The 57,077-nt window shown below is 41.2% G+C and overlaps 1 protein-coding gene across 1 annotated transcript; it reads left to right on the top strand.

Moving 5' to 3' along the window:
• The first annotated feature begins 43,732 nt into the window (after positions 1-43,732).
• ESX1 (ESX homeobox 1) lies at positions 43,733-51,326 on the top strand. The gene is made up of 5 exons (XM_066182525.1): positions 43,733-43,832; positions 43,939-44,152; positions 44,231-44,276; positions 48,825-49,111; positions 50,027-51,326. Exons 1-5 carry the CDS (start codon positions 43,733-43,735, stop codon positions 50,250-50,252), a joined length of 873 nt encoding a protein of 290 aa, XP_066038622.1. The 3' UTR covers positions 50,253-51,326.
• The last annotated feature ends 5,751 nt before the right edge of the window (positions 51,327-57,077 follow it).

The raw sequence follows: 57,077 nt of genomic DNA, 5'->3' as shown, positions 1-57,077 counted from the left end.
GACTCATCCCCAAATCAAAGTGACTCAAGGGTGGCATTTCAACATCAGATGTCGTTACTGAACTTCAGGAATCTTTTATTAGGAAGCAAAGCCCCACTGTGTCAGGTGCAGGGAGCAGCATCTGCAGGGGGGAGTCAGCAGCCTCAGCAGATGAAGCAGCCAAGACTCTGAGGAGAAATAACAGCACAAGGGTGAGTAATGTCCCTAGGGTTGCAGTAGAGAAGCTGGGTACAGAACCAGGTGTCCTGGCTTCCAGCCCCATGCTTACAGCACCACATCACTGTGCCAGACACACAGATGCTGCAGTTTGAAGCCTATCAGTCTTCATGTCAGGTGTTATCTCAACTTATATGAAGTAAGAGGGTCATTCTAATTCCTCCTGGATTTCTGTGCTTTTTTTGGCCTTTCCAGTTGTGTTAGAAAGCAGTCCACAAACACTAATGCATCAGAATCTTTCTATTTGTGCCTTTTCTCAGAGCTTTTTGCATCATTTTGTTTATATAAATAAACACCAACCATTTACAGGTGAATATAAAACCAGAGACACATAACAGTTTTGGGTAGGGTTACATCTATCACTCACAGCACTGGGCTATCAATCAGTAATCATGATAGTTTGTTTCACACTCAGATAATCTAATTTAGTTCAATAGAGTCCTCACTCTTGGAGGACTTTGAAAAATCAGTCAGCACACTGTTGTCAGGCAGCTTATCCTAACTAACTTCTACTTCCAAGCTGATTCCCAAGTGTCTCTTGCCTCTGACAGCTGGCTGTGCATAAGAGGATGCCAGCATGCAGAGAACATGGCTAAAATCAGAGATGAAGGTTAAGAGGAAAAACAGCAGGGAAAAAAAATCACAGCTTAACATCCTAGTCTTCAAAGGCTCTGCTGAGTTACAGGAGGTCTATAAAGGTTCTTAGATGCTCTCTGAGAGAATAGGTCACTGAGAGGTTAGGGAGAGGAAGAAAACCTGATGAAAGATCAGCAAAGTGAAGGAGGGCTGTAATTTCATCTAAAAGGAGAACTCTGAATTGGATGGAGCTGCCGGAGCAGACACTACCACCCATCAGGACTCCTCTCCTTCTCTGTGGAGAATGAGCAGATTTGTAAAAGCTCCACAATCTTCAAAGATTGACTCATAATAAAGCACAATGATATATGCAGCACAGCAAGAAAGCAAGAGGTCAGGTTGTCACAGTATCCTCCTTCTGAAATATTATGGCAGGGATTTTTCACAGGAGCTTGAAACAGGAAGAGGACCGAATCACAGAGATAAAAAGCAACAGGAACTGAATGTCTCTCAGTTTTCTTGTAGGGAGGAATCCAATTAGCCATCCCTAATATGTTCATCTGGTCTTAGTCTAAGAAGAGCCCCAACAAACTATGTCTTGCATAAATCCTAAATCCTTCAAGGACTCTGCTGGTGCTGGGTGCTCTGAAAAGCCACAGGCATTTTTCTTCTGCTCCAGAGTTTACAAGTCATAGTCAAAAGCAAAATCATAGTGCTTAAAAAATGGACTCAGCCCAAACTTTCAGGTGAGGTATGCCACAGGGCCACAATTGAAGAAGTCCTCTATTCTTTAATACTTTAGGGTTTCTAGAAAGACCATGATTATATTATGACCAGACATACGACTTTCACCAAATGTTCAGTTTATTCCCCTCTTTGCTAACTACAATATGGTTGACCCTTTAGGCAGGATCTTAATGAACTACAGAAACTCATTCCATCCCTCTTTCTCTAGAAATTCACTGTACAATAAAACAAGTAGAAATTGATTTTAATTAACTCTTCTTCCCTCACCACTATTTTGTCTTTCTCGCTCTTCTCTCTCACTTTTTTAGAAGGCAAAAATGCAATGCAGGCACCTACATGCTCCACATATTCCCAGATGGAGACCTCCAGAGCTCAAACTCTGTAGATGAACTTCTGTAGATGATGTGCCACACACGAGTTCTCCTTACCAGAGGAGATTTCTGACTGGCCAAGTTAAGCCTAATGCCTGAGTCTTACAGGAGTGCAAACAGCTGAAGACTTAAACTAGTACGTAATTTTTTCATATTTACCACTTTCTCTGGGAATCAATCTGCATGCAGCAACTCAGACAAGAAGAAAAAGATTTATTTCAGGTGGTCTCTAAAAACCTTGTTCCTTACTGTCCCATGGGCCCCCAGGAGCTCTCATCATCACACAACACTTAATAATAGGCAAGAGCAAGGTAAAACTCCAGAAAGTATGGAAACAACATGCAAGATCAAGACTGAAACACTGACAATAGAAGCAAAATGAGATGAGCATGCCAATGCAGAGTGTTTGCTTTGCTTTAGGGCCACAGTTCAGAACCGTCGCAACAGCATGGCTTTAAGTTATTGTAGCCAAAATTAAAGAGAATCCAAATTCAACTTTTTCCTAATGAAATATTATTACTACACTACTAAAGACCCCGACCTCTCTGTGACTCAAGGGGTCACGATACAAATGAGTGTTTATGATGAAGTCCCACACATCTACATAGGCACCATAGTTTGAAGAGGCAACTGTCTGTTTTAATAGTCCAACAAATGTTCTTCCTCTAACATGCAGGGAAGACACATGGTGAGAAACTTGTGCAGAACATATGGTGCTGAAATAGCAAGCTGATAATTCTTTAACAGCTTCTGACAGTGGTAAAAGAACAATTATTGCACCATAAATATTAAAAAGTCTCTCCAGTCTTTTGCTAGAATGAATGTATATCTAAAAATCAGTGCTTCCCTTTAATGGCAGCCAAGTTGTCTCTGAATCACAGTTATCCACAAAGTTAAATCAAATGATCTATTGCTGCATGTTTACATCTCCAGCTGCTGAAGAACAAGTCCAGTGACTGAAGCACAAACTCCTGAATGCACTGACGGTGCAGGCACTCTGAAAATGACCCTTGACCTTTTATTGAAACTGAAGTGTAAAATGGAATTGCCATTTCTTTCCCGTCCCTGCAATTGCAAGAGTTTGCAACAGAAATAACCAAACATGGCTCTGAAAAGTATTAGGGAAGACAGGCTGATTTTCCAGCTTGACTGCTGAGCCAGCTGACATGAGTACGGTTTTGTTCTCTGAATTTCTTGACCCATGAGATTTCTGCCTTGGACTAATATACGTGTGTATATAAATACATGTGTGTGCATACACAGACTCACACTCCTACAAGCATTAGTTTTAATCATGGAGAAACGGACAGCTCTGTTCTCTGTACAAAGTCACCAACATAAAACAATGATAATATAGGTTTGCTACTCTAATTGGTTCTATATGTGGTGTTCTCTGTGGAGATTTTATGACAGAACCACATATAATGACCCTGGGCTTAAGTTCAAAGCAGCAGATACAGAGCTAAAATGCCCCATTATGGTTCTGAAATAATTCATATGGATCCACTTTTATTCCTTAAGGGCAGCCTACTCCAGAAGCACATCAACTTTTTGCTCTGAAAAGCTTCCTATCCAAGGGCAGGTATCTTAGCATGCTTTGGGTTTTAAAAAGAGCCTGTCTTTGCTGACTGCTGTAGGTAGGGCTGTTATAAACTGCATACATTATTTATACCAGTGCGATCACACGATGATAGCAGTGAAGGTCATGGCTTTGTTGTGCATCAATGGACACTCCCTTGCCATGTGAACAGACAAAACAAGGAGAGAGAGAGAATAATACAAAGGGTAATGAACTCCTGAGTGCCACCACGACACTGATGAAAAGCAGAGAGGAGTTTCCTTGCTCCCAGTCCACTGCATCACCTGCCAGGCCAAATCACTGTCCTTCTTCTCACTCATTTCAACACTGCCCATATTTGACCCTCTGCAATCTAGATTCCCAAAATGCCCTGAGGGCATGGCTAACCTTGCACACAGCAAACTATCCCATGAACAGATATTGTTTTAGTGGAACTTTTCTGTCCACACCAGTGTTCTATACCTGGCAATAAAAGTGCTACAGTTGGATTAAAGCCTAGCAGGCAAATTAAATTACCTTACCAATAATAAAGGAAAAAAAGCTTAGGTCAAATCTAGCATGAAATGGTGTGAAATGGCACTTCCATATATAAAATGCCAAGTGTGTCATGGACCCACACTTCTCCCACATTGGAATCACTTATTTTTTTGTCTTGTGGAAAGACACACTCTAGCTGGAAAGGCACACCTTGTCTTCAGGTCTTGCCCCATCTCTCTTTTCCACTTATACCTTCCCACTTCCCACTAATTGAAATTCTTCAGCCTACTCCATTTTCCGCCACATCAAAGATTCAGTGCACAATCAGCTGCATTGTCTTGGTTGAATACATTTAATTTCCCCTTTTCTCTGTGCCATTTTGAGTACAGCTCATTAGATAGCACAAGCAAAATAGCTACTGTTGGCCTTTGTATCTTATCACCTAATGGCAGCTTTGTCCAGCAGTCTTAAGTGCTCTCCTTTCTTAGCAGTTGTACGCATCTTTGTTGGAAATGACAAGTTAGATCCATCTGCTCTGAAGCATCGTTAGCTCTGCAGTCTCCTGCTCTTACCTTCAGCCAGACCTGAGCCAAAATTTAGCTATGTCATAGCAGACTGTGATTATAGCAATTTGTACTATTTTTAATATTTTCAGCCAAACCTGCTGGGGAAATGAGATCTCAGGGCAAAGTCAGAGAGCACAGCAACCACAGCAGGTGGAGCAAGCTAAACAAAAATGGAAAAAATCTCCCTTTTTATCTGGAAATATTTATTCCTTGTTTAATATAATTTACAGTGTTCACAAAGCCATCATTTTCAAAATATGAGGTGTCATACTATAGTAAATGAATATTTTGATTTCAAATCTAAAATTACCAACAGCAATTTTAAGTGACCTTATCAAGATTAAAGTGTCTCCTCCTGGGAGGAGGAGGACTGCCACAATTAGTGAAACATTAGCAGTTACTATAAGTAATGTCTCAAGCAACATGATCTAACATAAAACAAAATGAAAAAGGAAAACAGAATAAAAAAAATACCTTACAAATCCCTTTCAGGTTTTTTTTTTGTGCCTCTGGTATGCACTGCAAGTCAGGCAGCTGACGGTGGGTGGTGACACTTAGGGATTGGTAGGACAGCTTTAAGTAGGCACAGGAATCCTTCAGTAACTTATGAGAATTTAAGGGAACCTGCCATTATCTGCCAACCTGTGAACAGTTTCTCTGCTTTTTATGATTGACAAGATGTTTGTCATCAAAGATTGAAGATAATAAAAATTTCTGGATCTTTCTATTAGCTTGGTGTTTGATTTTGGTTTGGATTTTTTTTTTTTTTTCTTTTTTAAGTTAGCTGGCAAGCACGTTCAGGGAAGTAAGGAAGTAATCTCTCTGCCTTGAACCAGTCGAAGTGAAGTGCAGCACCTGCCTGTCAGATATTTTAGTGTCAGTTGCAGGGCTACAGTTCCCGACCTCCTTCCCTTGAGCTCTAGACTGCATAATACATATGGGCATAAATGGAGTTTATAATACCATGGAAATCAGACTCTGCAGGTCACCAGCATGGTCAAGGCAATAATATACATACATTAATGAAAACAACTAAGTGTTCCACAACCCTTCACTCTTGACAGAGCCTAAAACGTCAGTGGAAATGTGCGAATGAACAATATAAAACACAGAAAATGAACCTGAGGCTGAGATGAGATGGAATTTCAAGGAACAAGGTCCACGGGAAAGAAAGTTTTCCAAAGGTAGGGTAGGTTTGAAAGCAATACTAATCTAACAACTCCTAGAAAGGGCAGACAATGCAGACAGAGACATTCCGTAGAAAAAAAAATTCACATAAAATACTCTCCATCAATGAAAAATACCTTTTTCAAATCATGTTTGATTGACTTTAAACAACCCCAAGAAAAGGTCTAGGGGTGAAACTTAGGCTGCAATGAAGTGCAAGGGTACTTGCTCTGTGTGGACCAGAAGTCACAGAAGGCAAGGACCATTCCAAGTCAAGGTGACACCAATTGTGCATTCAGAGGACAAGCTTACAATCAGCAACCCAGGATTCCTTATCCCAAAAAAAGGGCCCTGAATGACAAACTGGCAAAGACCAGAGCCAGCAAATGCAGCAAAGTGAGTAAATGTGGGAAGAAGGGAGGCACAGGAGGAGATGGAGCAGGCTCAGCCAGCAGTGGCACTGCCTTGACACCTGCCTGGATGGTACTCAGGAGCCTGCCATGGCTCACAGCACATTCCATGGAACAAGCACTGGATCATCAGCCCCCCAGCTACTCCTGCCTGTTTCATAGCTTGTGTCAGCAGTGCTGATGCTGAGAAAGAAAAGCATGTTTTGCCCAAAAGCAGTGTGGGCCAAGGGGAGTAAATTTACAATGACACATTTCAGCATTTACAGAATGATATTTTGCCAGGATATCCAGTTCATAGGAATTGTCAAAATATTTAGTAGCAGTCTAATTCAAACTGAAACAAAATACAATTTAAAAAAAATTGTTTTACAATACGGGAAATCTCCCTTTTGGCCAGCTCCAACTGATAGCCCAGTGTCAACACAAAAAACTAGGCACATGTTTCTTCCTTCTATATTTCCCTTGTTGCATTGTACAGTTCTAAGAACAAGGAGGTAACTTGCCTGTTTGATTTCATCTGGCTAATAGGGATCTGATCCCATTTTCAATCTGCAGAATTAGCAGTCAATTAGTCAAGTTATTTTCTAACATCATTGCAGGACATTCAAATGGTTGGCTTTTTTTTTTTTTTTTTTTTACAGCAGCTAGGCTACTTTTAGAGATTTATGTCTTACTTTCATGCCTTACAGCACTCCTTGAAACATTAGTAGTATCATCTAGGCAGGAGCAATAAAATGCCAGAACCCCTAACCACATGCAACACTGCCTGACACCAAATCAAGTTTCTCAAGTGAAATATAGATTGAAGAAAGGAGTGGTGTTAGAAGCAGAATTAAATTCATCTCAGTTATGCTCATGCCACTGATGTCAATATATTACATCCCTACCATGTTAAACCAAGGGTTTCTTCTGAATGATGCAGGAGCAGAAGCACAGCTTTGAACCAGAAGCAAGACTGACACAGGGGTCCGCATCTATTTTTAACATTACATAGTGTTATACTTTCTAACTCTGAATCACTTTTTTTATTTAAAAAAATATTCTATTCTTTCTGCTCAAAGCCATCTAAAAGATTTAATAAGCCTGTAGGAAATAGAGAGGAGTAACAGACTGATTTTAATCCTGCTATTAGTCAATGAAAAGATTGTAGATGAAAGACTGCAGATTAGTCTTTTCGGCCTCTGTCTCCGATTCCCCGGATCTGGTGGGAGAATTAAATGTGAATTACAGCCACAGTCAAATGATCACACTAGATATTTATTTTCTAGACACTGTTGAAAAGAAACATTTATTTCAGCAGACTTTATTTCTTTGGAATCCTGAGCACCAAATTGCCCCCAAGAAAAGACCTTCTCCTCACTCAACCTAAGACATTGCATGTCATTCTGACAGTACTAAGAGCACTTAATACGATCATGCTTTGTAGCCTCTGACATGCTGTCAAAGAAGGGGAAAATACTTTAGTGCAATTGAGAATTGAATTCAGAGTGTATTAAAACAAACAAGAATGAAATCAAAATGCCATCAGAAGAATGACTTATGTGGAATCCAACCATGGGTACTGAGGGAGCTGGCAGCTAAGCTGTCCTAGCCACTTTCCTTCAAATACCAGCAATCCTGCCTAACCAAGGATGTCCCTGCTGAATAGAGGTTGGCAAATGTTATGCCCATCTCCAAGATGGGCTGGAAAGAGGATCTGGTGAACTAAAGGACCAGGGTAGTGACCATTCCAAGTGCTGGGTACCACTGGGGAGGCCACACCTCAGATCCTGTGGTCAGCACTGGTCCCTTCACTACAAGCAAGACATTGAGGGGCTGGGGTGGGTCCAGAGAAGGACAACAGAGCTGGGGAGGGGATGGGAGCACATGTTTTATGAGGAGTGACTGAAAGAACTGGAGGGTGTTCTGCCTGGCAAAGAGGAGACTCAGAGGGACTTTATTGCTCTCTGAAACTCCCTGACAAAGGGGTGCAGCCAAGCGGGGATTGGTCTCTCTTCCCAGGTAACAAGAAACAAGACAAGAGGAAATGGCCTCAAGTTGCAAAAAGAGGAGGTTTAGATTGGATATTAGGAAAAAATCCATCACTGGAAGGTTGGTCAAGCACTGAAACAGGCTGCCCAAAGCAGTGATTGAGTCACCATCCCTGGAAGTGTTGAAGAGACTTGTAGATGTGGCACCTGCAGACAGGGTTTAGTGGTAGGCTTGGAAATGCAGCAGTAATGGCTGGAATTTATCATCTTAGAGATCTTTTCCTACTTAAAAAATTCTATGGTCCTCTGATTTTCTAAAATATCTGAGGGACAGAACTCAAACATAACTCAGGGTGTTGTTTGAATGCTATTACATAAATGACAATTTCCATCCTTCAGGACAGGCCCACAGTAAGATATTCATATATTGTTCCTCTTGAAGATTTCTGCTTGTTCCCAAGCAGAATTTTAAGGCTTTTTCCACTTATGCTGCCCTTGACAGCTGTCAAATAGGATCCAACTCATGCCAATAAGGCTGTCAAAAAAGACACACTGGTCAAAGCATTTTGTCCTTAGCTCACACTGCCACTTACTGCTTGGTGCTGCCCAGTTACTTGCTCTTGTAAACAGTTCATACTCAAATTTAAATTGCTTCCTCCTTATAACATGCAGAAGTCCAGAGAGACCAGAGCTCAGTATGCCTCCTAAGAAAAAACATTATTAAGACATATATTACTTCATTAACACATGGATTGAAAATTACTGGCTATAGATAGCCAAAAATCTCATGGAAATGAGGCCCTAGCCTTCCAGGAGCAGTGCCTCCCAATAATGAAATAATGACTTTATAATGCAGAATGAGGTGTGAAGCACAAAAACTCCTGCCTGTGAGGGGCTCTGCTATAGGGCAGATGAACAGATACAGCATGTTGCCCATGAGGCCAGCCCTGAGTCCCTGGCGCTGGAAGTTGTATGCCAGTATTTAGCAGGGTTCACAACTGCACCTTCTCCCCCAGCCCATAACACACAACCAAAATCTCGCCTTTCAGACACCCACGGTCACACTGATCAAATGACGATTACCAACAGTGCTTGGTTGCTGCTGGGGCATATTCCAGGTGGGCCATGGTGTGCCCACCCCCTGCATGGACAGGCACCACACCACTGCAGCATCCACAAAGAGCTGTGTTGGCCTCAGAGTAGGAACATCCCTCTGTGTGATTCACTGCAGCCACAGCTGCCACCACAGCACAGCTCCCCCCTGACCCCACCTGCTGCCTTAGGGCCCAGCCTTTCTGCAGCCTGAGAAACTCCCCCAAAAGTCAGCGGACTGGTGCCTGGGTCATGGACTGACTATGCAGACTGCTCCCAAGCAGCTTCACTTTGAACCCACACATACCTAGAGCTTATGTTTCGCCTGCTTTCTCAGCAGTGAGTATTGAAAGAGCACAGTGAGCATGCATTGCTTTTTAGAGATCATGATTGACAATGATTTATGCTCAATTAGAAAATTCCCTATGATTACTAGTACAGATTAAACCCTAATAAATATGTTTCCTGCAAGTTTGAGTGACTAACTCTGTGATCTACTAGACTTCTCTCATAATGTATACAATTTTTCTTGGTAACCGTGGAAATTTCAAAAGAACTGGCAGCATCAGTGCATGGAGTATAAAACAAATCTATTTTTATTTGAAGAATTTTGTACTAATTAATTCCAGGCTTGTATATAAAATGTTCAACTTTGTATTATCTCTGCATATTAGAAAAATTCAGAACAAACCCTCTAAAATAATTTTTAAAAATTTAATTGTTAGATATTCCTCAAACATTATAACAAATCTTCTCAAGCTGCAGTTTCATATTTTATTTCCTAGTTGTTTTATCTGTTTCAGCTACACATCCACAGCACATAATATATTCTGTCTTATTCCTCCCCATTCCTAGTACTTTTATGGGTTGATCACTACAGGGAAGTTTTAACATGCAGCTTCTTTTGGTTAACATCTGTCAGAAACCCAAAATATTAATGAATCTGGTGCTGAGCAGAAGGTCCAAGCTTCATAAACCTCCACTAATATTTTGATCACTCTGGAGGAAAAGGGTATTTAAGAATCTCTCTGAATGCTAGAGGGAGGAATATAATCACTTTGAATGAAAAATCCAAATTCATTCAACTGGTAATGAAATTGCACTGCATATTGATTCAGGGTTCTAATAAGCTCAGAATTTCAAAGTGAGCACTGGAAGGCAAACATTCCTTCCTCTTCCTTTAGAGAAATTTTCGGTAGTACCACAAAGTAAGATTTCACTTTGTTCTAAATATACAAGATTATAAGAGTTCTGAAAGCAGTCCTGCAATAACACTCTCTGCTTTCTCCTTTCTCTCTCTCCCTCATTTGTATGCCAATAAATTTAACATCAACTAAATTCCAAACCAGAGTAAGCACTTTAAAGTGATTTACAGCTAAATGAATAGTTTTCTGTCTCCGTTTGGTTTTCAGAAATTATACAATTACCTTTTTTTTTCTACTAAACCAGACTACTCTGAGATTAATGTTCAGCTAAAGCTCATCCTTCATTCCTCCCAGCTATGCCAGCGACACTAATGACAACGTTAGGAGTTAGTTTTGCAGAAGATTCCAGTCACCACAGCACAGGAGAGTTACAAACAGTAGAAAGAGATCTCTTCAATTTTTTTCAAAAAACAGTTACCAACTTCTCTTTCCCAGCAGATGGTGGGACAGGCTGCACAAAGAAAGGGAAGGAAGAAAGCCTTTTTGTGAGAGTTTTGTCTGATTAAGGATTTGCATGTGTGACACTGATCAGAGGAGGGTTTCCAGTGGCAGGCCTTCCAGGCTGTAACTCACAAAAGATGAGAGGCCAAGGACTCTCTGTGTTTACGCTGGAGAATTGCTGGCAGCAGCCAGGAGCCTGCCCTCATCTGCTCAGAAAACTGAGGATTGTTGTAGGCAGCCTCACATTCCAGCATTGGAGGATCCCCGAGAGGATTGCCTGCACTCAGACCTGATCTGGCCACTGCTTAGCAGTGCTCCAGTGGGGTAGGGCAAAGCACCTTGCTGTTCAGTACTTTCGTTCTCGACCTGTAAAGCAGGAATGAAGTCCCCTACAAAGCATTATGGAAACACTGGGCACACTGTCCTTGAGGCTTTGTATCAATCATCCATTCCCAGAAAGGAGCAGCTATTGATGGGAGTGAGTGAGACCTTCCCTGATCACACACTCTGGTTGTCTCAGAATGAAACCACAGAAATGCCTTCTCAAAATATGCTAGGTCATTTAGAGCAAAGTTTAAACTTTTTCCCCCGTACTCTCCTTACTCTGATGTAACAGTTCTATGTGCTACATCTTTCTCATTATTCTCTGGATAAAAAGGGCTGTCTCTTCCTTTCCACCAACTTCTTCTATAAGAACTTACCAGATTCCAGCATTCAAAACTCCATCACTAGCAAAGTCTCTCCTATTTGCCTCTAAGAGCTGGCATTTTTGAAAAACATCTGTTTACACTCTGCCTAGCTGTAGCAGGACTATGAGGTTTCATGGTCACTAAGCACCGTGTTGTGTGTGTGGTAGGCCCTTTGGCTAACATTCTGTGTGCTTTAACAAAGTATTGAACTTTGAATAAAATCCAGCTATTTCTTACTAGACCACAATCAGCACAAACATCATCAACATATTGGTAAGTCCTCTGTCCCGAACAGAATTGGGAATTTAGTTTGGCCAACATTTGTGACTCTGGGCTGGAGAGAGGAAAACACTTTCTCTCCATGGCATCCTTACTGTCTGAGAAGCCTTTAGAGCTGACATGCACTCCCACTCCTGCTACCTTCTGTCCCCTCCTGGTAAGTCACCATGTTTCACACTGCAGGCTTCGAAGAGACTCTGGTGATGCAATGCAGTCACACCTTTACATTCAGGAAGTGTCAGGCTTGACTCTAGCTGCCAGCATCTCCCTCTCTGCACAGCATGACATAGCTTGCACACCAGCACATGGTTCCCAATATGTCTATTGTTATAAATCACAGCCCTTTGTGCATCAAGGATGTCATGGAGTAGGGCAGGCAAGGAGAATAGGCTGTTTAATTATTATTTACGTCATGCACTGAAAGAGGATATCAATTATAGTGGAAGACAAACACAGATTGGGATACAGTATTAAAAGGGACAGTTGGGTTATGGTGACCCATTCCCTGCTGTTAGAAGTACCTTGTCAGATCCCTTTTTGTCTGAACAAGCTCTATCTCAAGATTAAAAGACCCTAGGAGGGTTGAGATATTTTGGGGGTTCATTGGACCAAATACACCAATACTGCACAGCACTGCACAGCAAATTGACAACTATGGATGAGCCTTGTGCCTGGTAAACAGCAAGGCACACAGCATGCTGCCAACTGCATATGCTTTCTACATACAGATCAATATAGTCATTGGGGGAAAAATACCAGCCAGATCCCTGCATACAACGTGAATGTCAGGATGAAAATGAAAGGGAAGCAATACCCACACAAACTAGGCCAAAAACATCCCCCAACATTTCTGATAACAGAGGAAAAAAGATATCTTACTGCAAGGCCTAGCTTAAGTTAAACCTCAGACAATGACTGCATTTTCAAGAGTTAGATGTTACATGGAAAAACACAGACCTGGTTTTGTAATGTCTGCTTCACTCTTTCTTGCAGTCTAGTTAGCTTCAGGATGAAGCCCTAGGCTTCAACTTCACAATCAGCAACTTCCAGTCTAAGTATTCTAGTAAACATTATGGTACATGGAGCTGAGAGGAGAAAAAGGCATATGTGAGCAGAACACAGAAACCAAACAATCCTGAAAAAGCCTCAGCTTGTACTACTTTTCAGATTTTATTTTACAATGTTTATCTGTTATATAGAATGAGGGGTGGAGGAATAAATTCATACAAAGCTCAAGGTATGAACTAACTGCTATTCATGACCAGCAACATCTGACTTTTGAAGCACAGTAGCTCTACCTATCAGTTTGTAAACGCCTGATGGAAAGAACACTACGTGAAACAAAAAACTAAGGCATGGTGTAACAGTTGGGCACAGGAGGCAGAGTTGTATATCTTTGCCATAGCAGGGGTTTAATTTTAACTTCTTGAACATTTCATTCTTTGTTACAGCCTTGCTTGAGAAAACCACTTTCCTCTCTGTTTGTCCATCTGCAATTCTGCAGAGAAAGAAAAGCTATCGGCAGCTTTTCTTTCATCACTTACTTCCTTGAAAGTTACTTCTCTGAATTCTCATAGCACATAAAATGTCCCTGCTGCTGCAAGATAAAATGTGTCACTGCTCCATCTGCTACTCATTTGCTGATGATTCTGTGTGGCAACATGCTGCCAAACAGAATATTCCAAAAAAGAAGAAATTGTGCAGCCCAACGGATCTGGTTTTGACAGAGGTAAGGCTAGGTCTCATTAATCATTTTGCTGTGCTCCTTACAGCACCTGGTGGAGTATTAGGATTGCCTCCCTGATTCAATATTCCACGGTACTCTTCTTTTGGAACAGGAATGTTGAAACAGAGGCAGCAGGAGATTCTCACTGCTAAATGATTTCTTACTTCAGAATTGCTCTGAAACTCACAGGCACAAGTCCTTCGTTTGAGGGCAAGAAGTGATGACAATCTAGGTACAAAATGTGCTCGCTTGTCATCTTCCTCTGTAATGTGCTAAAGCTGTACCGGAAGACACCCAAATTTAAGACACACAGCAGCAAGGCATTGCCAGGTACTATGGATCCCTGCCCAGTGCCTGCCTGCTAAGTGGAAATTTTACCTCTGTTTTGGACAAACAAATTGCCCCTCAGCATCAGCCAATGGGCAAAATTCAGAGGAACATGGCAAGAGATGTGCAGCTTCTGGCCACTCCCAGGGGAGGCTTCTCACCACAAGCACAGATTGTACAGCAGACCAGACAGACCCAAGCAGTGGAGGAAAACCTTTTCAGAGGGCAGGTTGGAGAGGAAATATAAATACTGCGTCCATTCAAGTCACTCAAGTCTGACTAAATCTCCAGTGAGCTGCATCCAAGTAAAGACTGTTCCATTACTTAGGGCCTGAACAGGTCTCTGGTAGTGCAAGTGCTCTTAACCTGTATTTTGCCCACTGAGGCCCCAATACCCAAATCTGTATCCTCTTAATAGAAAACTAAGTGGAAGCCACACATTTAAAAAATGCTTCCTAATAGCCAAGTCTGTTGAAGTGTATTTTAAGGTTTAAAAACAAAGCAAAGTCAATCTAAAATATAAATATGATTCTGTTTTTCAAAATTATTGTGGGGAGGAAACAATGATTAGTTGTATTTCTTTTTCATGTGTTTTAGACCCACTGCAAATAAATGCCTGATTTATCTTGAATTGCTATCTACCTTTGAACTCTTACTCTACAGCTCTTTCCTCTACTTTGCATAAATAATGTTGTTACACTACATGTCCAGTCACAAAGGATTCACAGACAGGCAGATACAAAAAAGTGAAGAATCTGAAAGCAAAGTGGTAAGATTTTCAAGGCAGAACCACATTTTTCTCCCTATTGCCTGAGGATAACACTATTAGAAGACCAAAGATATGTAATTCCTCACGTTTGGTGAAAAGGCTACTAAAACAAAAGTGAAGAGGAAATTATTTCCCTCTTCTGATTTGAGTCAGAGGAAAAACCAAACATGCCTAAAGGGAAAGCGAGACAAATGCCTTAAGATACTTTCTGAAATCAAAGTTTTTGCTAAACTATGTAATAAAGCTTTTGTCCAGGGTGAAGTTGATAACACAGGATCCTTACATTTTAGAAGTCAGGGTCCTTACATTTCTAAGAAAACTGGTAAAGAAAAGCCCAAAAGAGGAATTGCTGAGGAGAAGTTATTATAATATAATATAATTTCATTACAAACCTGAGGGATCTGACAAATGTCCCTTACCAATAGAGAAGTGTAAATAATGGAATTTTTAGATCAGTTGTTCAGTGGGGAAAGGAAAAAAATGCTTCAGGTAGACCTAAGGCAGTTTATTTTTAAAAAAGTATATCTTTCTACATATATAAAAATGTGCTTGTGTACATACATTCAGTAAAAGTTAACAATTTATTTTGGCTTGAATGACTACCTTCAACCCTAAATTATTTTGTTTCCCTTTCCAGTATTCCAAATAAAAGAAAGCCAGAAGTTTCTAGTTGCACAATATCACAAAACCAGCAAGATATAATAGCTTCTAACTCATCTAGAGAGAAAAAAAAACTAGGAAGAAAAGAAAAATCTGAAAACATATCCTTTTTCTTCTCAGCTCTAAAGAGGGTTTCACACTTTTTTTCCAAGCACTAAGTTCTCTCTTGAAGCACAAGATCTCTTTTGACCAATTCAGTTGTGTAGAAATTTGTTAACTTTGTAATCAACACTGAACTTTATTCTGAAGTCTGAAAAATTGTTTTAAAACAAAAATCAGGCATTCTACGCCTGATTACATTCAATCTCCTATTGTAGTTATTCTTTACTAAATGTTGACACATCTCTTAGGCAGGCTGTAAAGTGACTTTATACAGAAATTAAAGTGCTCACATGGCCTGCAGGAGCCATCCAAGGTATTTTGCCATACCTAAAGTGAAGAACAGACTTGAAAAACTGTGCCAAATTCCAACCAGCTTGAAAACTACCTGCATTTAAATTTAACTTAATTCAAAGTAAAATATCTCTGTATAAATCCCAGCCTTTTTAAATGGTTCCACTGCAATCACTTTACATAGAGCTGCTGCAGGACAAACAAAGGTATCTCCATCTTTATCCAGAATCAGGATCACAAGCCAGTTGTGCAGGGCCATAGATGGGAGTTTAGCTCTACCCTCCAGTGTGAACCAATACCATAAAGTCAGTATCCTTGTCCTAGATCTTATGACGGCCTCACTGCACTGCTTCCAGCTCTTCTGCAGTAGCACTGTGATTTAAGAGTCTTCTCCAAATACTCCAAAGCAGCAAAACTCTGGCAGTGACTACCTGAACACTTCAAGACCCCATAAGAAGGCAGAAGATGAGGTTAACCCTGATACAGTGGACAAACTAGTGCAAATAAAAAAACCCTGCAGTGGAAGTCTTTATTGCTCATTATCAAGATGCAAAAGAGGAAATTTGGATGGCTGTAAGCAGTAATCTCCTGTTAATATTCTTTCAAGCCATCACCCTCAGTCTTCCACATGGTCAACAATTACCACACCAGCCTCACTCCCCTGTGACACTCTCCTAGGCACTTATATAATAAATAAACTTCTTTAAAATTCTAAATGCTGAAAATTTTGTTGGCGTGCCACTTGGCATTTTTTTATGAAGAAGGAATATTTTGTACAAGGAAGTCTTTCAGAAGTATGAGAAATGAAGGGTATTTATAAAAATAACCAGAATCCTTCCCCAAGGCGTTCTGAATAAGACATTCCCAACTGCCTAAAGGTCCAATGTCAGCAATGCGAGGCTCGATAAAGCATTGAAAAGGCACATCTCTTTCCATAATTAAAGGGTAGCTTCATTTCTGATGACTTCAGTGGAGTGACAGTGAGTACATGATTAACTCAATATGCAGAGAGCTAAACACACTTGTATCACCCCAGGAGAATCCAGCATTGACAAGGTGGAATAAATGCCCTGCTTTAGTTTAACAGACTTTTTAAAAACCATATGCAAAATACAGTAACCTTGGCACAAATCTGAGGCCATATGCAAAGGTTGATTTTCATATCAGGACCACTTCACTGATTTTGTCAGAGGCCAGGCACAAATTTTGGAGATGTCTCTAAAAGGTTACTAGTGAACAGTTGTTTTCAGTCTGAAATTTAGTCACGGGCTTTTTTTATACTCAACTGATGAGCAGTCCCACCCAAGAACTTACCCTAGAAAAGATAACTTCCATAGTAAAAGTTTCATTCTCTCTGATCTTAAGAGCTCAAAACAGTGAGAATTCATGTCCATGGAGCCTAAGAATTCACGTTGCTTGAGAGTACTTAGGATCCCATTTACTTGCTCAGAAAAATCATTTCATGGAAAATGGACCCAACCAGTTCTATGACCATGTCCTTGAGGCCCTCCTACCGTAGAAGTTAAAAATGTGTCTCCTAGTGGCAGTAATACACACACAAACACCTTGTCTTTCCCCAGGTCTTTCTAAAAGTTCAAATTCTCACCTAGTCATCAATCAGCATGGTACAGGCTTTAACAATCTAAGAGAGAAACTTTTGCTGCTACACCTAATAAGTTGGCTTCCATACCTCACAAACTCACTCACAAGTCTATTTGTTCCTCATTCCCCCCGCTGGGATACACTGATCGGCAATTCTTTCACCTTGGGGCAGCCAAGGCAACACAACTGTACTTTCACCTCATTTATCATGCTTTCCTTGCCTTGGCTACCTGCTTTCTTATTTCCTTCCACCTCTGTCCCTTGGGTCCTTTATCTGTCCTACAGGGTCTTCTTAGCTTAATGAATTTAGAGCAAGAGAATTCTCTTCTTGCATGTTTTGCTGGTGTCTCCCTTGTTTCACAAAGACCCTCGTGAAAACCTGTACTCAGGGAAAATCCCAGTCATGAGATTAAGCTTCAGTTTATATCAACAACAGTCACTTGAATTCATAACATACTTCTGTCCAGAACATCGCAGATGCCATCTTTTCAACAGGAACAGCTATAGTTTATGCCTGGATTTCAGCTCCTCAAAGACTTCCACCCCACCTCTCACACGTCCACATCTTCCTCTAAAAGACATTGGGCCATGTGCTAAGCTGTGCATAGCACATTGAAGTCCTGGCTTTAGGGAAGCCTCAACTCACCCTCAGGGGTGACGCTCTGAACATTCATGATTCACAGCTCAGACTCCTATGTGCCTGCCCCATATGAAAAGTCTAATTACTCTGTTCTCGCATATCACTAAGTCTGTTAGGCTTCAAATTTTGCCCTCTGTGCCTGCACAGGATCTCTGTTAAAGAGAAGTCCTTCCCCCTGGTGTCACATGAAAAAGTCTTGTGTACTGTAACACAGACGGGCTCTGGAGATCTTTTCAGGATGGGCTCCCTTGCTGCTTGGAGCTGGAAGGGCCAGTACCCCACCAGGAGCCTGGAGCAGTGGAACAGGCAGGGTGGTCACTGGCTGCTCTGCTCCCTCCCTGCCCATGAACCCATGCCAGGGGCAGGCATCAGCAGTCTCCTTCCAGGTCTGGTTTTGTTCCTCCTTTCTCACCGACTTGTGAAGAAGTAAAATCTCAGCTGTTGGGGGTTGGCGAGAGGAGCAGGGTTTCTAGGTGAGAAGAACAGGCCAAATGCTCTCTTTCTATCACTCTCCAATGTGCCAGCTTCAAAATCCTGCTGACAGTCCTTGAGAGCTGATGACATTTTTCAAAACATTGACAAAAATAGAGAAGCGCTCTCTCCCACCATTGAAAAAACTACTTCCACAAAGTCTTTATGCTCTCCACTCTTTCTTTGACCATCTTCACAGACAGCTCTTTTCTATCAAAGCATTTACATAGACTCACCCTATTCCAGAGAAAAATGTGCTGTCTTCTAGGGAGACCTGACACCCCAGGCCCTTAAGGGATCTAAAATTTTTGCAACAGCTCCCATACATTGTAAATTCTGTTTCTCTCCCCTTAAACAGAAAACTCTAGTGACTCCACAAAAAGAGATTTGCTTGAGGGACACTTTATTGTAACGATTTCCCAAAATATAAATGAAGCTATTACCACCTCTAACTAAAACTGGGAAAACACTTAATGCTCATTGATCTCACAGTTTCAAATTGAAAATTTATTTCTGTAACCTGAGTATGCGCCTTGTTATATAATACAGTGTCCTTTGACATTATGTACTAAATTGACCTGAGTGCTAATACCATCAAAAAAAATTCTTCCTTTAAAAGACGTATTTATATCTGTACCTTTTGTACTGGTCTTTTAAAACGTATAATTAAGCCTCTGTTGGGAAGTAAATGTACTAAGATATATATTCTAGAGGTGCAATACAAATACTTTACATAAACAGGGATTAATATGCCCATTATGGGTCATTAAAAAACATGGGAATAACAGTAAAATGGGAAGCATTTCAGCTCTTCTTGTACTTAATACTTATGTTTTGCATATGCCTGCATCCCTGTAGAAAAAGGAAGTTATTTTTCACCAGATTAGGGGCATGAAGAATCAAACTCACACAGGAAAACAATGCTGTTATGACAAATACTGTGATATGTATGAATAATCAGGTATCACATGCAGAGTAAAACCACACAGTTCTATTAGAGCCAAAAATCTGAAGCAATTGAGATTGAAATCTTACAGAGACTAGGTCTATTTAGGAAATTCAGACCTTTTCTCTTAGGTAATCAGAAGTCAGCTTTGCTGTGTGTAGCTCTGATTTTGAAAAATTTCTCCTGTTTTTTACATCATTCCGTACCCAAGGAACTCTCCTTAGGCACTCCCTAGCATGTTCCAACAAGTCTAAGAACATGCCTAAATTATTGGCAGCTCTATTTATCGTTAAAATAAAAGGTCATAAATAAAAGCCGTTCATATTGCAAGCTCACAAATCCGAATGCAACATTTTTCAGCTCCACATGAGCTTGTAGAATATTCTGGCAGAAGACAAAATAAGGAAAGTCACATGAGTGACTGAACAGCTATGGAGCAGGGTAGCCAAGGAGACACCAAGATTTCCTTTTGAGCTGGACAGCATATATTCTTCTGGGATTCCACTCTCAGAGGTTTTTTAGGTTTACTGATATTTTGTTAGGTTCCTCAATATCATTGTAATCTGGTTATGTTGAAATATCTGCTATCACTCCAAATCTGATTCATCTACGACAGAACGGGACTCAGAAGGGAAAGAATAAAGTGAGAGACTCACAATGTAAGAACATTTCTATGTGCAAAGTGTCATGAAATATTTTACAAGAAATACTTGTAAAAAACCAAGTTAATATAAAGATTTTATTAGTTGGAAAGAAATAGCTTTAAGTCAATATCTGATCTCGTTAATATGCATGTCAATAAGACCTAGAACTATGGGCTGCAAACTAGTTTTTGTAGTTAAGTCTCAGCTCAAGGAGGACTAATTTAATCAATACAGTAGCAGCCAGTAGGATGAGAGAAACAAGTGCTTCTGACTGCTCGTGGTATTCTGAGCCAAGCAGAAGGGAACAGGTGTGAGGCATCCCTCCATTCCAGAGTCCTATCACAATATGTCAGTGAGCGTGAATGGGGTGGGCACACTCCCTGCTTTATGTTCCTCTTTGTTACCTTCTTTAGAAATACTGCTTTCAGCATCATCTTACCCCTCCATGAGGCTTTTCCATAGGAAGGAAGACCAGTGGGAAAAAAAGGAGACAGAGTACTCAGCAGTTCGTTCCAGTTAGTCTGATTCTACTCCTAATCTAATCTCCTCTCCCAGACACCTCTCCAGAGGTAACATCCTGATGGCTTCCTTTGTCTCCTCCTTTGATCCATCTTTGGGAATAATCCCTATTTCCTGCCTCTATTGCACTGTCATTTTAACAGTTAGAAATGAGTCCACTTTCCATCCAGCTGCTCTGCTTCTCCTATAGACTTTGGCTCATTTCAATTAATACAACATCGACTTCATTACAGTATGAAAACCAGTCATCTCCAACATTTATTTTTTCACTTGTTATGTTTTAACCATAACTGCTTGTATTTCTATAATAGAGTCAGTGAAAAATCCTCTAAAAGCCACAGCAGGTATTACTCATTACATACCTAGCAGTCTTTAATGATTAACATTCTATATTCAAAAACTTCTCCAGCCTTACAGCTTAACCATAGATGTTATTGGCCTACCCAAAGGCAGCTAAATGTTTATATACAAATTCTGATTTTTCAGTAAAATGCCCTTCTTCCTCAGATCAAACTCACAAAACACCAGATCTCTCTTAATATAAATCGAACTTATTTTCAGTTTTTGTGTTAAGTAATATCAAATTGATTACTTGTATACTGGCATAACACTTAGCTGTATCCTGATTCTACACACTCCAGGCTCCAATATTTCTATCTTTATGCTTGCTATAAAATTCTCTCTCCAGCTGAATAACTTAACAAATTCCTATTACGTACATAACCTAGGTAATAAAGAGGTGACAAACTTCACACAGACATTGAGGTAGTCAGCTATCTCATAAGTTTTTTCTAGGCAATGATCAATGGAGAATTATTATCAAGCAGAAAAAGATGCTGTAGCAACTAATTTAGCCCAATCCCCATCATTGCTTACATTCATTGAGGAAAGACGAAGATCCATGGAGCACAAGTTGTCCATAATTAAAATTGCTTACATGAGATTAGAAAACCCACATTAACACAAAGCAAGTCATGTAATCAGAAGAAAAACTACCAGTGTGTGTGTTCTTGCATTGCAATGTTTCCAAAAGCAAAGAAATCTATTGTTGAAATCTCAACTCATCCAAATAAAACCTCTAATACACCACCATCATGAAATATTTTTTACAACTGTTCAGGCAAGATGTTACAATAAGGCCAGTCAATAAAAGCTGCTGGGAAAACAAATGTCTGAGCCTGTTCAGAAAGTTTCAGCAGCTCTTTCGACATTTTAATCAATTTTGTTTGATTACTAAATACATCACTTTTCCCCTACTGACAAACACAGATGGTTCATGCTACCAATCTGCACTGGGCAAGACACTCCTACCTCCAGGCAGATACAGAGTAAAGGAAGCTGGAGAAAATACTCACAGTACCAGCAGTAATTTAGAGGGGTCAGCCTGGCACAGAAGCACAAATAGTTGTGCACCTGCTTTTCTCATGACCCCTGTTCTTCTGCTATACTTTGCCTCACCATCACTAAGCATGAAACACAGTCCTTGAATAAACACTTCTCATGTAGGATCAGAGAAAAATTGTCTGAATATGTACACTAAGGTTTTAAATTATTTTCCAGTTCCTTCACCTCTCATTTCAGTACGACTTTTGTCTTTTGCTTACTGCTCTTGGATCTACAGCAGCAAGGAATGATCTGTTTGCTCACCTTCAAGCTCTGAACTTCAGGAAAGTCAGATCCATTTGCTGCATGAGCCAAACATTGTATTTATGAAGTCTACATTTAAAAAATTTATGGAAATCCCATTACATTTGCTAGATCAGAGTACTGCAACATATTCCATGCCAAGTGCTCATAGACCAAAGAACGAGCATTTTTGGCCTAAATCTTGTCTCACTGAAAGCCAAGATATCTACATTCATTCTGAGCATGTGACATTCTGGATCTACCTAGTGAGGAACAGCACAGAAATGAGTTCATGAATTTAAGTCTTTTGTCCTGTCACAGTCAGTCAGGCATTGTATTTCACTCTGTACAAACGAGCCCTTACTTTTTCACACAGAAGGTTGAAAGGGACGTTTCTATGCTGGATATCTCAGTCTATCTGACTAAAGCAGAATCACAGAATTCAGATAAGCAGGAATCCTCTGTATTGGCTCTTTCTTGCCAGACACCTCTTGATTTATGATGTGGACTACAGAGTCATTTCTGTTGGCACCTTTTTTTTTCCTTCAAAATTTCAAGTATCAATGAAAGCTATAACACAAGAAAGGAAGTTTCCATTAAATTCTGAATCCAATTTTTAGCCCATTCTATATCCTACCAAAACACAGTGTAAGAAAATAACTGGAAAATGTCATATGCTCTCTGCTGAGAAAATCTTAGAAAATTCTTGCGTAACAGCACATCTTTATGTAGCAGAAAGATTTATCTTGCCTTGCCTGTGAGTGTGCAAGCACCATAGCTTCTCTCAGCCCATTAAGAGACAAGGTAGGAAATCCAAGAGAGGCAGGAGAGAGCACTAATGAGTGGCTACCATCTTCATACCTCTTCTCAAAATCTTTAAATACTGTTACACCGCAGATAAACTGTTTGTTCAAGGTTGTTAATACAGCCTCTAATGCAAGGGCTTGGGCAGTCAGGTTAAAGACTATGGCAGAGCTAAGGATGTATCCAGACCACTAGTGCACAATAAAACTGCAATGCCTGAATTTTCACTAGAATGTACTTTGGGCTAACAGTGTAAACCCCAAGTTTCCCTCAAAATAGTAAAGCTGTGAGGGCTAGTACCCTGTTCATAATGATGCTTCAGGGAGGGAAGTATTTAGAAAGGGAGAATTAGAAAAGCAGCTGCTTCTTTTAATGTAAGACATGGAACCAAGACTACTGCAACCATGGCTGAGGAAGCAATGCTATAGAGGAGAGAGTGATCCCACCTCCTGTGTGTACTTCCCAGCCAAGAACATTATTGCTATGCTAGGATGTTGGGCCAGAGATTGAGCACCTTGTGCTCTTCACAGCTCTTTTATCTTCACTGGCTAGGGACAGAACAGCTCTGTCTCTGCTCCTCCTGGGAACAGAGCCTAAAATCCTCCGTGCATAACTGGGACAAGGAAGAGCTCACTTGTTTACTGCAGGCAAAGAGGACAAGCAGGCTGGTGCTGGCCCTACTCTCACTGGCTACCTTGCACATACAAATAGTCACATCCCAGAAAGTCCATAATTGCTGAGTCTACATAGCAGCTAATTTAAGTCCATAGCAGAGCTTTTAAAACAGAAATTCTTTGTCAGCAGAGCCCTTCCTTGCTGGAAGTTAATATCTCTTTCACCTGAAATACAGACTTACATAATTCTTTCTCTCCGGTGACACTAATGAGTAGCTGCCCTGGGGAAAGCTCACTCAGATCCCTCTAAGTGATTTCTTTTAAGCTGTCATAGCTGCTGGCTGCACCACAGCTCTGTACTACTCAATTAAGACCTTCAGGAGAGCACATTATCTATGTGCTTTGTTTCTTTTATCTGTTTCCCCTCTCCTAAGATCTTACCTTTATTCTCTAAACTTAGACCCACCACAGGTCAGGGAATGAAGCCTCAGAGTGAGCCCTAAATGTGAATTCATTCTCTTCCTCCCACATAACCCTCACCTGCCATCACCTCCCCCAATATATATAGTTACCTTTCACTCTGCCTTCTCAATCCTTTACTCACACTTTTGTCTTTTACAGGCTTAGGGTTCTTCTTTGAAATGTGACATGAAATCTTTCATAGGATTCTATGCTCATTGTCTCTGAGTGACTCCAGATCGGACATGTTCAGTTCAAAAGAGGAGTGGGGGAAGAGAACCAAATGCAGCAAAGTTTCTGACAGCTCGGGAGTTTGGCTGCCATTCTCCCTTCCTTGAAGTGTTCTGCAGGATGAAGCAAGCATTTTAAACAGAAAAGGTACCCTGTTCTCTAACCTTATTCACAGGAATAGCAGGGCCAAAATCCAAACCAAATTGAGGCCATGACTAAGGCCATGATTCTATAGGCACAGGGAACAGATGCATTGCAAATAGCAGTAATACATTAACCAAAGACATCATGCTGTAAATTCACTGAACCTAAACCTTCTGTTCCAACCAGTGATTCTCCAATCCTGAAACTAATCCTAACCACATCCATCTTCTTTCCTTTCAGTCATGTTACCAAACCCATTGGGGCTGTTATTAGCTGTCTGTAGACAAACTGCTCCCTGGTTTCCACATCTGATACCTACCACTACCTCAGCCTTCTTTCTCTCCTCTTCCTTATCCCTTGCATGTCATCTTCCATCAGTGGAGGCTACAGTTTTCATGGTATTGCCTGCTCCACTGTCCTCCAAATCATTAAACAAAGCTGTGGGAAAGCAGCAAATGTACAAAGTTTTCATGGACCTTCATGGGAAAATTTTACTCTTTCCTTTTCAGGAATGTCAAAACATGGACCAGGTATTTTTACAATGCTAAGGGGTCAGTGGGATATTCTGAACATGATATCATGATTTTTCCATCATGATTTCATGATGAGACTCGAGATTTTCATATTGCTAAGATGAGAAGACTTCCAAGCCACAGAGAGCTAACAAATTGCATGGAAATAAGACTGTCAGGGCAGACAGAGAAAAGTGGCTTGCAGGTTCTGTGGTGTGCAAGGACTCAGTGTTAAGGACAGGATTCACTATGAGCTTTCCTTGGGCATATTGGGAAGGACAGTATAGACAGAAAAAAAGCTATAAAAAGTTCTAGAGGCATATGGACACTAAAACATCAGATGCTGATGACTGGCAAGTTTAAAGCCTATCAGCTGTGAACAAATGAGAAGAAAAGCAAAAGAGTAAAATAAATAAAAGATAATGTAAAATAGTCAGACAAGTAAAGAAAAAAATTCAAGTCCAGAAGGCACATGGGGTGCTAGTGAAGCAGCCTGAATGGCTCAGAGGGACAGAGCAGCCAGGGAAATTTATCGTGATGGTAAAATGACGTTCTCCAAAACAAGATAAATTAATTATTTGCCTCAGCGCCCCAGAAGGAGAAAAGAAGCTGACAGAAAACGACATGTCATATAATTCTCAGGGTGACAGAGGAGAAATAACAGAGATGCAAGGGTTGAGGCGCATATATCCCTGCGGCACTTCTTGGCTGCCCAGGGCAAAGTCTTCAGTGGATGAATATAGAGAACGTACCAATGGCAGGCCAGCTGTGTTCTGCAAAGGGGAAAGGCTCTGTCTGATCATTTTCCTGAAGTTGCAGATGATTTCTAGGTCTGACTCTCCTTTGCCACAGCCCTCATATCTTCATTTCTGCCTGCACAATGACTGTGAAATTCTTCCAGAGAAGAATTCTCCTTTTTCCTTGGTGGTAGTTCAACACTCCCAGTTCACAGGTATAAATGTCTAGATAAGGTGCCAAGGAAAAGATCAGGTATTAACACATACTGCTATCCACAAGAAAAATGGGTCAGAAGCCTTTTCCAAAGTCATGTGAAATTAACAGTAGAGAGTTCTGACCTTTCATAAGCGAGCTGCAGCCCCCTGTACTCTTTTTTTTCTGCACATTGCTGACTTCCTGATCCTGAATGGACCTCAGCGTAAGACAGAAGACTTACATAAGTATAATCAACTTACTAGAGCTAAAATTGGGGTAAAACTCATTTTGATTAATAAACAGGGACATGTTAACCCATGAAAAAGCAGAATGCAAAACTTTTTGTCACACTTTTCCAGATTTTAAGAACTACAATAATGATCAAAACTTGAGATAAAGACCACTAAAACTAGACCTGATATATATTTGCCATTACTGTTGGCTAACTTTCCAAAAAGCATAGAAAGTCCTTTGGATACTATGACATGTATATAAAAAGATTGCATGGTGTAATATTATTTAGGATTATTAAAAGTGGCCTAACAGGCAAGCCTTATCAACAGCTGTTTTTACCACCTAGGGAGATAAATTTTGAAGAAGAGATAACACACTTGCAGTAAACTAGGAAAATTTCAGTAAACTTGGAAATTAATCCTGAAATTGTCTGTTCCTCTGCACAAGCCTGACCAATTCATTTCTCAGCTGCACTTTCTCTGCCTCCAGCATTCAAAATGACATTTCACAATATTATCATCACACACAATGCAAGCAGGCAGTTACACAAAGATTAATGAACATAAGGTCAGGAAAAAACAGATAAGGTGGTATATCATTAATATATTTAAGCAAAAGAGCCTCAAATGAGACTCGTTGAATTGCCTCTTTCTAGATGTCAGTGAGCTAGATGATCATATGCAATTGTTTACTTTAGATACTCTTAAGAGGGTAATCATAAAAGAAGAGAGAGATAATTCAATTTAATTTAATATAAATAAACTAGGATAAATCTCTTTCTAAATTGAGATGTAAATCCTTTCCTATTATGCTTCATTCTATGCCTCTAAAGCAGCATGTGTGTGAGTCTGATGACGTACGAGAACTGCAAAACCAAGCTACAGAGGCATGCATGGAATCACATGTGAAATGCTGTAACTAAGCTGGAGGTTATGCAAGACAAGGATAATCTTCTCCTGTTGACATTTTACAGATGTTCTTTTAGCTTTGCAGAAACTGAACTTCTTACAAGCTTCACAAAGGAACTGACATACTTGAATCTGTGAATTTCTTTCAGAACTTCAACAGTCTATAAAAAGGGGGGGAAGAGTGAATTTTTGCACTGGTAGTGATTAAGACAAAGCAGAATGGTTATAAATTTAAAGAGGAGAGACTTACATTACATCTTATTTAGAAGAAATTCTTTATTTAGAAAGGAGAAAGGCACTTGCAGGGCTTTCCCAGAGAGGTTGTGGATGCGCCATCCCAGAAAGTGTGGAAGGCCAGGCTGGAGGGGGCCCTGAGTTACCTAGTCTAATTCCTGCCCACCACAGGGCGTTGCTACTAGATGATCTTCAAGGTCCTTTCCAACCCAAACCATTCTGTGGTACTATGATTTCTTCCACTGCCTCAGCCACAAGACAGCTGGAGGGGAATACTGGGACCAGGATTTGTCAGGGTGTGTTTTTAGAGAGTTATTTCACCACAAAGCAACTGTTAGCACAGTTAGAGTGGCTGCCAGAGACAAGAATATTGACAAAACAACAGGTTATAGATAGATCCTGTTTCTTTTTGGCTCTTTACGGAGAAGTTGTGTGAAAAAGCACCTCACTTAATGCATGCATTTAGGAGCATCCTGCAGCATTCGACATCAAGTACCAGAGAATAAAGAAGCATTGATCAACTCTTTTTCCCAGCACAACCTGTCCTTTACATATTGCCATTCTAAAGCTATTGATTGGCCCGGGCTCTGACTGAATTTCTATCCTTTGTCCAAAATTCAGTCTTCTTACCCTTTGCGAACAAGAGACACCTCACTTCCCTGGACTAAGATATCTTGGTACCATCTGCCCTAGACAGGAGCATGCAAAGTTGTGGTGGTGTCTGGAGTCGTTTACCAGCTTGATCACTCACCAGTCCACATAGAAAGTTTGTATCCTTAGGTTTGGTGGGTCTGAACTTCAGACTGAAGTGTAGAGAGGGCGTGGAAGAAGAAAGAGTGACTCTCACGTAAGTTGAAGCTAGATGTTTATTGCTCCCACAGGGCCACGTCTAGAGTGACTTCTGCGGTTCTGTTTTCAGCTTTTGTACGGGGGGTGTGGGGAGGGGCAAGGGTGAGCCATAACCAATACCAGGTGAGGAGGGAGTGACCAAGACAGAACGACAATACACAGGACATCTGATACATGATACAGGGCGGAGAAGTCATAGGCTCTGCCAATCACCCCAGCCTCTCACCAGCGTCTGGGCTGGGTTGCAGGGAGATGGACAGGACCCACAACTAAGGAAAAACCAAAGGGGTTAAAACACGGGGTAGTCTGAGACAAACCATTCTACATAAAATTACAAACTAATAATTTCACACCACTACACAAAGTTTTGTCAATCTCATTGGATGTTCTGGACCCCAGGGTGGATAACATCTCCTTGCAGTCGCATTTTAATTTATTTCCCAACATCCTGTAAAACAACAATAACTTTGATGTTCCAGTATTATGCTCCAGCTCTTTTTTGTACTTTCTTCATCCCTGAACAATCCTTTTGTACTGGAATGTTTTACAGAATCCATTATGCAGTTAAGTGTGGTTTATTTTTTCCTTACCTTACTGTGGAGTAATCTCTTTCTAGAGATGTCTATACCTTTCTCTACCTGCAAACTTCTGATACACACTGGTCAGTACATTTGCCTCCGGTGTAAGTACAGACCTGAAATGTGAATTATCCAGATAAGTACTTTCAGTTACCTCTTAGTGTGAGATTTTGGAGCCTGTGGCTACATTTTGCAGGTTTTTTCCTATCTTCCAAGCTATAGGGGCAAATTTTTCTTCACTGTACTTAAATGATTCTCCTTTTTTTTTATTCCTGTCCAGAACTGTTGAAAACTTAAACTGTTTTTATCCCAATTCATGTTTTCCCTTTCCTCAGTTTCCCTGCCCATCCCAGTTGTGTGTTAGTGTCTGGGTTTAAACCACAGCAACCTTTATAAGAGCTATCTATAAGCTGTTAAGTTATGTGTAAGATTCACCTCTAGATTCTCCTAAATTGTTGTGTGTATGGGTTTGGTTTTTTTCCTTTTTCTTCCTTGGACTTTCCGTAGAAACTAAGAACATCATAGTTTTCAGAAAGACTGAACAACAAGAAGTTTAGATAAGGAAGGACAGAGCAGCTCCCTTCTTGCCCAGTGTCTTTCTGCTTTTAGTTTTTTTCTTAGTTATTATACTGTTTGATGCCCAAAACAAGATAATCTCAACTGCTTTCCTGGAACGCTGCAGCAAAATTTTCGGCCACGATTTAAGCTCCTGCGAACGTAAAAAAACAGGCGGGCAGCAGCAGCGATGGCATTTTTAAGGCTGCCGAAACATAAGCCCGCAGACGGAGCACCAAAAGCCGGGGAGCCCTGCGGGCTCGATGGGAGCCGGGGCTGGCAGCAGCGACTCCGCGGCTCCGGCGCTCGCAGCGGCCTGCGGCGACACCGCGCGGTGCCGAGCACAACCGGCGGCGCCGGGACACCGCCGCCACCGGCCGGGACACAGCGGCCCCCCGCCCCTCAAAGGCAGCGGGCAGGGCTTGGGCTCACCCAGCTCTCCGTCGCCTGCGAAAAGCGCGGGGACAGGTCATGGGAAAGCCGCCATGTATAATCGGAACTCATACAATCACAAAACGGTTTGGATTGGAAGGGATCTTAGAGATCATCTCGTTCCACCTCTGCCTATAGCAGAGGACTCCTTCCACAAGGGGAAAAGAGAGAAAGCAAAAGAAGCTGGAGTGCAGGCTCTGTATGAATGTGCTAGCCGCTCAAATCCTGTAGCTATGTTAAGGAAAAACCGCACTAAAAAGTCAAGCTCATCCTGAAAATAAAAGAGGAGAACTGCTGGAGTCTAAGTCCAATTGCTGAACTTCAAAGCAAGGGGATTTTCATTCTGTTTTAAGTGAAAAGTTCAGTAGACCCAATCCATTCACTTCCATAAACCAGCCATGGTTTAAACCATCTCAGTGCTGGATAAAGCTGGCTTCTAATGGATTGTTGTCCACACATCAGGTGCCTCCTACCTTTGAACCCACTCTAAACGCCTAATGCTGCATTGAAGCCCACACCAACGAATCTCAGCCAGTAAATCAAAATGAGACCATTTAAACACATCTATTTTTATCAGCCAGAAGTTCACCAAATTTTTTTCAGTGACACTTAGAAGAGAAATCTTCATCATCCCATCAGGTGCTCCGAAAAAGTGCAAAAGCATATAATTCCGTAGACACTGAGGCATATGTCAGCACTCAAGCAGGGAACACTTAGCTCTTCTTATGGTCCCTATTAGGGACTCTAAGAATAGGGTACACTATTTCTGCAAGGCAAGGACCAGGCCTATCCTGGTCTGGTTGCTGCCCTGTCCATATCTGCTAAGGATGCATGAGGGAACAAGGAAAACACCATTTTCGGTGACCTCTCCCTGGAGGAAGGAACTTTCAGTCTCCTCCACTATATATCCTTGGCAGGGCTGCCTGTCAGGAAGTATTTTTCCTTTGAGGTGGTTAAGTTTATGCCACATAAATCTCAGTGGTCTCTCAGCTGGCAAAGAACAGCAGATAGCTAAAAGTCTTTGTGAGGTGTATGGACTCGAGGAACAAGACTCAACAGAGGCAGCCACGGTGCAGATCCACTCCACTCACCTGGGCTTCAAGATGAGCATGGAGGGAGTGGTGTCAGCCAGAACAAGCCATGTCTTTCAAAATTTTCACTTCAGATATACAAGTGTAGAGGCTGTTCCAGCCCTCTGCCACTTCATCCATCCACCTCCTTCACACAAGCACAACTTATTTTCTCTGTGTCCCTGTGAGTCAATACAACAGGGAGCTGAGCATGCTTTGCTGCCACCATCTCAACCCATTGTGGGAATCCATCAGCATCAGTACAGACAATCAGGTCTGGACAATCACTATGTTTGTGCTGGTTTGCTTCCCTCCCAAACATCATTCCAAATCAGAGGAAGGAGTATATCAAATTCTCTCTCAAAACACCTTTCTGTGCATGTATTCATTCATCTTACCAATCTTACAGAATAAAGTTACCTCTATGACTCTTGCAGCCATCTTACAGGCTGGCCCAAATAAAGCAAACTTCAAGAAAATAAGCTCTTAATCATGGAAAACCCAAATGGCTTTTCAGGAAAATTAATTTTCTTGTCTATTCCAGCAGAAAGTCCTCTAACACAACTAAACTTATTTGATGGATGTTGCCAAAACACTCAGCCTTTTCACAAGGAAGATTGCTTCTAGAAATAGGTAAATGTCCTTCACCCAAGGGTTAGGATCCCAGCATCAACAGAATAAACAGACCTTTCCTGCACCTACTAACTGCTGAAGCATTTCCTAGGCATAACAGACTCCATCAGTGCCAAAGAAAGAAGGTCACTGAACAAAGAGAATCTCAGAACAGTAATGGGTACCACCAGCAGCCAGCTTTACTACAGGGGTAAAATGACACCTTCTTGAGCGAATGCCTCTAACTCCACCCAGTCTGGGATGAGTTTTAATTCAGAAGAGAACAATGCTCATAAAACCATCACAGCGTTGAAATTAACATGGCTGCTCCTACATGCAGATTTTCAGAACCAGAACAGTAAGCAGTGTCTTATCTGGAGAGAATTTTGAAAGTAGCAGATAATTTTATTTTTTGCCTGTCCCTCTGTTGTTATCTGGCCCTCATGTCTCAGCACTACTTTTGCATTCATCAGCAAGGCCAGTTAAAAATTGCCTGAACTGCCGTTTGACCAAGTGCTTATCTGCACAACTGCACAACCCATACCATCAGTTAGGAAAAACAATTTTCCCTGGCTACTCGAGACAGCCTAATTACCTAATCTGACAGGTTATTAATGGTCCAAGTCAACAAAAAGTATAATGGATGCTGATAAGCACAAGCTGCCTGAACATTTGGCACGTACAATCCAGCCAGAAATCTTTGCTGTGAAAAGCTGCCAGTGGCCACAGGACTGAACTGTCTGATTTCTCAGGGTTTCATTTAACAGGTCTATCAACATGATAAAGAGGCAAACCAGCAAGTTTAATCCTTTAATGAGGACTGTGAATCAGCCGAACAGTATAAAAGATATTTATGAAGCAGGTTAATGTAAAAATAAATCTCTGCTTCATTTCTCAATAGTTGTAACACCCTTGCCTCCATACCAGGAAGGAGAGCAGCACATGTCCGTGTTCACCAGGAAATGGGCAGCAAGAATTATGACAGAGCTCTTGTTTAAAGCATTGTCAGGGCTCCCATAACTCACCACAAGTGCTGCACTATTTCATACGTCTGTTTTAAAGATCCAATTACTTGACTCACATGATCCCATCAGAAGCTAAGGTTTTCACTTTAAAGAGGAAAAGGAGACATATTACTTGCAGGTCCTGGAAGCAGTGGACAAAGGTGCTTCCTGAACAGCTCCAAGACAGAAAGGATTCAAACAGGAGCTCATGGCACCAGTTATTTATTTTAACCTCAGAATTCTCCAAGCCACTCTTTTGATCATTTGGCTCCTTCCTCCTGAGGTGTAAATGTCTGGGGATAGCATCATTGAGGCATTTAAGGATGAAAAGAAAGAAACAGATTTGTCCCTTAGACCTCAAATTGTAGTCAGCACATTCCAAAGCTGATAGTAGGTGGAACAACTGCACCACAATGGCAAAGAGCAGCTCACACCTTTAACACCCATGAGATAGGTTTTTCACAGAAACTATTTAAATTCAATCTGATTCATTGACTTTTTTTTAACAAAGTAGAACATCTTTTACTGCATTTTGTTGCTCCAATTCCCTGTGAGAGCTTTCATCTTCTTCCATAGCTAGTCCACTTCTTTGCTTAAGCATCCATCTTTTACTGTTCGTATAATGAAAGGGTTTAAAGGGGTTACCTGCGCAATGAATACTCCAGTAGATCTCATGAATGTTTTGAAACGTGTCCCATCATTAAGCAAAACTTCACACCATTGAAATATTTATTTCTGTATCTCTGCAAATCCTTCATGACAGCCACACCTTGGAAAAACATGAGACACCTACCCACTTTAACGTGCTCTGGATTATATTCCTAAGTGACTTTTAAAATCAAGATACTTCAGGGTATTCCTCATTTACAACAGCTAGTACTCCCTGAAAATAAGTCCCAGTCACTCACGCAATGCTTGCATTGCTTAGAGTACTTGAAGGCTAAAGTCCAGCTCCTAATCCAGATAAGGTAATTATTGATTTCTTTCCATGGCTTTTCCCCTATTCAGCAGTAAAACTACAAATATCTACATAAGCATTCTGCAGCAAACACAAATTCTTTAAATCGCAGCAAAGAGAAATGCAAAGCAATTTTGCTTGGAACTGCCAAGTGAGCCACATCAAAAACAGAGTCTTCCATTAATGTTAAAATTTTTCACCACTGTTGTGGTTTAACCACAGACAGCAACTAAGCACCACATAACCACCCAGTGGAATGTGGAAAAGAGAAAGTTAATGTGAGAATACTCTGTTGAGAAAAAGACAGTTTCATAGGAAAGCAAAAGCTGTACACAGAAGCAAATCAAAAGGAGTTTATTTCCCACTTCTCAAAGCATGTAGGTTCTCAGCAACTCCAGGACAGCAGGGCTCCATTACACATACAGTTACACAGGAAGATAAACACTATCATTCCAAACATCCCCCCCTTCCTTCTTCTCCTCCAGATTTATATGTTGAGGCCATATGGTCTCAGATATCCCTCAGGTCAGCTTGGATCAGCTGTCCTGGCTGTGTCCCCTCCCAGCTCCTTGTGCACCTCTCGCTGCTGGGATGGGATGAGGAGCAGAGAAGGCCTTGGCTCAGGGTAAACCCTGCTCAGCAGTAACAAAAACATCTCTGAGTTACCAGCACTGCTTCCAGCACAAATCCAAACTATGGGCCCAAAACAATACTGTAGAGAAAATAACTCTATCCCACCTTTTTAAAATCCCACCATATCTAACCTACCGTCCACAAGACTATTGGTGATATTGGAGGTTACAGACATTTAATGGACACCATTATGGGCAAGAAAGAAGGGAAGACATGATATAACCTGCAGGATATTATTAGCGTGTTTAGGCAGTGATACTGTCATTCCTTAAAACTATTATTGGACCAAAATCACAGTCATTCTGTTGCCTTAGCTCTGTATAATTGAGCTAGACCTTTTTCTCTTTTCCTGTAACTGGGTAACAGCAGTTACATATTTAACAGCTACATAACTACTCTGATATTCCTCAGGTGCCTCTCAGTAACTGCAAGATCAGACTTTGCAGCAGTTCACTACTGCAAGGTACCTGGGGGTCCTGAAGGCTCTGGGCACTCCCACATGTGTGTAGGCAGTAACACTACAGCCCATGGCAAAGACATGAAGCTAAACACGCACAAATAGTGAAGTTCCCCTCAAACGAGGCTCCTCATCCTGTGGATGACATTGCATAATGCTTCACTATAAAGTTTAAAAGAAAATCTTCTCGGAGGGCACAAACATTTCCAGAAAAACACATTATCACAAGTGGCATTACGGAGTCCAAGAAAACACAGCATCTTTACAGAGTTGGAGCAACCTGCAGTAATCAGGGGTGCAGTTCTCTGGTGCTATTCCTTTTCTCATCTCTAGAGTGCACATAATTTCCACCTATTGGATAAGTATCTTTGGCCATCTAATGTAAATATTTTGTAAAATCAAGGGCCAAGCAGGCTGATGGATCACAAAATGAACGCATTTTCTGATAGGATCACAAACCTGGAGAAGAAGTAAGGGAAAGGGGAAAAGACACCAAACACACCAAAGAAGTAATAGAATGTGAAAAATACACCAAATAGCACAAAGGTCTGCAGGAAGTGACATCAAAAAATTTAACTAGTGTGAGGTAAATATTCCTAAGATGTTTTTTCATGTGTATATGTAAAAATCAATCAACAGAGCATATACCTAACTGTATTGCACTATTCTGCATACCCTGACTATTGGAAAGCTACAATAAAATCCAGCATTTAGCCTTGCTTTAGAAAGCTATTTGCCTCAGGTCTGTGTTTTGACCTAAGAAAACCTTTTACTTTCATAGCACCCCGGGTAACATCAGAAATCTCACTTTATTCTGTCACAAGATGCTAAGTAAAACGAACACATTCAACTTCCCTCACTGTTATGGGCAGTTTTTCCCCAAACTTTCTTCACATTTCTACATGTACCACAAGAGGGAGCGCAGCACTCATCTTCCTTAAACTCTGCCAAAGAAGAGGGAGAGATAGTGCCCGACGTAGTCATAAACTGTCACCAAGGTCAGACTAGGAGTTTGGAGTATTTTTATACAGCACACCGGTGCTCAGACAAAGAAAAAGAACTAGTTTCTTCTTTGACAAAGGTGTTACCTCACATTCAGAGTGTAGCATTGCTCTCTTGAAAGACAGCCGATGCTCAGATCTCACCTGAAGAAGATAGACACACAGGCTAATGCCATTTTTACCCAGGAGGGTAAAATCAAGGCAATCCTGACAGAAAGGAGCCTGCAGGCTCATCAAAGCTGTGTGAATAGGATATTTGGAAGAAATTGATAAGCTGTTCCTAGCATATCAGATATACATGTGGGAGGAGGAACAGATGAGGAAAATATACACTTCTGAGTGTACATACTGTCCCATTTTTAATGGCATCATACTGAGATTTCTCATTAAAACACTATCAGAAAATATCTCCCTAAAAAAACCCTGAATCTCCTCTTCTGCGGCACATGTGATGAAAAAGAGAGAAAAGCTCACAGTAGAGGAAGGTCTCCCTGGTCATTCCTTCCTTCTTTCTCTTCCTCCACCCCACCTACTTTCTCCTACGGTCATGAAATCACTTTTTAAGTTACAAAACTGAAAAGTTGTAATAATTATAAATAAATCTTAAATCCAGCTAGCTACAGGTGGCTGCTGAAATATTATGGAACTACAGTTAATAGCATATTTCAGCAGAGCAATCAAGTAGATGCTTAAGCACATTGACTTCCAATCTGTAGCAGTTACACTCTATGCCATTGTTACCACTCACATCAAACATAGAAACTTATATATCCTTAAACATTGCTTCATGAAGATGGACATAAACTTTCAAGGAGGAGAAGAAAACTCTCTTCTACACACTTACCTTCCTCTTGGATAAAGTCACTCTGGGCTGGTGTTACCTAACTCAAATCCAGGCTGCATTTGTACCACCCTTCACAATTAGTTTCCAACTTGAGGTTAAGGTGTTTGTTCAGTTCAGGTCTTCACTGCTTAGTTGTTTCCTTTTAATGATTCATTCTATTTCAATACCAAAAATCTCATTACAGAATAATTTTATACAATGTTAGCTGTTCAGAACTGGTTCATAAAATAAAAAAGCTAAGTGACTAACACAAATACATCTTCCATGCTTTCAACCTGTGGAACCAAGTTATTAACTCTTTGCAATTTAAAACAAACAGGTTTCCTTTTTTCTTTTTCCTAATATCCCAGTGGAGTCCTGAGAGGTCAGCTTAGTGGTAGGTAATAGTTACTTCCCTCTGTTATTGTCAACAAACACCATCCCTGGGAGACTCCGGGTGCCTGCAGCTACCAAGAGTGCCACAGCTCAGAATGGCACATGATTAGAGGGATAGAACATCCCTTCTGTCAGGAAAGGCTGAGACAATTGGGATTTTTCAGCCTGGGGCTTCAAGAGAAAGCTTCAGGGTGACCTTCAGGGCAGCCTTCCAGTACCTGAAGGGAGATTTCAAGAAAGACTGAGAGATTTGTCACATGAGCATATAGGGTTTAGACACAGGGAAATAGCTTTAAACTGGAAGAGAGGATGTTAATGCTAGATAATTGGAAGAAATTCCCTGTAGGGTGTTGAGGTACTACACAGAGAAGCTGAGGCTGTCCCATCCCTGGAAATCTGCAAGGCCAGGTTGGATGGGGATTGGAGCAACCTGCTCTATGGGAAGGAGTTTCTGCCCACAGCAGGGAAGTTGGAATTAGATGATGTTTAATGTCCCATCCAGCCCAAACCATTCTATGACCTTTAGAGTTGAACACAATCCAGGCCTGATTCCCATTGTACTTGCAGTCATGAACGAGCAGCAGAACTGCTCTGGTGTCACACACAGAAACCTGTGATACAATCCCTCATGCCCAGTCAGGCTCTGTACTTCAATAAATCCACCAAAGGAGTTTCCAAATCACTCTATTACCAAACACAGGGCTTTCTGACCTTTAAAAAGACAAAAGTGAGTCAGTGAGGTGTTCAACAAAACAGTGAAGGAACCTCACTACAGTTATACTCATTTTGTACTAAACATCCAGGGTATTACTGAAAAGCTCTGAACACGTGGATGCACTGAAAGAACTGTACCTCTACAGGTTCTCACATATTGACTGGTTAATTCACTTACACTTTTGTTATGGGAATAGATACAAATGTTGTGGATTTCTATGATAATGCCTTCTGTAAAGCTTTTAGTGTACTAAAGAGGGTATATTAAAGGGAAAATCTGATAGTTCAGTCAGTACAGCTGAACATGGACAACCACTTTATATACAGAGAACTGTCCAAATTTCCTTCACTATTCCGCCTCTCTGTGCCTCAAGTCTCCATAATGGTAGTAGCACAATTGTTATAAATACTAGAATGAAACAATAATTACTTACTACATTTGTGGCAGATTGAAACACAGATAACACAGAGATTGTAGCAGAACCTCCCTTGCACATTACTGGACAGCTCACAACTCTTTGAAGTTCCCTGACTTCGGTCCCTGTCCATAAAGTGAGTTGGAATTATTCATAGTACCCAAAACATTTGGAAAGAATTGGATAGCTCCATATCTGCATAAATGAACACCAGAGGACCTCAAACAATATTGAAGATATTCAGGTGTGTACCTGGTAAAGATTTGTTTCTAAAATAATCATGGCAATACAGAAAAAATAATCAGAAACAGATTTTACAAGTGGTCATTTTGAAGCTAACACAAGGTCATATTTAAGGCTTAAAAAGGGAATGTATATAGCATGTATTTTATGGGTACAACACATTTTACAATTGTAAATGGGTAAACATCAGCTGTGGATTATTCTAAACAGACCCAGCTTTCCCAGAGATAATTTAGTCACAAAGAGAGTGTGACCATTCCAATTTCACATATGAATAAATGATGCACATAGAAGTGGTGATTTGTTGTCAAGGGCCAGCAAAGGAAGAAGGAATGCGGTCTTCCAAGTCTAGTCCAACATTCATAGTCAGCCCCTGAATAAAGTAATTGGGAAAAAAAAAAAACTAAAAAACTCAAGGAATATGCAAACATGATAGAGGACTGATACCCATCAGAAATTATAAAATATGAACCCTTAAACAGAGATAAAAACTGTTTTTTTAGTATATTATCTAGCACTTTCTAAGAAAAAAAAATTCATATTGCATCCTTTTAATTTATTTTTGGACTTCTGGGACCCTAGGTGTCACAGACAAGTAAAAGAATTATAGAAGAAAGACCTTATAAAATTAGACCTGCTTTATTAAATTAATAGCTAGCTTGTCATCTCTTCTAAGTGTAGTTAGCAATTTGCAAAAACAATTTTAGTATGAGAACTCGTTAGCACAACAACCTATTCTTGGGTTAAAAAAAATGCATCTGCAATAACAAGGGATTTGTCCCATGAGAATCAGTAAAGAAAATATGTAAACAATCCAAGAACAGAAAGATTTGATAGACAAGTAGAATATCTTTTAGTAACCAATAGAGTAATTGGCAAGAAAACTATTAACCAATTAAAGTTGCACGTGAAGTCTGTAAAAACTGTATAAAAATAAGTTGTGTAAATAAAGAATTGGCTTTTCCCGCATGAGAAAATGGAGTCCCAGCTCACTTATTACAATGCCTAGATTCTACCACTTTTTTCCCCCATAAATGCAGAGTCTAGAAACTCTGAGATGTTAAACAATACTTTTTTTACCTTTTAGAAGAGATAAAGCCTCATTTAATTGTGACCTCAAAGGGGTGGCTTTAGCAGTAAATAATAATTTATCATAATTGCACTACTAGAGGTACCTGTGCACCAAAGAGCTCTTCACTTTCTGCCCAAAGGGTTTGAAAAATAGTGCATTACATCCGTTGTTGAGAGAACAGTCAGTGCAGTATGTTTAGACCGTTCCAAGTATCTTGCAACTTTCATGTCATTTCGACCGAAACCTCTTACATGCCAGCCTTTCATGAGCAATCCAGCTCCTTCAAGAACCAAATGCACAAAGGGAAGACTGAGGCTCTCAGTTTATTTGCCTGCCTAAAATCAAAGGTCTGCAGAGGGAGAAGGAAGAGATCTGAAAGTGAGACTGCCAAGAGATTTGGATGGGGACACAACAGAGGGACATCTGCTCCAGGCAGGTTGGTCAGAATGAGCACAGTGACAGCAGCATCTGCCATCTCAACACAATGCCTTCTCCATAGTCAGCAACATTCAAATTCTTATCTTATTCTTCTTTCAACTAATATTTTATTGTGCTTTTGAATATGCAGCACAGAAAAGAAGCTGAATTGCCAGGTACTGCACACACATTTTTTTCCAAGCAGTTGCGTTTGCCTAATCAGCAAAAAGCACTTACATTATTTTCACAAGTTATTAACTTAAATGGGAAACCAGCTTACTTTGATTCCATTACAAAAGAGTTACTGCACTCTGGTGCAGCTGGTGTAATAAGTATCAATTGGTTTCAGAGAAACCAACTAAGGTTGTACCACAACATTCAGTCTTGCATTTCCCCAGTATTTACAGGATTGCCACACATAACTTAGATCTAATCCCATAAAATGAAAGAGAGATGCTGATCTTCCAGGTCATGCAGATCCTCAGGCCTCTGTGTAAAACCGAAATAGAATGAGAAACTGGTTGTGTTAATAAGAATATGAACAATTCAAAGAGATATATTGGCATTAAAGGTGTTAAGCACTTTTCATCTGCTTCCTAGAACATGAGCCACAGTCAATGCAGAGCTCTCATCAGAATCACTTCTGCTTTACCCAAGTTTTGCACTTGATTCTCAAGTTAGCAGTTATTTTCCTTCTTCAAGCCAATAAGGATCCATGCTGTGCTATCAAACCAACTCCTTGGACACTCTTCAAGAAATTTTTCCTGTTAACCTCATCGCACATTTCATCTCAGAACTTTTTGCAATGTAGATATGTAGAGGATTGTTTTCTACACCTAAATATTAAACTTCATTAACATATTTTTATGTGTTTATGGCAGTATAAAGAATACTGAAATACATTATCAACATGCCAAGAGACATTTCAAGCACAGCAAACACCACTGCCCCTCATGAAGCTGCAACTCCACTGTCATCCACAAACAGATGCATATGCTTCCTTTCATCTTTCAAACACTCCATGGACAACGTGAGTTTTATGATTGATCTGTCACGTTTTGCTTTGTAGGGAAGTCAAAGAAAACCTAGAAAGTGGTAGCAACAAGGTTGGTTACACACAAAGTAATGAAAATCTATTTAAATCCCACTCTTTTAGGGCATTTTTCAATGACATTATGCAGCAACTATGACACGGGTTGCTCAGCACATGACAAGACACAATACAAATCCTAAAAAACCAACTCAAACATCAATCAGCAGTGTAAATATGACCTGCCTGAGGACATCTGAAAAATAAAAATGTATTGTGGGTTGACTTTGCCTAAACACAGACTGCCTACCAAGCTGCTGTCTCCCCTCTTTGAGAGGGAGGGGAGAAAATAGGATGAAAATAGTAATGGATTAAAATAAAGACAGTTTAATAACGCAAAAGCAGAGGCCAGGCACAGAGGCAAAGGAAGACAAAACATTTACTATTTCCCATTAGCAGACAATGTCCAGCTACTTTTGGGGAAGTAGGACTTCAGCCCACATAGCAGCTGTTCTAGAAGACAAACTTCACAATAAATGCCCTACACCCTTTTCCCTTAGCCTTTATTGCTGAGCAGACATCATATGGTCTGGGATATCCTTTTGGTCAGCTGGAGTCAGCTGTCCTGGCTCTTCTCCAGTATGGATCTCCTCCACCACAAGCTGCAGTCCTTCAGGAACAAACTGTTCCTAAGTGGATCCCCCAAGGAGTCACAAGTTCTACCAGAAAACCTGCTCCTGCACTGGCACCCACAGGGTCATAAACTCCTGAGGGTACATCCACCTGTTCCAGCTTGGGGTTCTCCCTGGACTGCAGGTGGATCTCTGCTCCACCATGGACCCTGATGGGCTCCAGGGGCACAGCTGCCTCACCATGGCCTTGCACCACAGGCTGCAGGGGAATCTCTTCTGCTTTGGCACCTCGAGAACCTCCTGCCCTTCTTCTTCACTGACCAGGGTGTCTGCAGAGCTGTTCTTCTCTTATTCTCACTCCTCCCTCTGGTTGCAGTTGCTGTTGTGCAGGTTTTTTCCTCTTCTTAATTCTGTTGTTCCAGAGGTTCTACCAGCATTGCTCATGAACCCAACTTTGGTCAGCAGTGCATCCATCCTGGAGGCAGCTGGCATTGGCTTGTTGAATGTGGGGGAAGCTTCTCACAGAAGCCACCCCTGCAGCTCCTCACAGAAGGTTTATCTGCTGTTGTTCATAGATTTGGTTTGTATAGAACACAGAAGAAACAAAATTTAGTCACTTCTGGCTCTTGGGAGATCCCATTGGAATTCCTGGGCATGCTCTCCAAGATGCAGGGGCTTCTCTTTGACCGTAGGCACATGTGAGACTGTAAGACATTTGTAACAATAAAACAAGCATATCACTGGCTATTTCACATCCAGGACATTCCTTATGAAGTTGTGAGAGTTTCTTTAGTCAGAGGAAATTAGATCGCTCAAATCTTGTTTCCTGGAATTGAAAGCATTTGGTCCGTAGGATGCATAGAATCACTGTTTTTCCCAATACAAATGAGTCTCTAAGCCTTTGAACACAATTAGGGTCTCATGACTGTAGCAGTCTGAGCTTCAGAACTTAGGATCAGGATATGAATAGGGCAATAAATTAGGAAATGTCAAGAAAATGCCATGTTAAAAAAAAAAAAAGTTTCTGTAAATGTTACCCAGAGTCATCTTTCATACAGGCACCTTACTTTTTCATGAGTTAGCATCACAATGTGCTGTCCCAAACCTTCTCATAGAGGATGCCACAGGTTCACAAAGGTATTGCTTCAGGCCAAACCAAATTGTTGTAGTGAAAGGAATGAAGTCAAGGTCTGAGTCAAAGAAGAGCCCTGTAGCAAAACAGAGAGACATCAGGGAGTTCTGTCAGTACAAACAGAGAAGCACTAAAGCAGTCACACAGCCTGAAGGAGAGGAGAGGAGAGGAGAGGAGAGGAGAGGAGAGGAGAGGAGAGGAGAGGAGAGGAGAGGAGAGGAGAGGAGAGGAGAGGAGAGGAGAGGAGAGGAGAGGAGAGGAGAGGAGAGGAGAGGAGAGGAGAGGAGAGGAGAGGAGAGGAGAGGAGAGGAGAGGAGAGGAGAGGAGAGGAGAGGAGAGGAGAGGAGAGGAGAGGAGAGGAGAGGAGAGGAGAGGAGAGGAGAGGAGAGGAGAGGAGAGGAGAGGAGAGGAGAGGAGAGGAGAGGAGAGGAGAGGAGAGGAGAGGAGAGGAGGAAAAAACCAAAAAAATTGCCTGTGGGCTGCAATGCCAGGAGAAACCAAAAGATTTTTGACAGGTCACAGAGTCAGGAAGCATTTGTGCACTGACAGCCTCTATGTCTTCAGATAGAATGTAAACTAATTCGGCCTTGATATGAAGACAGAGAACATACAACTCCACCACTTATGTTCCAAAACTTAAACACAGATTTTTAAATCTTTGCCTCATTTCTAATCTAAATTTGTCTGGGTTGGGGTTTGGAGGCTCCTAGCCTTAGTCTGCCGTACTCTCTGTAAGACTCTCTACAAAGTAGTATTTCATTCTCATCCTCCAAAATCAAGATTTTTAGCTCAAGTAATTTTGTCATCTAATTTATGTCAGTCTCTATCAGTACACCACAGTAAGATCACAGAACTGCTGGAAGTCTCACAGTGAAGGAAATAGTTTCCAGGCCTCCTGTTGAGGAACCATTGCTGTAACAGCACCGACAACAGAATTATAGCAGGAGTGGAATTAGAGATCTCCAGGAAAAAAGGACACCGTCTTTCACGGGTTTGTGCACTTTCCCTTCACCTGCCGGCATACAGTACTTTGCAAGGTCAGCCTTAAAATTGAATTTAATAAGTGTAAAGTCATCAGAAGCAATGAAGGTGAACACTACTGACTCGTCTCCCTCACTCCCGGGTCTCAGCCGGGGTCTCTCAGCCCTCACTTCGGACCCAACCGCAGCTCTCGAGGAGCCGGGCACGGTTCTCCCGCACCGCCGCGGGCACCGGCACAACTTCACCGCAGCCGCTCCGCGCCCCCGAGCGAGGTTTGAAAAAGTTACGGCGGGCCTGAGGGAGCAAACGGAGCGGGCGGTAGAGTGCCAGGGCAGCGGACGGCCGCAGGGCAGCCCCAATGGGGCGGCTCTCTGCGCCCGCCCGGGGGAGGTGGCCCGGCTCCTGCGCGGCGAGGGGGCACGGCGCGTCCCACCCCCGGCCTTGACGCCACGCGCTAATGAAATGCTAATGCCGGGGCGCGGAGCCGGGCGCTGCCCGCGCCCATAAAACGCGGCGCGGCGCGGCGCGGGGGCCCTGCCCGCAGCCATGCAGAGCGCGGCCCCCGCTGCCCCGCCGGCCCTGCACCTCCTCACCTCCTATTTCATCGACAGCATCCTGGGCCGGGGCCCCGCCGCGGGCCGGCACGGTGAGGGGCGGCGGGGAGGGTGGCACGGTGAGAGGTGGCCCGGTGGGGGGCAGCGAGGTCGCTCCACGCCCGCCTGCCCCAGTAACTCCGTGGTTGTCTCCCGCAGGCGCGGAACGCGCGGAGACGCCGCGGCCCGGCCGAGCGCGCAGCCCCGCGGAGGAGCCGCAGGCGGAGGAGCGCCAGGGGCGCCAGCCCCGCTCCGAGGCACCGGGTCCGGTGAAGAGGAAGCAGCGGCGGTACCGCACCACGTTCAGCACGTTCCAGCTGGAGGAGCTGGAGCGCGCCTTCTGCAAGTCCCACTACCCCGACGTGTTCACCAGGTAGCGGCGGGAGGGGCGGGCGCGGCCGTGCCGGGGCGGCGGGCAAGCTCCGGCTCTAACTGTGTGTTCCTCCCGCAGAGAGGAGCTGGCCCTGCGCCTTGACCTGACAGAAGCCCGGGTTCAGGTGAGTGCCGGAGGGGACAAGGGGCGAGAGAGGGTTGAACACAGAGCGTTTTCCCTCTTGTTCAGCCGGGAGAGAATGGAACAGCGGCGGTGTCGGGCACGCGTCCTGTCCGCGGCGGGTGGTGCTGAAGGGACGGAGGAAGGGGCGCGTTGCCTCCGTGGCGGGGAAGCGGCGGCTCAGGGTCATTCCCAGGTTGCTCTTCTCTCCCGCTTGTGCTGCCGCCTTCATGGGTCGAAAGGCAGGTGCGCTCTCCTGAGTTTTAAAGCAGGATCAAAAAAGAATAAATTAGGTTGTTTACAGAAAATGAGGGGTTCTGTCGGGCATCCAAAGTTATTTACTGAGGCTGCAGAGTTAACATCCTTCTCTTGGTCTAACTTAGCTCAATAAAACAGTCACGCTTCTAAATGACTGGATAAAACAAATGAAAGATTAATTTGATATTCATATATGACAGTCAGGTCCTGTCCAGGAGAATTTTATGCCCAGCTGGACTGTGATTGCACCAATGCCTGTAGAAATTCAGCATACTTAGACAGACACTAATCACTTGTAGGCTGCAGTTTGCTTTAACTACAAACAACCCTTAGTAACTTTCCCTGACTCTGTGCACTCCTGCTTAACAATATCCCTTAAAAATCCTTTTCTTCAGTTGTGTCTCGTGATAACCTAGAAATCCCCTTTTAATGCAGAAATTATAGCCTGAAAAAAAAAAGTAGTTTCAAAAGGCGTGAAGGCTTTCAAGTACTTATAAGCTGCAAATGACAATTGTACTAAATTTGGCTTGTGCTGTAGATCAGATATTGACTGTTCCAGCACAACTCTGAGTATGTGCCTACTTGTGAAAGACTGAGAACTCGTGCAGCTGCTCAGTGTGACAGTCCTGCTTACTACTGCATAGCTTTGATACTGTTAATGCCAGATCCTTGTTTGTCATTACTCCAGTCACTGGATCTGCAATGGTTCACACCAGTTACACTCTGTAAAACTGTAATTTTTTTAGCTTTTTACTTTAATATGCACCATTTTCAAAAAAGGCATTAGAAATATGAATGGTACTTTATAATTGACTCAAAGAAGACCTAGATGAGCTTTCAGCTCTCTTTTGTGGACTTGGGAGAAACCATGTACCCTCCACTCTACCTAACACCAATAATGACTATAACCTCTAGTCACTGACATGCCCCAGTCTCTGACAATTGCACATGGCATCTAACAATGAAAAAGACATGGGTGAAAAGCTGTTACTTTAACTGTTACTGCCAAATATCCTTTGTGCAGTACATAGCCTGTAGACCCTGTGAAGGAATGGTGCAATGGTACATGGCAAAGGGGAATTTATCTCCAAATTACTCATCCAAAAAAAAAAAAAAAAAAAAAAAAAAAAAAAGGAAGAAAGGAAACATTTGTGTTTGATGGAGCCAAAAAGGAATTAACAAGAAAAATAACAGAGTTGATATTTCCCCAGTGCATGGAAGGAACGGCAAAGAGCTGTTCCTGGTACCTCTTTTCCTCTTTAATATGTTAGACCTTAACACAAGTCTCCTGAGCATGGAGCACAGAGTCAGCACAGTTGTTTAGTGTGAGCTTGCAGTGCATAGAGCCAAGCCCTAGTTCCTATCCTGTGGGAAACTGGGCTCAGCCTGGAGGGAAGGGGATGTGTAGGAATAACAGTAATGTACTGTACTTAAACTACCATAATTACCAAATACTTCCCACGTATGCCCATGCTCACAGTTGCTCTATAACGCATCCTGCGTGAAATGAAGACTTCCAATCCTCTCCCATGGTACTTGGCTAAATCAGCTGACATGGAAGTGGCATCTCTTTACTTGGTCAAGTGTAAACTCAAGAAATTAATCTTAGCCAATGCAGCCAGACCATTTCTTCCTCACCTCAGTGTGTTTTACAAATGGAGATTTGCTTCTCTGGGGAGAACCCTCTATCAACCAGCTGAAATGGGTAACAGCCACTGCGTTGTTCCTCCTCTTGCCTTTTGAGTCTTATATGAAAATGAACAAATAAGAAAAAAATTGGCATGAATATATGCTCATTCCATCATCATTTCAAAGAGATCCCCCTCACCCAACACCCCTCCTTATTTACTTTTATAGAATAAGGGAGATGGTGCATTCCTTACCTTGGGAGAGAGGTAGTCAGAGAGTCTGCAAAACCTTTTCATAACCTGAACCCACGCTGGGATTGCTCTTCAACAGCATTTACATCTGTTGTTGCCATTCATGTTTCTCATTCATATTGTTAGGATGGAAAGAAAATAAGAAAAAGATAAAGGAATCTTTTATCTTGTTTGACGTGAGGGGTAACATGTTTCATGGGTATTTCACTGCCATAAACTGCGTCAGTTTTAAAACATTGGCTTACAGAAGTAACTGATCTAGATATCTGTCATATTTTCTCATAATGATTCTCTTATTTACTTACAGCAGAAACATGACACAGTTATGCATCTATGTATCTTTTTACTATCATTAGGTATTACATCAATTAAATAGGATACATTTTTAAAGAAAATTACAGCAAGAAAGCAATCAAATTTTACATGCTCACCTTTTCCTTCATAAAAGAACTGAATCTCTTGTCAGATATGCATGATACTAGCAATTGCAACTGTAATCTGGGTAATATTTAGCATGCAATTCAGAACTTGATGGTTTAAAACTCATTTTTGAGTATTAAGTAATACTTTTCTTCTAGAGTAATTTGACATTGATATTACAGCCATAAAAATCTTAAGACTAGTATAGCAGTTTCTGTTATGGTTAGTTTGTCACTGCAGCTGTGTCTGAAAATAGAATAAAGGCAAGTTAAGCCTTTTATCAGAAGCAAAAGAAAACTGCTTAACAAAAGGTTCAAGATGACTAATCGGAATGCTAATGATTATAATGTGTGCAGTAAATTTTGAAAGCTGTTTGTCATGTCAGTCTAAGGTATGAGGCATTGGTCTACTCCTGTTATCACTTGAACTGATGAGTTTGTACCAATAAGGAATGGAAAGACAGCTTTTTTCTGATGGTAATTATTAGATATCTATGCTGGTATTTCCTTCCAGTTTGAGAAATACAAAATCTGAGAGATTATTAAATTTTGGGGTTAAGCTCAAAATTACCTGTAACATTAAAAAAAATTATTTTGTAGTCAAAGGGCATGTCTGAGTGATCAAATGGATTTGCTTTAGGACAGAGAAAGCAGAAAAGCAGATATTTAATTTTGTGTTAGGCTTCTTTATGAAGAACAGATTGAAGAACAGTGCTAAGATTTAGTAAAGACATGAACACCCTTGCAGCATTTATCCTTTTTAGGAAAGGCTGTATCTGCATATCTCAGTGTGAGACAGTTATTGCCTTTTCAGCTGGATTTTTTTTTCACAGAAAACACTAACACCTTTGAGTTGGTGGTCTTCTCCTGTGAGATCTTAGCTAAGCTCCACTTAAAAATATTTAGGATTACTGGTTAACCGTGATTTAAAATCATCTGATCCCGGTAATTTAGTTTTCCTTACCAGACCCCTGTGTTGGGCTAATACTGATCAAGTATCTAGTCCTCACTGCCATGCCGCCATAGGTGCCTGGCATTTCACATATTCAGATATTCCTTTGTAAGACAACTGACTATTGAAAGCTGATGATTACTGGAGGAAAGACCAAATAATGAGTCTTAACACTCAAGAATTTCAAGCACCAACTTCAAAATTTTGATGTTCTGATTTTCTGCTGAGCACACCTCCTCTGCCAGCTGCCCATGAGTGAGACAGTTCTGTCTTACACACATAACCCATGGGGTATAAATCCCTTTCCAGGAGAACAGCGACTTTCCAGTGTAAATATACCGCATGCAATGAAAGGACTAGTGTAGTACTTCTTCAGCTGGATCCTGAGAACCCCAGAGCAAGTGCTTTGAAAGAGTCAATTGTTACTGACAGAGAGAAACAACATCAGGCTCGGGACAGCAAGGCTGGGGCGTGCTGTAGCCTTATTTGGCGATCAGCACCCCAGCGTGTGGAGGGCTTTTCTCCCAAACACACTTCATGCCATTTAAGCACCTGAAGGTAGTTACACTACTGGAAATGGTCACAGGGCATAGCTGAGGTAAAGCAAGCTAGGTCCCTCAAAATCTGATTTTTAAATACTTAGATGCTATTTAAAACTCTTTGAAAACGATTTTTGTACTGTGTTAAAATTGCAACTTCTTGAATGGCTTTGTTGAAATTTAACATTCAATAAATAGGTTATGAAAGGAAAAATGATCTTTTTAAATAATTGCTCTTGTGTTTCAGGTGTTGGGTTACTATATTACAATGGCTTTAAAACATATGTGACTTCAGTCAGAGAGTAGTCAAATTTACAATATTTAAAAGTGATTTATTTTGTAATAAACCCACTAAGGCATTTATGAAAAGATCTTTTATATTAAAGAAGTGGGGTTTGGCTTAACAGTAATTATGTTGCCATCCGTATCAGTACATGCTGTAGTATCTGGTAAGACAAACTGCAGAGTAAGTTCAACTAATACCTTTATAATTTCTTATTGAAGGTCTGGTTCCAAAACAGAAGGGCAAAGTGGAGGAAACGTGAAAAAAATGAAATTCTGGGAACTGTTCCGGGAATCTCCTTAACGCACCCACTTGGTCTATTTTTGGATGTTCCACTGAGTCATTCTCCCCTCTTAGATCACACGTGGAGGTCAATGCCTCTTTCAACATTGGCTGTGCCGTCCATGTCCCCAGCTTTTAATCCTTCAACCTTAGGGCCATTTGGCCTCAGCAGTCTTACCTGGACTTCTCTCTTCAGAAATCCTATATTAAATCCACATTTTGGAAGGTATAGAATAATTTTCTTTTCTTGTAAATCTCAAAACTGTTAAAATGCTGCATTTATATTATTTTGTTAGTCACATGGTCTCAATAAACTTACTAAAATGGGTTAGTGCAGGATCACTTGATTAGGAACAGCAAGATTTGGGTTTAAGTCATGCTAATAAAATCTTAATGTGTAATTGCTTATTGAAGACAAATTTTGCATACTTACTGCAATTTTGGTCCCATTGAATTCTAGTCTTCATGGAGACTGCTGTGACCTGTGTGGCTGCAGCTCTATCCTTCTCCCTCACTTGCTCTCAAGTATAAATAAATTATATATAAAATACATAAATACATTATATATTATATATATGTATATACAAATATATTTAAAAAAGAAGATAGCTTCCTGAATTTCTTGCTGAAATTAGAGCTTGTATCTTAGTACGACGTTAACAGACAGGCAAATCCTTCTCACATGGAATCAATTGATCTGAACAAATTGTCTGCATAAACAACTATATAAATTGGCCTTTTTATGAGGTGGTTTATTGCTTTCACAGAACAGGCATCTACAGCATCCAAGGTTTGTTTAGAAAGGGTTTAGCATGAGGGGTTAAGCAAATGGTTGCTGGTTTAGATATCTGCATGCCATATATGATCATGTCTTGCTCCTTTTATTTAAAAGGGTTTTGGTTTTTTATTTAGGGTGGGGTTTTCTGCCTGCTTGTTTGGTTTTTTTTTTGCTTTTTGGGTTTTTTTTTAAGGGCAAGACACTATACTGCAAAATAAAGCTAAAAAATGTACATTTGGAAGTAATTGGAAATTTTGGAATTTACTTTCCTAATACTTTGGTGGGGGGAAGCTGCAACTCAGTAAGTATTTGTTCCCCAAAACAATTCTTAATTTGGGTAATGTTGACTTCTTTCAAATACAGGTTTCTCAATGCTTTAAATCCTCTCGTGACAACAGCTTCAGTACTAATGAAAGCTCCTGGACCCCCGTCAGACCCTGTTCTCACTGCCTTCACTGATCCAGTAGCAGTTGAAAGGAAAACGTCAAGCATTGCAGCACTAAGACTCAAAGCGAAAGAACATTCAGCACAAATCCCTCAATTAAACCTCATCTCCAGTCTTACAAACACTAACAAAGAACTTTGTTAGGAGCTCTCCCACAGACTACAGCCATGGAGGGGAAAGTGAATGCCTTCTCCAATAAGTAGCTCTCATTAGAGAGACACATTTAAAAAAAGAAAACACACACACACAGAGCTGTATTTTCTGCAGCTTTAGTAATAGACTGAAAGGAAATAAACCTGCTAAACATTGTTTTCCTTCATTACAACATGAAATCAGGTAGTAAATTGGCTTGTGTCACTTCTTGCACTGCAGAAAACAGAAGCAGGAACTATCTCATCTTTGTAAACCAGGCTAACATGTATTTGAAGCTTTGAAATCACCAAACTCACCAGAAGCTAGTCCAAAGGCTCCAAACTCTTTGTAGGAATAAACACATTTCTAAGCAATTCTTAACGTCTCAGGAGGAACTCTTACATGCAGTACTTGAGAATCGGTACACAGTTATTAACTTGGAGACCATGCTTCATGTTGAAGTGCAAATGCCAGTGAAATATTGCATTCTAGACAGACTTAACAGGAGCGAGATGGGGATTATTGTCAGTATAAGCTTTTGATTCAGAACTAGGTTTGTGTAAAGAGTACTTTGTTTCAAATTAAAAGAAAAAAAGTTCAAGGTGGCAATGTCTTAAAAAAGGAAGTTTAACCTCTGTACATGAACTGTATCCTGTGAAAGTAGGCTAGCAGTGTGCAGTAAATTTTGTGTAGTTCTCTGTGTGTGTAGGTATATACATGTAGCTTATAGCTGTAAATATGAGGTTGCTGAATACTTTTAGCAAGACTTCTGGCACACCTTACCAGACCAGTAAGTTAACAGATTACTTGCATATTTTGAGACATTTCATGCCTTGAGTAGTTTCAGAATTTAAATGAATACTCAGTGTGATGTGTTAAATTCCTCCTTGGACCAATGTTGAAATGAGTGAAAACAGAGGCCTTACTGAGCAGGAGTCTACAGTCACAATCCTAGACTCCATGCCAGGTTGTTTTAAAGTCTTTGCTGAATTTCTCCATCCAGGACATGGGACTGACAACAACTCTCTACAGGTCTGATGCTTTATGTAAAGTGGGGATATGTAGTATTCCGGTGCTTTAGTGAAAAACAAGGATAGGTCATTGTATGCTCCTTTTTCAGCTCACTGGCCTACCTCACAAGGCTGTTGTGAGGACTCATTAAACAAACAGACACTGTGCAAATGGCAGTTTTACAAGTGCTAATTTTTGCTTCACAGCAACAAAAGAAAGGCCAACACTTGGCTGCACATTGAAATCGCCTTTCCCACACCTGTAGCAGAGGTCCAAGCAAACTCTGTTCCTTCGGTTGATGAGATAGCATGGAACTCCTCCACTGATGCTGCCTGTTTTCTCAAACACATTTACACTGAAAAGATTTTGTGCACTTTAGAACTTCTTTCCCAAGGCAGCTCTGGGCCTACTCTTAAGACTACACAGTTGTGTTCTCAGCTAAAGTTTGAGATGCAGAGCTCTAGCTACATTGCTGCTGCTTCTGGAAACTGCAGCGAGCTTGTGCTTAGCTCCAGGACAGAGAAGGAAGTTTGCTGAGTCAAAGAGAAATACGCATCATTTTCCACAAGAGGGGAAGTATTTCTAACTAGGTTCATAGACCTCATTGGTAGCACAGGTGGGAGAAGGTGGCGGTATTTCAGCTGTGTCCCTGCTCGAGTTACAGCAGGGCTGCACTGTGTGTCAAGCAGCAGGAGACTGAGGAAGTGAAGTAAACAGGACCTCTCACACAAAGTTTAAGTGCGTTTTCTCCACAATAACTATTTGCTTCCACCAGTCCACTCTCATGGCCCGGGCTGCCAACTGGCAGCACAACACGGTATCCACTCAAGTGTTGAGTTTGTTCCAAATAAACCTTTTAAGTAGGTTAATGGCTTGAAAATGTTATTACACAACTCCTGTTCTGTACAAGTTTCTGTGGTATCTTTCCTTGCCACCAGTGTCTCTCTCTTGCAATGCAGAGAGGTTCTACATGAAAGGAGACTTACTGTTTCATTTAAAATAACAGAAACAGTCCTGTATTTACCATGAGCCATTAAGAAAAGAACTCTGCAATAATAAAACCTGGGTATTTTTACCAAATTATATTCCTAGACAAGTTCACCAGAAGCAGCATGTGAAAAATAAGAGCTGAAGGCAGATATAATACCTTGTATGAACTAGTAGGTCCCGTGTTATCACCAAAATTTTCATCAGTAACCAGAGGGCCACAGATATCTCACTCAGGTATGGAGGAATCAAATCCACAAGCTAAATGTCAGCATTTACATCAGAAATAACATTTATCTATCAACAAAGTTTTTCCAATAGCTATGGTTAGAAATAAATTCAGGGACAGTAATTAAACATGCAGAGGCAAGTAACTTCAGTCATGTGCATGACAGCTCCTGTCAGAGCTGGGAGCTGCTACCTACACCCAGCACACACAGCCACTTCAGCACCACCGTGGGAACTGCAGGGCTGGACAGCAGGGTTGGCTCCTAAAGCCTTGCCAGTTTGGGTGTTGCTCTGTCCTAATTCTCCTTACAAGAGGGCATGCTTCTCCAAGACATCCTCCTCTCCTACTGAGACCACAGCCAAGCACCTGCTGGGCACCACTGCCCTGCCAGTTGTGAACTCTTCCCAATGTCACACTGAGGCCAGGACTGTCTCCTTTGGTGTACACTTCTGCATGGCTCTGCAGCTTCAAGCTGCTGTGCCTGATACATGGCAGAATAGCAAAGGTAAGTACATTACTTGTTTTGTTCCTGGTTAAGGAGAAGCTGTCATCTCTCTGCCATCTGGGGAGAAGCCAGTGTCTGTAATCATCAACAGTTCCAAACAGGTACAGGTAGAAAATACAGCTTCCTGATGTTTCATCTGGGTTTACTTTGAAGTGAAGAGTTTTTCATTAAGGTGATTTTATTTTTTCTGCTTTAATGAGTCCTTCCAAGAAATTTCCATTCTTCTGTGTGACTTGAAATCCAGCTGTGAGAGCTAATGGTATTATGAAAATAAATATGCAGGGCAACACTTGAAATCAGCTTAGGAACCACAGAGTGCTCATAACCAAAACTCAGAAAATTTTACGTGTTAATTACTACTACCTAACAATGAAATATCACACCAAGGGAAGAAGGTTTACTTATTCAGTCTGTTTAAGTTTTAAATTAAGAGGCTTAATTACCAGCTTTTATGGATCTAGTACTAAAAGTACATTTTTTAAAATGTTGGGGAGCAATTAACTGAAAAACCTCCAGCCTAGTTTCATAGCTGCACATGGGGTCAACACCTTTGCTATTAATCATGCAGGGACATGTGCTTTCCTAGTTTTTCTCAGGGCAGCAGCCTCCCATTTCCTAAACAAGACAGCCATTTTACAGAGTGTGTCTCACACTGAACATTGCAATTATTTCCTGACATTTTATCTTGCCTTGTGCACTAAATTCTTTAGACCTAATTTAGGCAAAGCTTCCAATGATCTGGACTGAGACTGCAGGATTTGTCAATCAGGATTGTTTCCTAGCACAGATTCCAACTTCAGGCCAGCAGGCCTGAAGCCCTGGTTGTTTATTGGGTTTATCTGATTTTCTTGAAAGCAAAAATATGTGGGAGGATTTCCAAAGCCATAGAGAAATCTCAATCCCATCCCATCCACCTTCTACAAAAATACTGAGGAAAAACTCTTACCTTCAAATTAAACGTCTTGACTTTGCCCTCCACATCACAATTTCTTGAGGTGTTTTGCTGGAAGATCCTGCAAGCATATTAGTACCTCTTCAGGAAACACTGATAAGTATTTCTGTTGGAGGACTCACATTTGGCCAAATTGTCAAATCTTTTCAGTTAGTTCTCTGGTCCAAGTTCAGTTCTGGTACCATAGGATGTTGGATAAATTTCCGTATTTCCAGTGACATAATATCATCAGAACCTTGCCTACAAAGAGCAAGTGATTTTGTTGGGGAAAAAGAAAGGAGAATAATAGGCCAGGTGTTTGAAGAAAAGACAAAGAAACAAGCACAGTAGGGTGTTCTGACTCACAAATCTGTATTGAGAAAGAAGTATTCACGAAGAAAATTAATTTAAGAAGTATGTAGTTCAGGTTTTGAGCCTATAAGTTCCTTTCAAAAACAGATTAGTGATTAAAAACTTTTTTAGTCTAGCAATCTCTTAAACAATTAGCACAGTAATTGGAAAGGGACTACAAATTCAAATCTAGACGGACATAAAAGACTTTCCCCATAGAGCTTTGCCTTGGTTTTGTGGGTAACTGGCATGCACCTGCCTTTACCATCAGTGGGACTGAAATACTGAAGAAGTGCTCTGAATAGGGATACAAATGCCCCAAACAGTAATGCCATACAAATTACTTAATTCATGTAAAGTAGAAGTAATTGTATTGATTATGAATGTGTGAGTGATTCCTTTATTTCAAGTTATATGAGATGTAAGCCACCAGCTTTCAATGGGGTCCTTGCTGCAAATTTGCCAACCATAGTGTGGGATGCTACATTTTTCCTTATTCTGAGCAATAAATCCAATGCACTGCCATTTGGAAAGAGAGATCTGCTAACTTTAAGCTAAACCAGGTAAATCAGAATTTCTCTCCTCCAGCCAGGTAGTAATCTTGCTCTGCTTGTTCATGCTCTGAAAGATGCCTAAAATCAAAGAAAAAGGAACAAAAGGGAGAAGCATCCCCAAACTTCAAGTGTTTTTCCTCAAAGTAGAACTTTTTTTTCTCTTTTTGCTATTATTGTCATAAAACACCATGGATCACCAGATGAAGCCTACACTGCCAAAAGAAAAGGGGAAAAAAAGGAGGGATAGAGAGATTGTGCACAGTGTGTCCTTAGCAATATAATTACTTAACAGCAAATGTCATGACATGGCTTCCCAGGAAGCTGTATGAAGAACACATGCAGGAAGAAGCCTGTGCTAATATACATGCACCTGTACTTCACTTACTTCAGCTGCACTGCCACCCAAAAGGCAAAAAAGGCAATTACAGACAGGTAACTTCTGCAGATCTTACAGTCAAGTAGTTCTACATATGGACTCTTAAGAAATCGAGCTAGTGGGCTGTGTTACAGTCTGCCCTGATTCTGGATATCCCTCCTGCTCCATCCAGGTCTGAGAACAGGGCTGTCCTCATTGCAGGTGGAGGAGCCACAGCACAAAGCAGCTCAGGCATGACCACAGCGGCAGCTCTGCCAGCTGCTTGTCCTCTCCTCAGCCCCTGGTCACATTGCCCTTACCAATTAACATACTGAGTTTACCAAAAAATGTGAGGAAAGCCTGGAAAGAACATCATATTCTGCATTAACTTCATTTGTTGGTTGCCGCGTTTTTTCCTGTATTTCAGCTGGAGAATTGCTCTGTACTGGCTGGTGAGAAGCCACTGGAAGATTGGGATAAGCTTGCGAAGTCACACTGATTGAGTAACAAAACTTTTACATTAAAAATATAACTGAATGGAGAGTTGTTGGTTTGGTTGGGTTGTTGGTTTGGTTTATTTATTTTATAAAAACTACCTTATCAGAAATGACCTGCAGAAAAACTAGGACAAAATATTTGATGTTACAGATAAAAACTTCAGCCTTTGGTGTGAGCAGCATAGTGACATTATTGTGAACTAAAGCAGAAGCAGACAAGACAGCTTGAATTACAGTTTCATCTGGTTCAAAAGGGTTGCTAGTGAAATGTATTTAGGGGATCTGCTAAAGAAAAGAATACATTGCATTTTGTAAGCACCCAGTCACAGCTAGAGATTTTGACAAAAGTTGACTTTCACACGCAATTAAACACAATAATTTCAGTTTTCTAGTTTCATAGAAGCTGATCCACAGACTGTCCTATCTCCAGGGTTATTTTGTACTGATAAAAAATCACAGGATTAATGTTTGTGAAAGAAGACAAGAAAGGACAGCATTATTACAGCCTTATTTTCTATATATCCCAAAGTGAAGATAGGAAGAGAAGTAAAGCAGGCTGAAATGTTAATGTATGAGAAGAGCCTGGAGACATTCTCATCAGTAAGTTATCAGAACATCTCAGTCTTACCTCTGTTTGTGCTCTTTCAAACTGAACTAGTAGAGAAGTTGCTGACAGCAGCAATAAAGTTTGATATGATGTTTGTCATTGTGTACATTCAGCTTTTTTGTACAGAGCTGAGCAAAGAGAAAACAAAGCAGTGAGGGGGTTATGTTTGGAGAACACAGGAGCAAATGGGAGAGATTCTTACTTGCGTCCCAGCTCAACAGCAGGGTTTCTGCTTTGGGACGTTGGTGAGCTCTGAGCTCATTCCCGGCTGTAAAACAAATAACCTTCCCCAAGCAGGGTGGATGGCAAGTACTGAGGACTGCCAAAACACAGCCTTGAAGACGGGGGTGGGGGGGGGACCAAACAAAACAAAACCACCAAAACCTGCAGCACCAAGTGAGCGGTCACAAAATTCTCTGTTTAAAAAGAACCCAATCTGCATTTTAATTTCTCATCCTGAGTCTCAGAGAAGGCAGGAAAGAATCTCATTTATTATTTCCAGCATAGCCATTACTATTGACTCTTACAAAATTCTACCTTATGAAGGTGCCACTTCAAATATTTTCAAGAATAACTGTTTTTAAGACAAAAATGCATGGCTATGTTGCAGTCAAATATTTGAAATTATCCACGGCCTTAACACTGCAGTGTTCAGCCATCTTGCTTGTGGAAGAGCACTTTGATCGGAGAAATAAAAAGCAGGGAAGGCCATTCAAAAACCCCAGTCTGTTTCTTAGACATGTCTATCTAGGGAAAACATACCTGATAATGAAAGAAACTTTTATTATTGTACCACATCTAAAGGCACCC

The sequence above is a fragment of the Chamaea fasciata genome, unplaced genomic scaffold, assembly GCF_029207755.1.
Source record: "Chamaea fasciata isolate MVZ Bird 193981 ecotype frontalis unplaced genomic scaffold, bChaFas1.0.hap1 SCAF_4, whole genome shotgun sequence".
NCBI lineage: Eukaryota > Metazoa > Chordata > Aves > Passeriformes > Sylviidae > Chamaea > Chamaea fasciata.
The sequence above is the reverse complement of the archived record's forward strand: the minus strand, read 5'-3'. Positions and strand labels throughout refer to the sequence as shown.

Bases quoted from the DNA above. Each gene is read 5' to 3' on its own strand.
- ESX1 (XM_066182525.1), top strand. From the start codon at position 43,733: ATGCAGAGCGCGGCCCCCGCTGCCCCGCCGGCCCTGCACCTCCTCACC. The intron at 44,277-48,824 runs GTGAGTGCCGGA...TTCTTATTGAAG, and splicing joins TGACAGAAGCCCGGGTTCAG to GTCTGGTTCCAAAACAGAAG. The intron at 49,112-50,026 runs GTATAGAATAAT...TTTCAAATACAG, and splicing joins TTAAATCCACATTTTGGAAG to GTTTCTCAATGCTTTAAATC.